The 69,107-nt window shown below is 44.7% G+C and overlaps 1 protein-coding gene across 1 annotated transcript; it reads right to left on the bottom strand.

Annotated features, from left to right (window-relative positions):
* Positions 1 to 21,130: 21,130 nt before the first annotated feature.
* On the bottom strand, positions 21,131 to 58,745 carry LOC134936089 (zinc finger protein 300-like). Its single transcript, XM_063931004.1, has 2 exons — positions 58,571 to 58,745; positions 21,131 to 22,980 (listed from the first exon to the last, which is right to left on the bottom strand). Exon 2 carries the CDS (start codon positions 22,806 to 22,808, stop codon positions 21,756 to 21,758), a length of 1,053 nt encoding a protein of 350 aa, XP_063787074.1. The 5' UTR covers positions 22,809 to 22,980; positions 58,571 to 58,745; the 3' UTR covers positions 21,131 to 21,755.
* Positions 58,746 to 69,107: the final 10,362 nt, after the last annotated feature.

Raw genomic sequence — 69,107 nt, 5'->3', positions numbered from 1 at the left:
TTGCCATAATGGCTACGGAATTAGGATGCTAACATACTGTACAATATTCCTAATATCATTAGGCAATAATTAACTTCTAACACGTCCATTTGTGTCAGTGTACACTACTGGTTTAATGTTGCTTTGTCTGTGGGACTTGGACGCTTACATATTCCTAAAGTACTGTAAATGGACCATATATGCTGTACTATTTGCGTCTGTACTGTATATACTATATTAAATAATGCAGAATGAGATGCTGTACATACTGTATGCAGCATAACGAGACGCACTAGTAAAGTAGTCCTTACTATATATTTCTGTATTTTTATTTTATGGGAGACCACACGCATTCGCAGTGGTGATTGTAAAAAGCGACATCTGGTGGATGATCGCAGGTATTACATGTAAAGGTAACGCCCAACGCCCTGTCTGCCTCCGTGCGATAAGATACGCCTCTCTGTGACTAGGCGCGCCTCCCTACGCCCCAGTACGCTGCGTATGCTCGATCGGGACAAACGCCTCAGCCAGTCAAGATAAAGGTGGCTACATCTGTATGTGGGTGGTCAGTTTACTTTAAATGTGACACAGGTTTTAAGTCTACTTCCTAGGGCCTCATTCACACTTCTATGCAATGCTGATGTTCCTGCAACTGAGCGATTATCAGTAGACTGCACACGTCCCAAGCTACTCTTGCAATGCCAATCGCAACCAGAAACAAAAATATAATGCTATGAATTGTTTGTTTGAGGGAGGGGAGGGGAGGGGAGGGGCAAAATCAATATCTTGCCTAGGGCCCCATGAGGTCTAAATCCAGCTCTGATGAGTGGAGGATAATATGAAGAAGCAAAGAGTGTTTAAGTATGTTCTATAGAACTCAATAGGACACTCCAAGCAACAAAAAGATTGTGTTTAATGAGGGATGTTGGAGGAACCTATTTTAATCTTGGGGGATCTATCCATACTGGAACTATATTACAGTATCCTCCAATAATGAGTCTTCCCTTTGTCAGCTTAGTCAGGTAGGTAAAGAAGGAAGCCAGAAAGGTAATTGGGCCCACATTAGGGGTATAAACTGAGGCAGTAGTATGACCTAGAAGAATGTGATAGAATTATTTGAAATTACCTTGAGGGTCTGTTATGAGTCACCAGCATGACTCATCACTTCAACGGGTTATGGCTGTTGCTAAGCAGCTGGGATGCTGCGTAACTCTGCTGCATTGGCCACTGGTCCGTACCGGTTTATTTAAGAAGCTTTGGGTTATACAACTGCCACTTCTGATCATGTTTATGACTATGCCCAAAATTTAAAAGGGCAATGCTTTTATTACCCATCTCTAGCTAGTAAAAGCATTGCCTTTTTAAATATTGGGTATAAACACAAACAGTAGTGCTGGTTTTTACAACCCAATGTTTCCTAAATTAACCACCAAGTGTAGTGGAGGATCATATTGAGAAGAGCGCTGAGAGACCAGGGGCAAGGTGAGCAGCACATGGATACTAAAAATGACCAAATTGCAGTAGAATTGGAGGACAACTGGAATATTGCCAATGTGAGAGCGGAGTAAGGGTGAAAAAAAAAACATAACAGTAAAATCATGGCAAGTGAGAGGTATTGCCGAGGGGTTGATGCCTCGATGAATGACCAAAGCCACAAAGATCCCTAAGGAGAAAACCTAGGGCGAGGTCATGGAAATGACAGGACACACCAGGGAATGTGTAAAAACCATAGTAACAAGTAGGGATGATGAGTAAATGGAGAGAGAGGAAAAGCAAAAAGAAAATGAGGTAAGGAGGGAGCAGGAACAGCTGCTATGAGAGGGGGAAGGGAAGCAAATTTACCAGAGAAGGGCATAGGGCCTAGAATGAATACTATAATAATACAGAAGGGATCATCTGATCCCATCACCAAGAGCATATAATTATTCAAAAATCTCTCCTGAAGAGGACCACACCAGTTACATATACACATCCCAGTGCCGGGAATCCAATGGATAATGGACTGGGAGAGGAGGATTTTGAAAATGTAAAGTCAAATGTGGAAATCCCATAGATAGTGACCCTGATCCTTTGTTGTATGCTATGCCAATGCGGCAGGGAAAACGCGCAATTTGTGATTTCGCTCAGTGAGTATTCAATCGCAAGTGAAATGACAGGAAGTGGCCGTTTCGTGGGAGGTAATGGGGAGTGGTGGCAAAAACACCCACATCTCCTGCGTGTCAGTCAGTCTGTATTAAAAGATCTACAGTAATTAAACTGACAGCCAATAGGTATAAGGTCAACATGGTCAAAAGGTCAACAGGTTAAAGGTAGACAGTATATAAGGTCGACAGGTACAAAAGGTGGACACAGAAATGCTTGACACGTTTTATTTTCTTTGTTTAACCATATGTGACCACCATTAGTAGAAACGCTTCACTCGCCATGCTTCGGACTTACTACAGGTAATCCTTTGTGACATGGATTGTACATTAAGCGAAAGTTGAAAAAAGACTGAATCCCCCCCAAATTTTTAACTATTGTCATGTCGACCCTTTGAACCCATCAAACAGAGGCCTGTTGACCTATCATCCTAATACCGTCTCAGTTGTAGCATCCATTCTGAGTGACCACAGACCCATTGCTTTCTGAGTAGGGGGAGAATTGGGCAGATGACAGCTCTGGGAAGGGAATGGTGTGATAAGAAACATACATAATATGGGACTGTCAGTCTCTACTGATTCCCTGAATTAATATCTGATCAAATAACTCACAATACATGACCGTTGTCAGCTCCTGGCTACCTATACCTGTTACAGACAGCACTCTGCTCACCTGTGACTGGGAATTTTACTGTAAGGGGAACCTCAAGATTCCACCACTCAATTTTGCACTCCCCTACCTCAGGCTCCTGCTTCAGTCATAAATCTACTGCTGCCCTGCTTTGTAGGTCAAATCTCCCATATTGTTTAGCTTATGTCAGGGGTGACAGTGACACTAAGGAGTTTGTTTGCAAAAACAGTGATTTGCTGTAGCTGCTGAGTAGTCGCTGCTGACAACTCTCATTATCCTCCCTTGTGGGAACCCCTGACAGGAGAGAGAGACAGCAGCACATGATCACACACAGCAGGGTCCTCTTATCTGTACTGGTGTGCACTCATCCATAGTGTGCTGCTGCTGTTAGGATAAGAATCGTTCGTAATCTTTCTGTAGTTAAACACATTTCTTTAATTAGACTATCTGGTGTCAGTAATGAGTCTGTTAATGCTGTAATGGTATGGAAAACAACACATACAATAAATATAGGTAGTGTCTACAAGATAGGAAAAAACGGATAATTCGAGACAACAGTCTCAAATTTCACAAACCGGCGCTGATTAGTTATGTTTCATTAAAACCAGCGTCTCTTTAAAGCTGCTGAGTAAAACAGCTTGCTAAGCTGCACAACAAAAGCAATTAGAACAAAGAAAAATAACTCTGCGCTTAGAAACACTTTATGGATTTATATACGTGTGGTCTGTCATGTAGAATAAATAACTCAGTGAGACTTTGTATATTGATACATATTAACAATCTTTGATAAAAAGTAACATTTATCACAACATACAAGTATTAGTAATTTAGTAGCTATTATACATAAAAGATGTAGTAAATGAGTGATTAAAAGCTTGTAAATCAGCACTAAAAGTTACACTTTGTATAAAGGTATAATTGAATATTTATAGACACATCATAACAAGGTGTAAAACGTTACTCTCCTATTTGGTATTGATATATAGTTGCACTGGCGTCCCAGTGTATTACTAAAATGAATGTCCTGCAACAGATTCACACTAATTACAGTCTCATGAAGACAGCATTTGCTTGAATATAATTACCCCCGTGTTGGTTCCTGACGGTTCCGTTTAGCAATATTACACGTGGTATACTTGCTGCTTAATAGCGCTGTACAGAACAGCCCCGCTGGGGGATGAATGTGTCCCCACTCTCCCGTCGATGCTGCCCGCTGTTACACTGTACGGCTTGTTAATTGTGTAATGATATGCGGTCCTCGCGGCGGAGGTCAGCCCAGACTCACCCGGCATACAGCAACAAGTCCCAGTGGTGGTTAATGCTGATGCTGTTTGGTGGGATCTTGTGCATTCACCCGTGATGTTACTCGGTGATCCGGACCTTTGTAGCAGAGGACGCAGGGTTCAGCCGAGAATAGCCGGGTCTAATTACAGCGGTGTGCGGGAGCTGTTCGAAGTGGCGGTGAATACCAGTTGGAGAGTAACTTCAAAAAGTGGGCGTCAACGCGTTTCATCTCCTAGCAACCGGAGACTTCCTCAAGATCAAAAATGGTGCGCCCCCCCCCTCCCCTCCCCTCCCCCCCTCCCCTCCACAAAAACAAAATTAAAAAGGAAAGTATGTGCCCACACCACCGGTGTCACTGTATATAAAGATATGAGGGTGTGTATGTACAGATGTAGGTGCAGTGGTCGAAGAGGAATTTTTAAAGAGGGAATGAAATAGTGAAGGTTGCAATTATGCGCGTGCCTAAGGCGCGCTCCGGAAAAGGGGGCGTGGCCACTCAAAAGGGGCATGGCCTTCAATGTAGTAGGTCTCCTTATACTATCTAGTACTGGTGCCCCTTTCACATTACAGCACATAGTATGAGCCAAAATTCACATTATGGGGTATATTCAAATGAAATCAGATCCATTCCAACATGCATTTGTCGGAATGAATCTGACAACCCCTATTCAAATCTCATCTCAATTCGACTTTTTCAAGTGGAATTGAGATGAGTGACCCAGGAGGAGGAGAGGAGGGGGAGCCACGGGGGACAGCCAGAGGATGTCAGTGCTACAGTAGCGCTGCAGAAGGATGTCACACAGCCGCCCGACCTCACGGCAGTGTCCACCCGGCCCCAGCAAGCTTGCTGGAGCTGGGTGGACGCTGCTGTGAGCGGCACGGCTGTGTGACATCCTGCTGCAGCGCTGGGCTGTAGCGCTGATCTCCTCTGGCTGTCCGTGGCAGTCCCCCGTCTCCCTGCGGCTCTCCCCCCTTTCCTCCTCTGGGTCCGCATCTCAGTCCAACATCTTTTGATGTCGGACTGAGATGGTTGAAAAGGGGGCTGTAAGCACGTGGATCGGCAGCTATTCTGCCGATCCACGTGCTGGTTGTCAAGTCAAATTCACAGAATTGGCGAACATATTGAATAGGTCGAATCACGATTCGACCTTAAAAAGTCAAAAACTACTGTTTTCTACAGACGGCAGTTTTCGACTTCAATTGAATATACCCCTAAAGCACACGGTATGAGCCAAATTCACATTATAGCACACGGTATGAGCCGAAATTCACATTATAGAGTGAGGGGATCCTACCCCCCTCAATTAACTAATCCTGTGGGGCCCTTAATTAACTAATCCTGTGGGGCACTGTGGTGAGGGGAGCCTACCCCCTTAATTTACTATTTGCAGAGTTTAGCAGCGGAAGGGTTGCAGCGGTTTCTCACCCCAAGCTGCGGCGCTTCTGCCACCTCCGACACTCAACGTCTTCGGCGCCACCCGGGATGCAGAGCACCGCACCGGGGATGCACCCTTTTCAGTGTGGTATGCTGCGCTATGTAGGGGGATCTTCTCTCCTGATGCAGGATCCTGAAGTGCGCCGTACTCCCCGTTGTTCTGCACCATCTTCTTTAAGCCAGCCAGGGTCTTCTGTGGGTCCTTGCTCCGGTAAGCGGGTGTCCTCCGCGATGCCGGTGATCCCGTTGCTGGTCAGTCTCCTCCTTTGCTGCAGGGTCCCGCTCCACTGAAGGTTGGATGTCCTTCCCCGGTCCTGCGGCTGGCTGGACTCGTCCTCTTCCGCGGTGTCTTCTCCACTCAGCGCGGACGGCTCTGGTTGCTCTGGTGACAGGCATAGGCAGCTCCTCCCTGGCGTTGGTCCTCTCCTGGTCCTGCGGCTTGCTCCCTTGCATCTCTTCAGCTTGTGCGCATGTCTCAGCTCCTCCTCCTCCGGTCTTCGTGAATCCTCCAGGGCTCCTTCCTACATGCTGCTGCTGTCTGCCAATTAAAAAATATACATACTTCCGGGTCTGTGGAGAAGTGCCGCTACTTCGACCTACATACAATAAATTATATATATATATATATATATATATATATATATGTATATACACACACACACATGTATATATATAAAATTTCATGAAAAGAGCCGCAGCACACTTCCAAATCAATATGTAGGTGCCAGGTCAGATAAATAATACAGTACTGTCCATAAACTAAAGAATCCCACAGGAACCAAGTTCAGGATAGACCAGCACACTGTTCAAATCATGAGAAAAACTTTCTGTAATTTAATAAAGTGCAAAATATGCAAACATGCAGCACAAGTAATTAAGCAGCAAAGTGTCATATGCAATGATATACTCAACATCCCATTTTGGTATGTTGAGTATATCATTGCATATGACACTTTGCTGCTTAATTACTTGTGCTGCATGTTTTCTTGCTGGTCTATCCTGAACTTGGTTCCTGTGGGATTCTTTAGTTTATGGACAGTACTGTGTATGTATATATATATATATATATATATATATATATATATACACACATACACACGCATACTACTGCTTAGCCCTCCAAGTGTACACACACTTCTGCTTACCCCTCTAAGCCAGACACACACACACACCATGGATATGCGGTGACACGCACACTCCTGCTTACCCCTCCAGGCAGTACACACACACAAACAGGCGCACCATGGATATGCGGTGACATGCACACCCCTGCTTACCCCTCCAGCAACATACATAAATGCCTGCTTACCCCTCTATTGCTGGACACATGCACACACACACACCCTTGCTTACCCCTCAAACAACACACACAAACCCCTCCATTGGTGGACACATGCATGCACACACAAACACACACCCCCTTACCCCTACAATAACACACACACACCCCTCCATTGCTGGACACATGCATGCACCCCCCCCCCTCTTACCCCTCCAATAACACAAACACCCCTCCATTGCTACACGCTTGCAGCTTACCCCGAGCCCTCCATCATTGTCAGCGGGTGGGTGGCAGGTCCGGACCGGGGCCCTCCGTGTCTGCGCACACTGTCTGGCGCTCAGTCACAGCGGCGGCCGGGAGGCAGACGGCAGGTCCGTGGCGGAGGCCTTCCTTCACAGCGCACAATGGCGCTCACAGCGGCCGGCCGGAGTCAAATGATAGGTCCTGGGCCCTCCCTTTATTTATTGCACTCTCCTGGCCGTGCCTGCGAGTGCAGTGAATAGAGAGAAGGCCCAGGACGACACCACATCTGGAGGTCTCATGGCGGCGCTGGTGGACTAGCAGCGGCAGGCAACATGGAGCGAGCGGGTCGTGCAGGTGCCAGTGGCGCCCCATTCTGCTGGGGCTGTCACGGCGCCCAGGGCACGTGACCTGCTCGCCCCATGCTAGTTACGCCTCTGATATTGCTACTACTGTTATATAGAAATATCTCACAGCAACAAGCATGTAAGCAGAGACACGCCCTTTGGGCAGAGTATGACACGCCCCCTCTGTGGTGTTGGAGGTAAACCTTCTTTAGCCTCAGCCTTCTCTGAGAGGACTCCAACAACAGCCTGTCTTTTGTATTCAGAATCATCTTTGAACAAAATTATATAAGTGCTGTGCAGCCAGCTGGAGAAATCAAATGATCACACACTCAGCCTGGTGTATTCAATCTGAGTTCTACTTTAATGTTCTTCCATACATATATTTATACCTGTTTTTTAAAACTGTCACTAACTATTGCCTTAACCTCAGGATTGCGTCTTATTCCTGATAACGCCTGTTTGTTTGTTTCCTTTTCTTTCTCCATTTCTCAGAAGCTTTGCCACAAGTTCTTCTTTTTGCTTCGTTTCTTGGAAATGGCTTTGCCACAAGTTCTTCTTTTTGTTTCCTTTCAGCCAACTGTAATGTTCCTTCTCCCAGGCATATTTAAACATCTCATATCTTAATACTAAAGTAAACTTATAATTTATTGTATATAACAAAATGGAGTGACATTGGCTTTATTGCAGAATCATACTAATGCTTGCCCATCTACATTCCTCATTTTCCCTCCTTTTGATTCTCAAAAAGACATCACACTATACCTCGCTACCCTACTTCGCCAAGCAGGCCAGGTGATGACCTGGTCAAGTACGTCGGTCTCCCTGGGCCTATTGCCAGGGGAGGGTAATAACCATCCCGTACAGACAAAATAGTCACAAGGCATAGATGCATAAGAGTCCTTTTTACAGTCTTTTTTGATTGCTTCCATTTTTGTAGACGGGTGGTCTGTCATTACGTGATTCAATATCATCATATTCATCTTGGTCACATTCATCCATTTCCACTGTATGTTCGAATTTTGCGTGTTTAGCAGGTTTCTTTTTGTTTATCTTGCGTTTTACTTTTTTTTTTTTTGAAGTGCATGAAATACAACAGAGAATAATATGTATGAGTACATATACCAATAAACATACTCCAGCTACTTTTGCAATTAGGAGAACAATGCCCATTAACCATCCTCCAATCCCCTTTAACCAAATTGCACGGTTTAACCATCCAAAATCCCAGTCTCCCCATGTCCATTATGATTCCTCCACCTTTCTCACAAACTGCTGTTTTATATCTTCTATTTCCTGCATTTTTGCTTACTGCCCTCCTGTCTCTCCTATGCCTGGCTTCTAACAGCTATGCCCATTAGTTACTCTTTTGCAGGGAGGGCCTTGTCCAACATCCAGTCATACATGACCTTTTCAAACTGTTTATTTATTTATTTTTCAACACTTCCAACATGTCTGTACCCTTGCAAAGTATTTTCCCCATGTATTGTAATCAAATTTACATTTAATCTGACATTCCATTGCTTTTTCCATTGGTTCCTGTCCACACTCACACAAACATTTATCCCTGCCTTCCATTTTTGCACACGGTGGTATTGGCCACACTGCATGTCTTTTTTACACTTCAGGGGCATTTATTCATGGTTACAGGGTATTTTTCCGTATTTATCTCAGGGGCTGGAGTAGGGCCTTGACTTACAGGCGTGTTTACCAAATGTACAGTAAATACAATTGCAACAATCAACATTGCGGATCCCAAATAACCCCCCACAGGGACCTATCAGGCTTAGGTCCAAGTAAATTCATAGTGATTACTTTCCTGGGGGTTTAATAGTGATCTTGGTCTTTTTGCAGTGTGATGCATGCACCTACGCGTCTCGACCCTCGAGTTTCACCGAGGTGGGGGTCACTAGCAACACTTGTAAAGGACCATCATATCTGGGCTCAAGTGCTCCTCTCACGTGTCTTTTTAAGTAGACCCAATCGCCAATCTGGATGCTGTGTGGTCCAAGATCAGCTCTTTCAGGTCCTGAGGATAAAACTTGAGAATGTATTTCAGTTAAATGTTTATTCAGCTGTTTTATATATCCTGTCATATTCCCATGTTTATGCTGCAGTTCCTGGGGCAAATAACACCCTGTCTTGGGTTTTGTCCCAAATAAAATTTCATAAGGTGAGTACCCGGTTTCCTTGCCTGGTGTTGTTCTAACTGCAAACAATGCTAAGGGCAAGCACTCTACCTATGCTTTCCCTGTCTCTTGCATGGCCTTTTGTATTTTAAGCTTTAGGGTCCCATTCAGACGTGCTATTACTTCTGGAACCCCAAATCTGCACACTATTTCTGCTATTATTTTTCCTTGCAGTAGAGATAGGATTTGCTTTTGCTACCGGACCCGCCTCTGGCCATCTGCTAAAAATGTCTGTGTAGGTTAGTACATATTCATATGTTCCATGCTTTGGCATCTGTATATAGTCAATTTGTATTCTCTGGAAAGGAAAATAAGCTTGTGGTGTCTGTCCAAGGCTTGTTCTTGTTCTTCTTCCTGGATTTTTCTCTGCACATATCCAGCATTGATCCGTAAAGTTCTTTGCTGCCACATAAAATCCTGGTGCTACCCAATGGTCCTGTACCAGCCTAGTCATTTGTTCTTTTCCTTTGTGATCTGATCCATGGGGTACATGTAGCATAGGTGGGTATAGTGCTCTTGATAAGCACCATTTGTCTTCTTTCTTCCATAACCCTAAACAGGTTGCTTTGGCTCCCATCTTTTCCAATGTCTTGTGTTCTGCTTTTGCTTGTTCTTGTAGCTTGATGAGAGTCTTTATGTTCACTTCTTCGGCTTCTTCCTGAACATAAATGGCTGGTTCATGTTTGTTCTTTAGGGCTGCTTTCCTTGCTTCTGCATTACCCTTGCTTTCTTCTGTTTCTTCCTTAGTATGTGCTTTGGTCTTTATGACTGCCATTTGTTTGGGCAGTTTCAATGCTCGTTAGTCTTTGTATTAGATGCCCATTATTTATAGGTTTACCTGCTGCTGTAAGGAAACTTCTGTTCTTCCAGACTTCATGCAGAGAAATAATTGCATACCCCGCCACCCTGTATCCTTGAACATAATAACTAGAACCATCAGTAAAAAATAACATTTTTGGATTATGTATTGGTTTGTCATCAATCTTCCAATCTGGCTGTATTTCTTCCTACATGAGGGCTATACAGTCATGTTCTTGTTCCGGGTATGGTTCTGTTCTTTCCTCTGGCTGTACTTCTTCATCTTTCCCTCCTTTTGAACCGTCGGGTTCATCTTTAAGAGGTAGTAAAGTTGCAGGGTTGAGAGTGGTACATCTCTTAATAGTAAGGTTGCTTGCTGATAGAAGGGCTACTTCATATTTTGTCAGCCTTGCTGTGCTGAGATGTCTTGTAGATGCTTGTTGCAGTATTTCTGTGACTGCATGTGGAAATTGTATGGTAACTGGGTGATCTATCACAACATCTGAACATTTGTCCTTTAGGATGGCTGCAGCTGCTACTGACCTTATGCAGGTTGGTGATCCGAGCATCACTCCATCCAGCGCTGCTGAATAATAAGCGACCTCCTGTGTCAGGACTCCTGTTACATGTCCCCTATGTTCATGGCAGAACAAGGTAAAAGGCTTTGTGTAGTCTGAGAGTCCCAGGACTGGAGCTGAACATATGGCTTCCTTCATCTGCTTAACTGCCACCAATTGTGTCTCTTGCTCTTCTTGGGAGTTTGTAGCAGTCTTCTTGGCATTATACAGTGGGTGCATAAGGGCTGAAGCTCCTGGTATCCAGTCTCGGACATAGGACACCAAACCTAGAAAGGCTCTTTTCTGTGTTAAGGTCTGTGGATTTGGGGCGTCCCGTATGACGTTTATTCTTTCTGTTCTAAGGTGGCATGTTCCTTGAGAAATGCAGTGTCCTAGGAATATCACCTTCTTCTGGGCAAATTTTAGCTTGGCTTGTGTCACTCAGCAGTCTTTATCTACAAGAAACTTTAACAATGATATTGTCTCTTCTTGGCATTGCTGTTTGGTAGCAGTTGCTAGTAGTAGATCATCCATATATTGCAGTAGCTGAGTTTCTTCTGGATACTCGGGTGCCCATTTCTTCAAGACTGTTGCCATGGCTTCTGTGAACTCTGATGGGCTTGTAGCTCCTCCTTGAGAAAGTCTTGTCCAGCAATATTACTGTCCATCATGTGCAAGCATATCTTTGATCTGTACTCCTATGGCTGCTGTCTGTTCCTTGTTCAAGGGGTACTGTTTTATAGTTACTGGTACAGTTCCTGGTTTGATAGCTTCACAGGTTGGACCTTTATGGTTCCCACATCTTTTTCCTTTTGCCCATACCTTGTCTGGAACTCCCCATCCTCGCCAGATTTTAATTTGTTCTGGGGTTTCTTCTTCATCCTCTTCTGCAGTGGTTGCTAGAAATATCTGTATAGCGGCTTGCACTTGATCATAGTCTGTGGGTGATAGTGCTGTCTTGAATATCATCTTGTTCCCTCTGTACAGAATACTTGCTTGTAGTTTCTGCAGCAAATCTGCTCCCAGCAAGTTGACTGGGCAGGTGGGAGATACTAGGAACTCTACTGGGATTTTATGTGGATGTCCTTGTACTTGTACATTGAGGATCCTAGTTTTCTTCAGCTGGATCTTTTCTCCACTTAATCCCTTTGCTGTCCTGTAATGAGGTGTGCTGGTACTTCTTCCTGCCTTATAACTGATTGGCTTGCTCCAGTATCAAGCAAGCAGGAAACATTTTCTCCCATTGTCAGTTTGACTTTAATAAACCCATCTTCCATTCTGTCGGGGGGTTTCATCGGGAGTATCACTGGTACTGGGGTGCCGGGACTTCAGTCTGACTTATCCTTGGGGGCTTGATTGCCCCTTTCTTCTATCCAACTCTTATATGTGCAACAGTCTCTTTTGAAGTATCCTGGTTTCTTGCACCAGAAGCATTTTCCCGATTCGGGCTTGATCATGGCTCTTCCTTCCCCTTCTAATTTTTTTTATTTGAGCCTTCTTCTGTGACTAGGTAGACGATTTTTGGTTTGGTTACCTTTTTCTACTTTTTAACGTATCCAGAATTTGATCAATAGGTGTAGACCTATATGCAGGAGTACTAGTACTTAATTTCTGTTTTAGACTTTGTCTTAAACCTTCCAATACTCGGTATCTGACCATCCTTTCTCCTGCTCCTGTTTCTGGGTCCAAATCTTTATTTCGGACCATATCCTTAATTTTACAGAGGTAACTACTAAATGGTTGTTCTCCTTGTGGTCCAATGGCTTCTGGATACCTTTGATTTCTTAAATAACACCATCTCCTTAGGCGTGCCACAAATTGTGGTCCACTGGCTATAGTTTTCCTTTGTGCTTCTAGTACATCTTCTATCTGTTCATGATAATCAGTGGCTTGATGAGCTGCCATATCCTTAATCTGTCTTAGATCACCCTCTGCTAATTTATTTTTACATATTTGTTCCACATCTACCCATGCTGCGGAATGTAAATTACACATAGGGGTATATTTACTAAGATTCGTAATTTCCGAAAATAGGTCAAAGTTCAATCACGAATGACATCGGCAGTGTAAAACTGCAACTTTTTGAATTGATTACGACTAATTTACTAAGCTGTCGTATTCGTGTTTTTCTTTTCTTCCGATGTCGATGTCATTCGTGTTTTTTTACCTAATTTAACGGCAGTGATTAGCAAAACACTGCCGTTTTTTTTTACAATCAATCTCGGCCGGATTTGTGTGATCCGTGCTGGGGTTTTTTTTTTTTTTTAAAGTAAACAATGTAATTTTTTTTAAAAAAATGCGTGGGGTCCCCCCTCCTAAGCATAACCAGCCTCGGGCTCTTTGAGCCGATCCTGGTTGCAGAAATATGTGGAAAAAAATGACAGGGGTTCCCCCATATTTAAGCAACCAGCATCGGGCTCTGCGCCTGGTCCTGGTCCCAAAAATACGGGGGACAAAAAGAGTAGGGGTCCCCCGTATTTTTAAAACCAGCACCGGGCTCCACTAGCTGGACAGATAATGCCACAGCCGGGGGTCACTTTTATACAGCGCCCTGCGGCCGTGGCATCAAAAATCCAACTAGTCACCCCTGGCCGGGGTACCCTGGGGGAGTGGGAACCCCTTCAATCAAGGGGTCCCCCCCCCCCCAGCCACCCAAGGGCCAGGGGTGAAGCCCGAGGCTGTCCCCCCCCATCCAATGGGCTGCGGATGGGAGGGCTGATAGCCTTTGTTGTAAAATAAAAGATATTGTTTTTAGTAGCAGTACTACAAGTCCCAGCAAGCCTCCCCCGCATGCTGGTACTTGGAGAACCACAAGTACCAGCATGCGGCGGAAAAACGGGCCCGCTGGTACCTGTAGTACTACCACTAAAAAAATACCCAAAAAAACACAAGACACACACACCGTGAAAGTATAATTTTATTACATACATACACACATACATACATACTTACCTTATGTTCCCACGCAGGTCGGTCCTCTTCTCCAGTAGAATCCAAGGGGTACCTGTTGAAGAAATTCTACTCACCAGATCCAGTGGTCCAGGCTCCTCGGCAAATCCAGGGATAATCCACGTACTTGAATAAAACAAAAAAACGGTTGCCCGACCACGAACTGAAAGGTGACCCATGTTTGCACATGGGTCACCTTCCCACGAATGCCAGAAACCCACTTTGCCTTCTGGCTAAGTGGGTTTCTTCAGCCAATCAGGGAGTGCCACGTTGTAGCACTCTCCTGATCAGCTGTGTGCTCCTGTCTTCACTGACAGGCGGCACACGGCAGTGTTACAATGTAGCGCCTATGCGCTACATTGTAACCAATGATGGGAACTTTCTGCCCTGCGGTTGACCTAAAGTGACGTCACCGCTGAGCAGAAAGTTCACATCATTGGTTACAATGTAGCGCATAGGCGCTACATTGTAACACTGCCGCGTGCTGCCTGTCAGTGAGGACAGCAGCACACAGCTGATCAGGAGAGTGCTACAACGTCGCACTCCCTGATTGGCTGAAGAAACCCACTTAGCCAGAAGGCAAAGTGGGTTTCTGGCATTCGTGGGAAGGTGACCCATGTGCAAACATGGGTCACCTTTCAGTTCGTGGTCGGGCAACCGTTTTTTTGTTTTATTCAAGTACGTGGATTATCCCTGGATTTGCCGAGGAGCCTGGACCACTGGATCTGGTGAGTAGAATTTCTTCAACAGGTACCCCTTGGATTCTACTGGAGAAGAGGACCGACCTGCGTGGGAACATAAGGTAAGTATGTATGTATGTGTGTATGTATGTAATAAAATTATACTTTCACGGTGTGTGTGTCTTGTGTTTTTTTGGGTATTTTTTTAGTGGTAGTACTACAGGTACCAGTGGGCCCGTTTTTCCGCCGCATGCTGGTACTTGTGGTTCTCCAAGTACAAGCATGCGGGGGAGGCTTGCTGGGACTTGTAGTACTGCTACTAAAAACAATATCTTTTATTTTACAACAAAGGCTATCAGCCCTCCCATCCGCAGCCCATTGGATGGGGGGGGGACAGCCTCGGGCTTCACCCCTGGCCCTTGGGTGGCTGGGGGGGGGGGGACCCCTTGATTGAAGGGGTCCCCACTCCCCCAGGGTACCCCGGCCAGGGGTGACTAGTTGGATTTTTGATGCCACGGCCGCAGGGCGCTGTATAAAAGTGACCCCCGGCTGTGGCATTATCTGTCCAGCTAGTGGAGCCCGGTGCTGGTTTTAAAAATACGGGGGACCCCTACTCTTTTTGTCCCCCGTATTTTTGGGACCAGGACCAGGCGCAGAGCCCGATGCTGGTTGCTTAAATATGGGGGAACCCCTGTCATTTTTTTCCCCATATTTCTGCAACCAGGATCGGCTCAAAGAGCCCGAGGCTGGTTATGCTTAGGAGGGGGGACCCCACGCAATTTTTTTTAACAACAAAAAACACTTTCCCACCCCTTCCCATTGATATACATGCACGGATCTCATGGATCCCTGCATGCATCTCAAATCACGAATAAAAAAAGCAGGTCTGTTTTTTTTTAGGACTTTTTTGCGAATTGTAATTTTTCACGGCAGTGTTTTGTGTTTTTTTGCTTAGTAAATGACCGAGATTCGTATCTAAACAGGCGTAATTTGACCGATGGTGTATTCATTCGTAATTTTTTACCTGAACTAGCAAAAAATTACGAATGCCCTCATCACTGCCGTGATTAGTGTTTAGTAAATGACCGAGATTGACCGAGATGACACTTTGATGAAAAAACGGCATCTCGGTCAAAATCGTGAGCTTAGTAAATATACCCCACAGTCTCCATATATTACCTAAACCGTCCAGGCTGTTTGTAGGGATCTGGGCTATCTTTTATTATGGCTGTAACTTCCATTACTGAAAAAGAGGTATGTTGTTCTCTTGTAAAAAAATTGTGGTCTAAAATTATTTTGTCCTTGAACATATCCATCCTTATCCGCTAATATAGGCTGTCCTTCTCTTGGATTGACATAGGCAAAGGTACGTACTGGGTAACAAGCATGAACATTTAACTTTTCTGATTCATCTTCTTCCTCAATTTCATGCATCTGTAGAGTTCCATTTTCTGCTTCAGTGTAAAATAAATTTCTTGTTCCCAGTCTCCCCTTTCTCAGTTTTCTTTCGTCTTTATGAGACAATGGGGATCCTGAATGCATTTCCCCTTGACCGTGCAGGTTGTACGGTTTCAGTCTATTTATCATTAATGGAGTTCTGTGGCCTGTTCCTATCTGGGGTGTACAGTTGGGACAGGTCATCCTCTCTGGTTACAACAGAGATGCACATTGGGGACATTTAGTTAAATCGGGGTACTGGTTCCATACTATAGGAGGTTGCCCTGGGGTTCCCAGATTTGCGGGGTAAGGGGGTGGATCTGTGACTAGTGTAGGTACTGGTAATACAGGTGGAGGAGGGGGCGGATTGGGAATAACTGGCACATTATGGCCCTGGTTCGTTCCTGTAGTTGCTAAACAGACTGTCATATGCTGGTCATCTTCCCTCTCTTTCTTCTTCCTTTCCTCCTCCTGCTCCCATTTCTCCCTTCTGTTAGCCAAATATAAACCTGATCCCCTTTCTTGCATTTTTCTATCCATTCTCTATTACAGATTCTGAACTTTCTCCATTTGTCAGTGTTAAATTCCCCATCTGGAAGAAATCCTCCCCTTTTGGCTATACCTTTAACTGCATGTGGTCCAACCTCCTGTTTAACTATTTCCACAGGGGTTAATTCACCCTTGCTATTAGAGGTTCCCATCCTACCTTCTGCCAACTTATCAACACTTCTCTCTCCGATATGGGTTACACAATTTCAGTACTCTGTTGATTATTGTAAAGATGGGTTTCCTGAACACTACAGGTTTACCTCTGTCCTACTGATTACATACACATGTAATCATTCAGTTTCCTTATGGGTGGACTCACAATCTTCCGTTATCAAGGTTATCTCAATCTGGTGGGTCTGACAGAATAGGGACAAAATAATCTTTCAGGTTCTGGTTCCTTCAGTATCTGGCGCAAATCCTTGCCGTCCCTTTGATTAACAAAACCATGACATCCTGTTGTTAATATACCTTTTATATAACCCACAGTTTTACCATAAACATCTTCTTGATGTCCCTTACACTTTATTAAAAACCGGATATATCTTTTTTCAGTGCGTCCAACAAATGTAATATTTACTGACCCATGAGGACCTTGCACAAACCACTTTAAACTAACAGTACAACACCTACAACCATATGAGCTTTCAAAATCAATACATTCTTCAATTTCAGACATATATTTACATTGCTTGTTCTGATACAAAAGAGGCAAGGCTTTTACTAGGAAGCGCTTGAGTTGAACAGAGAAAACTGACACTTCTGACACAGACGTTAAAACACGTAAAGTAACAATTGGCGAAAAATCGCAATCACTTTGTTACTTACCGCGGTTTAAACGGTTCCAACGTCTAGAGTCAAGTGACTTGTTGCTCCTCTATTCAACTTCTTGGCTTCCCTGGTTTCGGCACCATGAAAATGTTGGAGGTAAACCTACTTTAGCCTCAGCCTTCTCTGAGAGGACTCCAACAACAGCCTGTCTTTTGTATTCAGAATCATCTCTGAACAAAATTATGTAAGTGCCGTGCAGCCAGCTGGAGAAATCAAATGATCACACACTCAGCCTGGTGTATTCAATCTGAGTTCTACTTTAATGTTCTTCCATACATATATTTATACCTGTTTTTTAAAACTGTCACTAACTATTGCCTTAACCTCAGGATTGTGTCTTATTCCTGATAACGCCTGCTTGTTTCCTTTTCTTTCTCCATTTCTCAGAAGCTTTGCCACAAGTTCTTCTTTTTGCTTTGTTTCTTGGAAATGGCTTTGCCACAAGTTCTTCTTTTTGTTTCCTTTCAGCAAACTAATTTTACTTCTCCCAGGCATATTTAAACATCTCATATCTTAATACTAAAGTAAGCTTATAATATATTGTATATAACAAAATGGAGTGACATTGGCTTTATTGCAGAATCATACTAATGCTTGCCCATCTACCTTCCTCAGTGGCACGGAGCGATTTGAGCCGCACATCCTACTGTAATCTCCCTGATTCTACTTTTCAAAAGTAGGTGAGTATGGATATACAGTACATACAGCAAAACACATATAAAAGGAGAAAGTCCAAATAAACCTACAGTTGTATAATCTGCCCCAAGGGAAATTGGCATGGGTGAATAAACAGTTAATCAATTACACTGATTTCCTAAGAAGTCAGAAAATGTATTTAATACAGAGTAAAACATTTTTCTTGGAATGGGCACCCAGAGAGCAGTGTATGCTAATATGTGGGAGCAAATCAGTGCAATCAGTGTGCGTCTTTTACCCTTTCTGGGCGGCTCGGCACATGCCATTTTTAGCAGTAACAGTTTCGAGAAAATTTTAATTTCAGCCTCTGCCTGGTTCATTCACTTAATGCAATGCTATTGCAGGACCTGTACTGCACATGCACATAATAGGTATTACACATGGGCCGGTTCCCCATCAGGAAACTGCACAGAGGATCGTGATTACACTCCTTACTGAATAACCACCTACACTGGCTAAGCTGTGCGGCAGGGGGATTGTTTTACTCCAAGTTATTCCTCATGAGGACAGGAGACAAGGAAAGACAGCAGCAAAGCAGGGAATACTAAGTATCGTTCCTTCTACAGAGCAATCCCTGATTGGCAGGAAGACCCTGTGTTTATATTTCATCCACAGCTGTAAAATGACATAAATAATCTATTTGCCGAGTAGCAATAATGATAAATGATTCTTTGAGGATTTAATATTGTTTGCGAGATAGTTATCATTACATGATCACCTAAGTATCTCTCCTGGGTCTGACTTCTAAAATGTAGAAGAGGAATGTACAAAAGTATTAAATATTGATGAAAACGTTTTATTCAATGAGTGTTATGGGGGGAGGCTCTCGATATCCCAGCTGTCGGGATCCTGGCGCTCTGCATACCGGTGGTCGGGATCTTGGCGCAGATATGCTGGGAGCCGGTATCCCAAGCGCCGGTATATCGTAGTACACCCATTATGGGGACAACTGCTAGTAACATGTATGGGTATTACAGATATGGGGCCGCATGTAATGGTTTGGAGACGGCCAGAGCTCCGAGACTCTGGCCCAACTCCTACATTATTTCACAGCAGCAAATGTTTACAAGGCAAAACCAGTCTCAGAGCTCCGTCCGTCTCGCAGCCCATTACATCCGGCACATTATTTGTACATGGTCCTTCAGTCTACATACAGGACAGATCTGTCCGAGTTACATCACTGAGTCCTATGGACCTGATTCAGAGATATATGCAGCCAGATCTGCGCCCATCTCTTCACATGCTGGGGGCCGCCCAGCACAGGACAAGGCTGCCCGGTATGTGTGATGGTCTGCCTCCTGATGCGTCTGCAATTAGACTGCAAACGCATGAAACTAAGATTGACCCCCAGCAGCGCAGCCTGTCTGTGCTGTCAGGCAGTCGCCCACCATTTTTTAAATTGGAGCAGCTGCATGTGACATCATGCATCCGCCCCCCAATGCTGCGTCGCCACCCCACAGTGGTCGCTGCTGTCAATCATCTTGCGGCCACATCCTTCCTGGATGCAGCCACGAGAAAGGTCACACATGTGCACTGCGGCCAGTGCATGTGCGCAGACCACCCAAATGCAGCCGCTGCGTACAGATGCACGGCTGTGTTCAGGTCTGTATGACCCCTTATGTCAAGGTATCGTGTATATTATTACTGTCATACTAGTTTCATTTATTGTGAAGGAACTTTACTATTAGCCTGGTACACAATGTGCACAACTTGGGACTTGTTTAATTACATGATGTGAAAAACAAGCATGCGCTGTAACCCATAGCAACCAGATATCAGCTATTAGCTGTCTAGTGCCAGCAAACAAGTGTTCTAATTTGGTTGCAATGGGATACAGATGACCAGTGTTTTACTTGCACCATTTTAGTAAATAGTAATATAAAAGGTATTAGAGAAAGAATACAGAGGTATAAGAGACCAGAGGAAAGACCTGTAGCGGGTATACTGTAGTTACTACACAGTTATTTTGAAAGCCAGAGATTTTCACTCCATTTGTGTGCTGGATTTAAAGGGCAATAGAAATACAAGCAAAACAAGCCTGAATTTACATGTATTATTACTGACCTTTATCATCCAGCGATCATAGACAGTGAGAAGAGTGGTAGTCATGTGACCGACGGTCGGTCAGCCGACCGTCACATGACCTCCCCCGTGAGCCCGATGGCTCACTATCCCGATGGTCGGCATGCCGACCAACAGGGACTATTTCCACTCGTGGGTGTTCCAGTGGGAATAGAACCCGTGGCTACCGCAGGTCGCCACCGAGCCCGCAAGGGGCTTGCTGCACTCGCCCCTCCCCGCCGGGATCCCGGCATCGGTAAGGTGACCGGCGGTCAGGAGACCGCCGGTCACCCGTACTACACCCGTGAGAATCAGTGGCTTTGAAAAACTGATACTAAGTTAATATAACTGTTGTCTGTTGAAAATCTCAAGCGACCAGGTTCTGGAATACAATGTGTTAAATATGGAGACTCTCACAGGACAAAGTAAAAAGGATAATCATTAGTCAAAGTTACAATAATGAAAACATGCAAGTAACAAGTTCTAGTCAGTTACAATAATAACAAGAACAAATTAGAACACTCAGCTCTTATCCCAGATGTTATAAGATCTGTCCCAGATGATGGTCATCGATTAAGTAGTTTAAATAATGTAGTTCAGTCATTCTCTAGGGTCCCGCCTAATAACTTTGTCGCAAGTTAAAAGCTGGAGGGGGTTTGTAGAAGTCTAGGTCCGCTGCAGCCAGACCTAGCTTCCATCAGAACTACTTGCTATGTGTTAATCTCTAGGCTTTATAACCCTGCAAGGATACGCTAACATTGTCTTACCAGATATTACATTCAGGGTCTGTGACGCTGGGTGCAGTAGTCATTCAGGATAACATAATATATGTTATTCTAGACAACTGTACCCTTTCCCCTACTTATGTACACAATACCCCAAACATCTTACTAGACAGTTTCCATCTGAGATACTGATAACAGGAACTTATATTTATTATAATCAGCCATGTCTTTCACACTATGTCAAAGGTGAAAGAAAACTTGTAACTTAATGTGAGACTATATTTCTAACTGCTGCCTATATGTCTGCAAAGCACTAATCCTAATAAAAAGTATGTACAGTATTTAAAGCAAGGAGGTCATACATATACAAAATGTAGTTAAACATGGACAAAATGGCATCTAAAAAGTGGTTAAAAATAACACCCCATACAATAACCCATACGGTGAAACAGAACAGCATACATTGTTCCTGTAGAAATACCCAGCACTCATAGCCCTGCTGGTCAGAGAAGGAATCCCAGTACTGAAAGGAGCTGCTGGAACTCTCTACTAGTCCCAGCACCTGCATGAGCAGAACAGCTGTATATTACAGAGCTCAGTAATGGCAGTCCCACGGTCATTGGCTATTGTTATACTGCAGCTCTAGTTCCTAACACAGAGACCTTCCCAAGGGGAAAAGTACCTCCAGATCCACTTGTCTGACCTCTGCTGTCTTTATCAAGAGTCATTTATATAAAACACTTGTCACATTCAGAAAATAAATATTGGTTCCATTGAATTCATACAGTTGTGATAAGTTACATTACTTATGATACACAAGCTGCATTCAGGCCCTCAGAGTGACTCCGCATGTGATTACTGAGTGTTTTCTTTCTAGTAAAACACTTGCTACATTCAGAAAATAAATATGGTCTCCATTGAATTCATATAGTTGTGATAAGTTACATTACTTATGATACACAAGCTGCATTCAGGCCCTCAGAGTGACTCCGCATGTGATTACTGAGTGTTTTCTTTCTAGTAAAACACTTGCTACATTCAGAACATGTAAATGGTTTCTCTCCTGTGTGACTCCTCTGATGTATAACAAGATGTGACTTATGGGAAAAACATTTGCTGCACTCAGAACATATAAATGGTTTCTCTCCTGTGTGACTCCTCTGATGTATAACAAGATGTGACTTCTGGGAAAAACACTTCCTACATTCAGAACATTCAAATGGTTTCTCTCCTGTGTGACTCCTCTGATGATTAACAAGATCCGACTTCTGGGGAAAACACTTCTTACATTCAGAACATGTAAATGGTTTCTCTCCTGTGTGAATCATCTGATGTATAACAAGATATGACTTCCTGGTAAAACATTTGCTGCATTCAGAACATATAATTGGGTTTTCTCCTGTGTGACTCCTCTGATGTATAACAAGCTCTGACTTCTGGGAAAAACACTTGCTGCATTCAGAACATTCAAATGGTTTCTCTCCTGTGTGACTCCTCTGATGTCTGATAAGATGTGATTTACATGTAAAGCTTCTGTCACACTCAGAGCACATATGTGGTTTCTCTCCTGTGTGACTCCTCTGATGTCTGATAAGATATGATTTACATGTAAAGCTTCTGTCACACTCAGAGCACAGATATGGTTTCTCTCCTGTGTGACTCCTCTGATGTATAACAAGAAGTGACTTCCGGAAGAAACACTTGCTGCATTCAGAACAAATAAATGGTTTCTCTTCTGTGTGACTCCTCTGATGTATAAGAAGAAGTGACTTCCGGAAGAAACACTTGCTGCATTCAGAACATGTAAATGGTTTCTCTCCTGTGTGACTCCTCTGATGTATGAGAAGATATGACTTCTGGGAAAAACACTTGCTACATTCAGAACATTTAAAAGGTTTCTCTCCTGTGTGACTCCTCTGATGTATGATAAGTTTTGATTTATGTGTAAAGCTTCTGTCACACTCAGAGCACAGATGTGGTCTCTCTCTTGTAAGACTCATCATGTAATGGATAAAAACTTCTATCCAGAAAATGAAAATCGTTTCTTTGAACCATTCAGAAGCTTAAGAAGAAATTATATCTTTAGTTGGCTAGATTAGGGAACAAGGAGCCTTTCCCGTCTCTTTCCACAGCCTTGTCTTCTATTCTTAGTGGGACTCCAGCTCCTTAAGTTACCTGTAAAAAAATAGAAAAATATAAACTTATTTAATAGCCTGAAGATCACCATTGTAATCAGATGTAGGTGTTATATTGTATAAGGAACATGATGTATCTTTATGTATGTTGCCTAATTGCTGGACTCCCATTTCCAGTCAGATGTGCAGTACAGAGACCCCTTTCCTCCTGCCACAGATACTAATATATATATATATATACAAAACAAATAAAATTATAATAAAATGATGTTATCAAATTGGAATGAAATGACAGTTAGGCAGTATCCAATTAGCTGCAGTATATTGATAACTTATAGCAAATACAATCATTTGGTATCGTGTTAGTGGCGATAAGTTATTATTGATAAGTCTCCATAGGGTTTATCGTGCATTTCTCTTCACCATCTTTGAGCTGGTGGTAAGTAATGAAAAATCCCTATTAAAAATGTTGCCATTTGGTTCTGAATCCCTGGTACATCCCTCTGAATGACTAATGAGGCACTTAGAAGTTTTTAATTATTTTTATTAGGTTTCCTCTTTTTTTAAAGTTCCCTAAAATCACCCAAATATATACTTATACCCATTTTTATGTACCCCAAATTTAATGAGAGCACTTATTTTGCTGAAAAAATTGCTTTATATAATTTTCTGCATTTTTAAAAAAAAATGCATATAACAGAAATTTTACCTAATTTAATGACAGTAAATAATTTCATTATGGCCACTAATAGACGTCTACAATGTTTTCCTAAGTTAGTTTGATTTTATGGGGTACAGGCAGAATTCCTCACTTTCTCCAATGCCAGCTAGAATTATCACGCGTTTCCTGTTATTGCCATTTTGGAATAGTATAGGTGTGATAAATAGGAGCGCGCAGGCTGCGATAACCTGATTTTATTGGGACATAGGTGTGATAACATTAGCTGCGATCTCAAATCGTGTTATCAAGGCTAATTGGATACCCCCCTTGGTAAGAACTCTGATCCCTCCCCCCAGTGTCAGAGATGCACAGGAGTGAGCGGACAGTGGGGAAGGGAGGAGAGGTGTGGAGAAAGGGTTTCATAAAAAAATCTAAATAATGATATTCTGACCTTCTGTAAAAAGCATAGATAGGTGATATATGCTACAAATCTGGCCATACCTCCCGTCAGCTGATGCACCAGGATGCTGCCACTTTCTCTGCACAAGTCATGGAAATGGGGATAATGTGACACACTACAATCATTCTGAGCAGTGTGTGTAGAGGAAACAGCAAAATTCCAGGATCTGTAACCTGAGCAACCAGTATATATAAGAGCACATAGATGTCTATGTAAGAGACATGAGTAGGTTTGGTGCTTGTGTTCACGACAAAGAAAATCCAAATTTTCTTATGTACTTTCCAGAAAATCTGTTTCTCATTGTCAAACTGGGGGACATGGCTTACACTGGGTATAGAGTTGGGCACTTGGAGAAAGCAATTACTTAAACCTAATTGATGCTCTCCCCTGTATACCCCTCCTACATCAAGTAGGACACCAGTTGTTTCACTAACAAAGCCCTAATGGAGACATCACATTCAAACTAAAATAACAGAAACCAGAAACAAGACAACAACATATATTATAAGGGAGGGAAGGCAGTTTACCCAGATGGACTATGAGAAACAGATGTAACCTTCATTACACAAAAGCCCTACATCCAATCAGAGGGGCAACTGCTTACACAAATATCCTGATTTCTCTACCTCCATTCAGGGGACAACTGCATACGCTAGGATTTCCCACAGCGAGCCCATAAAGGGTGTGAATGCTTTTGGAATTACCGTGAGCAACACTCAACACCCAAAACGGGCATCCCAAGACACAAAAGGTTTTGAGAATGTGTAAAATGTCATAAACGTGTGCAGGGAAGACCAGCTCGCTGCCTTGCTAAGCAGTCTGATCAATATAGATTGCTAAGGGGTGTATCACATGCAGGAGATGAAATGGGCTCGCAGAACTAGAAGAACTGGAATGCTGAGAAGCCAGCAGGATAAGTTCCCGATTTAAATGAAACATAGACACTAAGGGGGGAATTCAAAGTTGATCGTAGATGTAGTAAATTTAGCACTTCTACGATCATTTCCTCTGACATGCGGGGGGATGCCCAGCACAGGGCAAGTCAGCCGAGCATGTCAGGGTCAACCCACCCCACACAGGTATAAAAGCATGGCACAGCGGCGATGCTTATGTACCTGACTAGTAGCTCCCTGCCAGCATAGCTCCTGTGCAGCGGCAGGGAGCTACCCACCGCGCTTTGGGTCACAGCAGCTGCGTGTGACATCACGCAGCCACCATGGCCCGCCCCCCCAAATGGTCCGGACACGCCTCCGCTGTCCAGACCACACCCCACCAACTCAAGGAAAATAAGTGGTTTACAGAGTGCGCAACAAGATCCAGAAGTCAGCCCAGCAAAGATATAAAGAAGTTTCACCTACTGCAAAACATTTTCACAGTTCTAGGATATAATATTCTCCACTAAGGCGCCTTCCAAATGTAACAAGTCATATTACTAATGCTTGTTCTCTTCAATCTTATACTTGTATTTCACAACCTATAGACTGTGTGTTTGTGTTCACCATCAGGTAAAAACATCAAATACCACTCATGTAAAGAGAGAGAAAAACACAATAGTGTAGAAATCCTTTTCATAGAATATCCAATATGTTTAACACATCTCACTCACAAAGTTCCCAGAAATTTCAGGCATATCAAGGTATCTTTATGTTCAAGATTTCCTCAAATAGACTCCACAAGAAATCCAAAATGGACCCAGCTTTCTTTGTGCTTTCAACCTGTAGGATATGTGTCAGAGTTGCCTCCAATACACACACAGCAGAGAGAGAGAGACCGATAGTGCAATATTCCCTTATACAAATAGGTTTTTTATTTTTACATAAATGCACTCACATGGTAAAGTAGAATAACAAGCATATCATATGTCTTTATCCTGCAATTCCCAAGAGGACACCACACTGGATTGCTGGGATGGTAGTTTACAGCAAGGTAAGTACGAGTCCCAGTTACCCACAGCTCAGCCTTCCAGGCAGTGTACAAACGGTGTGCAGGAATCCATCAGGATACAGAGGACGTGATCCCGCTTAACGCGTTACGGATTTAACCTTTTTCCAAAGCGGATAGTGCCCATGTAGCAATAGACCTCCCTTATATACCCCCACAATTCATAAAAAACAAAGTCAGCTGTGGAGCAGTTCGTTAGAACATTCAAAACATCGCTCTTCCGTTATCGTCACTTCCGGTCATGTGGTCTGCGTCTTCACAGGAACTCCCATCAAGCTCTCACACACTGCCCTTCCCGCTTGCGGCTCAAATGCGTTCCATATAGATAATCGTAACTTCCGGTCATGTGGGTCGCTATATCAATGAATTTCCACCAAGTCACTGTGTGTTGTAATACTAATTTGTGGGTCAACTGCGCTCCATATGGTCAGTCTCCATGACTTATATACATTTATCGACCACTTTCTGGAAGTCATCATAATTTATATTGTATAGCAGCAATTGAATATCATAAGAGGCATATAAGAAAGATAAAAGATATAAAAATAAATAACAATAAAAATATATAAAAATATATTCACCCCCTCCCGCGAATGCCTCTGCCTGTCATACAGGCAGATGCGATAGCATCTCACTGGGCTCCCGGGGTGTGCACGCGCAGTACGGCCATTGTGCATGCACACTCCACAAAGTAATTCAGACTGCGATCGCTGCCGCTGTAGCGATACAGTCTTAATTACCCCCTAATTCTACTGGAGAGTCCAAATTTAAGTCTTAAAGGGTAATATAACATGGTTGCATATGAAAAAAAACCCTGGATAAAAGGTCTGAAACTCCAAAATGGAGGCCAGTTTCTAGTGAAAGGGGATAAAATGGGCTGTGAATTGACACATAATAAGCCCCTCATCAAAGCCATCCTGATCTGGGGCTCAGAGACTCCGCTGTAGTCACACCAGATAGTGTATGTCTTCCACACTGAGTGATAGATCCCAGCCTTTGTAGGCTTTCAAGCTCTAAGCATAGTCTAAATGATTGAACAAAAAAGACCACTTAATGATCATGGCTTCAAGTGTCATCCTATCAAAGCAGTGTGACTCAAACCAGGGTAAGGAAATTTTCCTGGGAGGGTGTATTCACAGAGGAAGATGCACAGGTGGTTCTGTTAGCAAAGACCTAAGAACCACCCAAAAATAAATCATAGAATTTAAATATTTTACTCCTTAAAATAGCTGTTTGTGGGGGCGTGGCCTAGCAAGCTAAGCAAACGGACATTGACTCCAGGAGCTCCTGCTAGACCCAGACATACTACGGGTTTTATTCATTATTGGGGGCTCCCTCTACCACCACTGTCTCCTGATACCACCCCCCAGCTTGTGTGATAGAGGGGGATGCAGCCATGGAGCCGGAGGACTCTTATTAGGGTCCTTGCGGGTTGTGGCCTTCCCTTCACAGTGCAGCTGGGGGCTGCAGTTGGCCCTATGTCCCAGATTCGGTTCTCGGCATAGCGGAACACCCTCACCACGGAGATCGGGAGCAGTGGCGTCCACACTTGCAACAGGAGCTGCGGCAGTGCCTGTGACATCTTTCCCTGAGTCCCGACGGCAGAAGTTGGTGCCCTCCGCGCTGGGCGGCGGCCGTGGCAGCTCTGGACAGCTGGTGAGTTCTCCCTCCCGCCTGTCTGATACTTGGGGCTCAGAGAGCCTGCAACAAGCACAGCACTTCTGCCCCTCCTGGGACCTACCCACAACTGTGGCAGCATACTGAGCAGCACCAGCGGGTCAGGCAGCTCCCTCCATCACCCGGCGAATGTGACCTCCATCCATTCAGTGCTGAGACCAGGGGCTAGAGTTTAGAGGAGACCCGGCCGTGAGCTCCAGGAGCGGAGTGCGGCCACAGTGGAACCCGCGGAATAGCCTGCAGACACCTGCCTCACCCATTTTGCAGTGGTCTCTCGCCCCGGGTCCCCCTGACATCACAGGACTATGATACAACCCTCTCTCTACACCCAGGACTGTCAGGTGAATTCTGTAGCAGACATTTTACATTTACACCAGCATCATACAGTTGTCCTATCCTGCATAGTGCCAGTGCATTTATAGGGCAGCCTGCCCTGTTTATGCCATCTCCACACTCCTGCCTGGGCCTCCTATACATCTGTCCTCTGTGCCATAGCTCACTCCGCTGTGAACTTCCTCCTATATAGTTTTGAGGTTGGAATCCCCTGCCCTCACTGCTGTTTCTCTGTTGAGAAGTGGATGCTATTCACTCCTTGAAGTCATCTCCGCTGTTGCTCTGACAGGATGTAATCACCTTTAAAAATGTGTACTCACCGTGTCTCCCTGCAATCATTTTAGCCAACACATCTACACACGTGACATAGAAGCTATCTGCCGTTCTGAGGCCCCCACTAAACTCACCTTTCTACTAGTGTTATTTTTTCGTTTGACGGTACTACATTATGCCTCCAAAAAAGCATAAAGCCTCCAAATCAATTTCTCAAGTCGCCTTTTTTTTGCCTTCTCCTTATCGTAACACATCTCAGGGGACTGGAGTCCCTGCCACCGAATCAGGCCCTTTGCCTAAGCTTTCCTCACCCATGACAGCCTTATCCTCACCTCGTAACCCCCCTCCTCGCCAAGTCTGGAGGACAGAGAAGCCTTAACGCTGGGCAACATGAAGCTTTTGTTACACCAGTTTAAAGACAAAGTGGCATCTGAATTTTGTACTTTGTTGCAGTCTTGCCAAAGCTCTATTGAGGATTTAGGCAAGAGGACCGGACACCTGGAAACAAAGATGGGTAAGGTAGTGAGATCTCATAATACCCTTATCGACTCTCATGATACCCTTGAGGGAGAAGTGCCAGCTTTGCGGGATAAAGTTGCAGATTTAGAAGACCGCTCATGCAGAAACAACCTCAAGCTCAGAGGGTTCCTGAATCCATCTCTGATAGCAGCCTACATGACTATAATATCGAGATCTTTAAGAAGCTGCTACCTACCGCTACCTCATCGGATCTGATATTGGACCATATTCATAGGGTTCCGAAGGCCCACAGTGCTCCTGAAGGGTCGTCGAGTGATTTCTTAATGAGAGTCCATTTTTTCCACATTAAAGAATCCTTGCTCAAGGCAGCTAGACCTTCTTCTGACATGGTGGAAGCTTTTGGCCCGCTTCAACTTTTTGGAGACCTATCACAGTACACCCTCATCAAGAGACACTCTTTTCAGCCCGACACCATGGACCTTTGGAAAGCTAGTATAGTATATAGGTGGGGCTTCCCCAGGCATTTACTATTTTCTTGAGAGAGCTCCACTATTGTCGTGTCTTCTGTGGAAGACAGTATGAGACTTCTTCACAAATGGAATTTAAATGGTGATCACAAGACCGGCTCTCCTGACCCCAGACTTCAGCAGGACTGGTCGACGGTTGGGAAGTAGGGCCTAGCCTCTGATGTATCTTCCTTGCCAAGAACGGCCCTCACTGGGCTAGTGCTGTTTTTCATAAAGTCTTGCTACAAGAGTTTGTTACGAACATTGACTTAACTAATTACCATCATTGAGTTATTATCTGGCTATAATCATTTATTTACTGTTTAATGTTGCTTTTCAGATGCTGGATTTACGTACTATGTTTCATTTTTGTCTCCCTGTTGCAATCACTGAGCTATTTTGTTAGTTCTAGGACTCAGTGACCTTTTCAAAATAGCATGTCTATGCAGACTTGACTTTATCTGTTCTTTAAGACATGTGACCAAGTGGTTACCATTTTCTTATTTTCTGGTTATTTGATTGTGAAGAGGTTGGCCACTAAACTCTCTACTATGTAGTGTGAGGCGCTGGATGTTTTGGCACCTTACTATGACTCTGTATCTTTACGGAATCCACTCTTTCTATCTTTTTCTATTTTCATCTTTTCTCCCCTTGTATGTTTCCCTCTTGTGTCTTGTCTCCCCTATGTTCATTGTTCTGATAGGTCACCGTGTTCAGGATACGGTAGTTTCTTTAATTGCACCTCTTGGTTCAAGCAGTCAGCCCGCTTCCCGGTAATTCAGTTATGGTTAAATTGGTGTCACTGAATGTTAAGGGATTGAATTCCCCACAGAAACGTAAATTGGCTCTATCCTGCTTCTATAAAATGAAAGCGAATGTTGTCGCTAATCAAGAAACTCACTTTAGGAAACTAGACCCCCCCCCTTGATTTTATGATAATTGCTTCCCTACTTGTTACATGGCTAACGGCCCCACAAAAAAGGCAGACGTTGCGATACTAATTTCCCTAAGCTGTTCTTTCAACCTAGAATCCCAAATAGTAGACCCCGAAGGTTGGTACCTCATATTATTAGGACAACTTGAAAACACTATGGTCACCTTGGTCTCTCGCTATGAACCAAATTCTGATCAACTTCCGTTTTGTAGGAAATTATGCTCCTTAATATAGAACCATGCTAAAGGGGCCATTATAATATTGGGAGATTTCAACTTGGTTGTTGACCCGTATATGGGTAGATCTCGCCCCACTAGAAGTACTTTAACTAGGACTAGGATCACCTCGGAAAAGAACTCTGGATTCGCCATTTACTTGGAGAGTATGATCTCTATGACTAAACATCCTACGGTTAGGGACTATTCTTTTTACTCACATGTCCACTCCTCGTACTCTAGAATTGACCTTGTCTTGACTGGTAAGGAGTCGTTATCGACGATTAGGAAAATAATCATATTGCCGATGACCTGGTCCGACCACTCCCCACTATTGGTAGTATGGGACCTAGGAGCTCGTAAAGTATCTCCAGGTCCCTGGAGGCTAGGGAATTTCTTACAAAGTCATCCAGAAGCCTTTCTTGCCATACAACATTCTATACAGATATATCTAGATACTAACAAGCCGGAGGATACCTCGATCTTTAATAACTGGTCCTCCTTTAAAGCGGTAGTACGGGGGTCAGCCCTTCAGGCAGCTTCACGGCTTAAACATTCTCAAAATGCTGAACGATTGTTGGCTGAAAGTGAAGCTGCCAAACTTGAAATGACGCAAAAGGCTAATCCCCAAAATAGAAATGTTTTTAAGCTTTTGCTTGCCGCTAGGGAGAAGGTGAATGTTTTCTCTCTTCGGGACGTGCAACGCAATTTTGCAGGACTGTACCAGAGATTTTATGTATTTGGAAATAAGGCGGGTCGACTTTTGGCCCGGAAATTACGAGGTAGGCGAGCTAAGGCCAGAATTCATTATATTTGTTCCTCTACGGCAGCGTTTCCCAACCTCGGTCCTCAAGGCACACTAACAGTCCTGGTTTTAGTGAAGGCCAGGCTTGTACACAGGCTAGTCTGGATATCACTAAAACCTGCACTGTTGGTGTCCCTTGAGGACCGCGGTTGGGAATGCTTGCTCTACAGGCTCCAGAGTATGTGACCCTTATGATATAGCAAACACCTTTGCAGAGTATTACTCCCAACTTTACAATTTATAGTTGGATCCGGCTACTCCTCAGCCCATGGAGGCTGAAATACAGTCCTTTTTGAATAAACTTTCCCTCCCGATGCTGGACTCCGCGGCCTGCCTGTCACTCAGCTCCCCTTGGACTATAACTGAACTAGATGCAGCTATTGGTGATCTTCTGCGAGATAAAGTGCCTGGCCCTGATGGATTTCCATCCAATTTCTATAAAACTTATAAAGCGGATTTGGCACCAGAGCTGTTGACCATCTTTAACGAGGCATCCGATGTTGGGAGGTTCCCGAGGGAGATGCTTGAAGCACAAATAGTTGCTCTTCCTAAGCCAGGTAAACCTCCCACATCTGTCCAAAATTACCATCCTATAGCTCTGTTAAACACAGACAAAGCTTTTTGCGAAGCTTATCGCTAATCGCCTCTGTCCCTTATTACCTTTCCTCATAGCTGATCAGGTTGGTTTTGTCCCAGGCAGGCAGGCCCCAGACAACACTCGGAAAGTTTACGTCGTCATGGAGTATTGTAATGCTCATAAAACGCCCCTATTGATCCTTTCGTTGGATGCCGAAAGGCATTCGACAGACTCCATTGGGGTTATCGGAGATCTGTTCTACATAAATTTGGAATCTTTGGAAGGTTTTTGGACTCTATTTTTGCCTTGTACCCCACTCCTTCTGCAAGGGTGTTTGCTAATGGGTGTCTGTCGGGTAGGTTTGATATATTGAACGGCACTAGACAGGGTTGCCCCTAGTCACCCCTCATTTTTGCTCTAGCTATTGAGCTCCTGGCCGAGACCATTAGAACTGATGCGACAGTTACAGGTCCCGAGATAGGAGGATTGAGTCACAAGATCAACCTTTTTTCGCAGATGACATCTTGCTCTGTTTAACCCTCCCTGACTCCTCCCTTCCCACCCTCCACACTATACTGGATATATATTCCAGAATATCTTACTATAAATTAAATACTTCCACAACGGAAGCTCTACCGCTCCATACCCCACCGCATACACTGGCTTTACTCAAGGACAGATACAGATATGCTTGGCAAGTGAGATCTATTAAGTATTTGGGTATTCATCTTTCACTAGACACGGATTTGTATGATTGCAATTATGCACCTTTGAAAAATTAATTAAAGAATGGTCCCTCCATGAAATCTCTTGGCTAGGGCATATTTCTGCAACTAAGATGGTATTGCTACCTAAACTCCTCTACTTGTTTCGGGCTATCCCCCGTAGCTTCCCCAAACCTCTCAGTGTCATAGCTAATAAAATTGTCTCACTTTATTTGGAAGGGGTCTAAACCCTGCATAGCTAGGCAGGTTTTGACTTTACCCAAGAATTTTGGTGGTGTAGCCTACCCTGGCTTGGAGGCATACCACTCCGCCTGTCTTCTAGACCAGGCTAGGGACTGGTTTGCTATGCACCACCCCAAACCTTGGGTACTTATTGAATGATTTTTTTTTTAGATTGATTAACATAATAGATCTCTTCCTGCTGCCTATCCACGGCGTTCTAAAATGGCAAGGCCCTGGAGAAGCGGTTAGATGTACTTTAAAGCTCTGGCATTTAGTGGTAACGTCTGACCCAACTATTTTGCTGCCAGCAGCTGATCTTTCTGTTAGAACTATTGCCTGTACTATTCCCAATCTCACGCTGGACGCTTGGATAGATGCTGGAATTGTGAATTTGAAGGATCTCTGCTCTGAAGCAGGTTTAGTACCTTTCTCTCGCCTACAATCCCATTTTGATATACCGAAACATGATTTCTTTAAGTACTTACTAATACAAGAATGGAGCCAGTGCCGTATTTGTAAGTTTGGAAGTCCCTCTCCCCTCCCTGCTCCTTTATATTCTAGGTTGTCTTCCCCTGGACATAGGGGTGGGATGTCTAGATGGTATCAGTGCATTGTCCTTCTGACTAAAACGAGTAATATACCTTTGCAGATTAAATGGGAAAGAGACCTCTCTATAGTTCTCCGAGAGGAGGAGTGGGACACTATTTCCTTAATGTGTTTCAAGATTTCTAAATGTCTCCAACATTCCGAAATGTTTTATAAATTATGCCACAGGGCGTTCTTCCCTCCACAGCGGCTTCATAGTATTTGGCCCTCGATATCCCAACTCTGCTGGAGAAATTGTGGACATGTGGGCACTATCTTACACATTTTTTGGGAATGCTTGATCCTGGGACCGTTGTGGATGGAAGTGTTCTCTCTTTTGTGGGAAGTGCTGGGTGTGGAGGTGCCATTGGACCCAGTGTTTGCCTTATTTCACTATTCAACATATACCCTAATGAGCTGCGATAGGAATGTTGCTGGTCACATCTTAATATCCACTAAGGCAACAATAGGTCAATTGTGGAAATCGCAGTCAATACCCACCATCCAGACTATCATTAATAATACCCACAAGCATTTCTTATTCGAAACAGCAGGGGGTGTGTACTCTATATCGCCTCCCTCAATTCATAGGAATTGGTTGAAATGGAGGGAATTCCGGGTAAGGCAGGGACATGCTATGACTATTAGTGACTCCACAGATTTGTCACTTTTAAAATCCCCACAATCTGATACTAACCAATTGTAACAGTTATTTCTCTTCTACCCCTATGTACCAATACTGGATATGCCGTTCCCATGGACACATATATTGCAGTATTTTACCTCTATTTGTTTCCCCTTCTGTGTCACTGTATAGTACTTTTTCTTCTTATCCTCCTATTTGCATTATTTGCTGTTCTTTCATTTTTGTTTTTCTGTTTTGTTTTTTGTTTGATGCCAAGGTTATGAGTACACAGTGGGCGAATTGAGCACTCTGCTCCAGTGCTATTGTGTTATGTACATTTCCGCTGTTTACTCAATTCTGTTATCTTATGTACAATTTATGTAAGTACTTTTATTCTTGGTTCCTGTGTATCTGGAACTTAATAAAAACATTATTTAAAAATAAAAAAATAGTCGTTTGCATATATAATCACTGGACATTCATTCCACAATGAAAATAAAGTTTTGTTCTTTCCAACACTGTTGCAAAATTTCCCTCAAATGTGTTGCACTTGCAGATTGCTTTTCTTTCATCCTTTGTCCTGTTTATCACAAACCAGCTCAATGGGGTTTAAGTCTGGAGACTGTGTTGGCTTTTACTTGATTTCAACCCTACAACTGCAATGTTCTTTTCCATGAGTTAGTTCTGAAATAACCTGGAGGCATATGTCGGGGCATTATCTTGCTGTAGGAAGAACCCATGACCAACTAATTGTAGACCAGAGGGTATTGCATTGAGTTGCAAAATGCGGTGATAGTCCTTATGGTTCAGGCTACCAGTCACTCTGTGAAAGTCACCATCTAAGGATCCAGATCACAATGTGTTTTCCAGTCTCTAAAAGACATTTAGTAGAATCCTCACTGCTAGGCTAGCTGATCTCTTTAATGCATTTAGGGATGCTGCTTATTTTGGGTAGGCCATCATACCCATACAAGGTAAGAATCTGACTTTATTCAGCAGTTACATACCAATCTCTATCCTTAATGTTGACCTCCAGATATCTGCAAAGGTGACTGCCACCAGATTATCTGTTTGCCTCAATTTATTCACCTTGATAAGATGGGTTTTGCCCCAGAAGTGATGGGCCTGATTCATCAGATTAATTTAAGTTCCCTTCTCTAATATAGCCTGAGATGCTGTAAATGTATGGTCACGTTCATAGATTTATGTCCTGGGATCCTTTGCTCTTTGTGGGGAATATCTGACTTGCATCTCTGCTGACTATCATAATTCCTTAGCATTTGTCCAAGTTGAAGGCTCCTTGTCCGAACCCTCTCTTATGGCAAATGTCAAGGTTGCACTCTTTCCCCTCTAATGTTTGCCCTTATTATGGAACCCATGGCTACCTATTTGTGGTAGAACACCGTGAATATCAGGGTTCTAGCACCCGGGAACATAAAATTGCCCTTTATGCCAATGAGGTTTTAATGTCTCTCTCTAATCCCCTGACATATCTCCTGAAATATATTTAATGAACTTCATCTATTTGGCTCCTACTCTAAATTCAAATCAACCCTGATAAAACCAATGTTTTACATTTCTTTTTCTCTCTCTGTTGACAAAGAAATTTCTTGCCCTTAGTTTCCAATTTACCTGGCAGTCCTCTCAATTTCACTATTTAGGCATTTTTGTTATTAAACACTGTTCTGCTCTTTCTAAAGCTAATTACATCCTATTCCATCCTGGAATAAACCATTTATTTCCTGGACTTTTCACATAGTGGCCATTAAAATAAACCTTCACCCCATTCTGCTTTACTTATTTCAGATGAACCTTTGCCTCCCTGCAGTACCTGGATAGCTCTTTTATATGGACTGGTAAGTGACTATGGCTTAGGATGTCTATACTTCAGCATCCCACCCTTGGTGGGGCCTAGGAGCCCACTATCATCCTATTAGCCTCTCTCTAATGATTTGGCAGAGATGTACAGATGTAGTCATGCTCATCGTTGCTGCTGCTGCCCCATACAGGAGTCCTAGTTTTGCCATACAAAAAGCGCAGGTTGGCGAAGTAAGGCATGATAAGGCACAATTGGATTCACAGCATGCAATACACAGTTTCACCACTGGGTGGCAATTGTTCCACTAATGAAAATTACAGTACAGTGCTGAATAGCAGCAGATGGATATGTCACTACAGAATACTGAACACTGTAGCAAGCCCTGACAAGCGGGCCAGTGCACATTAAATGTAGTAGTTCTGTTTGAATACATAAGTACTGCAGGTTGGAGTTTGAAATCACCACAAAAGCAGGCGCCCAGTGACAACATGCCATACAACTGAAAGTTCCCCTGGTGTGCTGTATAAAATTTGAACACAGAAAAATTATAATGAGCAACATCACTGTCACTGCAGGTTTCAATCACCTATCTCCAAGGTTGTCTTGGCATAGTGGTGCTGCTGGTGGTTTCCATGCCCATGATCTATAGTCCAATTCCCACAAAGGACACACTTGTATTGTATGTGTTAAAATTAGCATCCACAGCTTTTTTAAAAAAAAATTATTAAAAAAGTTCCGTCATACTTTGTATGCAGAGTCAGACATGCGCACAGATATACAGTCCAAATTAGAAAAAAACTGGAGGTGCTACTTTTTTCACAAATATACAAGTGTGACTTTGCAAATTACAAGAGTCTTATATTTATGAGACTGAGTTTACTGTACTTCTTCCTGGGCCTCCCTATTGCTTGAATAGGAAGCCTCCCACACCCCCAATCCCAACCCTGTGAGTCTTGTGATTTCATGGATTGGTTGTACGGCTTAGTTAATGACAGCATGAGCCATTAATTTATATACAGTAGTTTACCAGCTGTATTATGCTTGTCATTTACTAAGCAGTGCACCTAGTCCGTGAAATCACAAGTCTCATGGGGATGAGATTGAGGGTGGGGGCGGCTGCCTATTAATGCAAGGGGGAGACACAGGAAGGACTCCTGCTAGCTTTGGTTGGGGAAAGGGAACCCAGAAGGCACATTCATTTGTAGGCATATTAGCATTGTGCATGCACTGAGATAACGAGAGATGCCTGGCTTGAGTGAGAAAAAAAACTGGAGGTGCTACTTTTTACAGAAATATACAAGTGTGAATTTTTTTTTAATTCTGAGAGACTTACCTTTATGAGAACTAGTTTACTGTACTTCATCCCGTGCCTCCCCATTGCTCTAATAAGCAGCCTCCCACACAGTGAGTCTTGTGAGTCATGGACTTGTTGCCATGGATGGGGGAGGGGCGGGTGCGGCATTGTCACAGGTGGGGGAGGGGCGGTTGCGGGGGTGCTTGCTGTTGGGGGAGGGCGGGTGAGGACTTTCTGCAGGTGGGGGGGGAGAGGCTCTGGAGCCATCATGTGTGGGGGGAGGCGGTTGCGTGGGTACCACAGGTTGGGGAGGGGTTCTGAAGCCACCATGGGTGGGGGAGGGGTTGTTGCAGGGGTGCTGCGAATTGGGGAGGGTGCCGGAGGTGCTGTGAGTGGGGGAGGTGCGGGTAATGCGTCTTCTCCTGGAAGTAGCTAAGCGTCTTACATTTGTTGGTGCTCCCTGCAGCAGGCAGTGAAGGCTCCTGTGCCCGGACCAGGCACCACAAGTTCCCCCCGTCGGCGAGTCTCTCTGCAGCCCAGAGCCAGATAAAGAGGGGTGCCCATGGGGTACGTACTCCGGGACCCACAGTTTTAGGGGGCCCCCTGGCTAGAGCAGCTTTGTAGCTCTCCACGTCCTGACAGAAACTGCAGCAGGATTGTGCTACAGTCAGCAGACGCTGCTGTGTGCTGGCTGCTCTGTGGTGTTGCAGGGAGACTGCTTGTGCGGGTGTGTAGGGGGGGAGCGATCACACTAATCACTCCACCCTCTGGATTTACCCATAGCTGAGGGGCCAAAATCTCATAAAAAAATACAGATCCCCGTAATTTGCATAACGGTGCGTGGCCACGTATCCCATGATTAGGCCATGCCCCCGAACCCACAGCTGCCACAGCAATGAGATAGGAATCCCCTGTTTCAAGTGCCCTGGGCCCTCCAAAATCATAATCCGGCCCTGCTGCAGCCGAGTGAGGTCCAGGTAACACACAGCAGCCAAAGGGCAGAGCCTCCCATTGGATGTAACCTGTGTGGGAGGGCATTTATTGCCCAATCAGCTATGGCCTGGGTGTGATAGACCTGCTGCTAACCCAATGAGAGCTCCTAGCTATGCCCAGCATTAGGAAATGAGTCACAGATCTGGGCAAATATATAGGAGATATATATATATATATATATAGATATATATATATATATATATATATAGATATATATATATATAGAGATATAGATATAGATATAGATATATATAGGGATATAGATAGATATATATATATATATATATAGATAGATATATATATATATATATATATATATATATATATATAGAGAGATATATATATATATATATATATATACATACACATAGAGAGATATAGATATCTATATATATATATATATATATATATATATATATATATACACACACACACACACACACACACATACATTCACAAACCGTATATAATACTGGCTGTGGCATTCCAAAGATGAGATCCTTACAGGGACTAGGGTAAGTATACTTTCCCTCCCTCCCTTCCCTAATCCTAACCCTTCCTGGGGGTGCCTAAACCTAACTTTCTCTCTCCCCCCCAGCCTAACCCTAATCGTCTTCAGTCATGCCTAAACCTAACCTTACTACTTGCAGCCTAACCATAACCCTCCCTTCCCTGCAGACTTATGCTAATCCTAACTCCCCCACCCCCGTGGTCTAAGGGGCCCTATACACTAGCCGATCCGTCGCCGAGCTGGCCAGCGGCGGATACGGCTGACGAGCGACCCGGCGGCGGGCGGGCAGTGACGGGGGGAGTGAAGTTTCTTCACTCCCCCCGTCACGCGGCTGCATTGAAGTGCAGGCAAATATGGACGAGATCGTCCCTATTGGCCTGCATGCACAGCCGACGGGAGACCAGCGATGAACGAGCGTGGGGACGCACATCGTTCATCGCTGGAGCCTCCACACTGAAAGATATGAACGAGTTCTCGTTCATTTATGAACGAGATCGTTCATATCTTTCCAAAAATCGGCCAGTGTGTAGGGCCTATAACACTCACAATGCCCCACATCCTTACGATCAGGATTCCGGTACTGAAATTTCATCCGATGTCGGAGTTCGGTCATCGGCATTGTGGCCATATGTCAGGATTTCGGCACTGGGAATCCGACTGTTGGCATCCTGACCACATCCCAGTATATATACACACAGGGGGGAGGGGGGGAGGGGGTGAGAGAGAGAGAGAGAGAGAGAGAGAGAGAGAGAGAGACTCAATTTGTTTCCACCAAGCTTGTGATGCATGCATATTTATTATATATTTGTGTATGTGGTGGGACGGTGACCAACATGCCTGTCCAGTCTCCAGACATAAGCCCGTGTTACTCTGTTCTCAATAACCAGCATTACAGAACCACCACAGCCTTGGGAAACAATGAGGACTGGTTGCTGCTGGTATAGATAAAGAAGAAGTATTTGGAGTGGATGCAATCACACAGTGGATTGGGTGGTGGACACGTTGCTTCTGGTGATGGAGTTACCGGAAGCCCGCGCACATCTGAAGGAGAGGAGGAGTGTGCACAAGTCTCACCGGGAACACACATCCCCAGGGTGCTGCAACACAGAACAATGGATGATGAGCCCAACAGAGTGGAGAGCAGATCACTGACACACAGAAGGAGCTTGGCTAGGTGGACATGTGAGCGGAGCAGGTGGCTCATGTTGGGTGCAGAGATGGAGACAAGACTGTCTCAGTCTCTGAAAAACAGAGCTAAATGAGCAGAGACAGCTAGATGCTGTTCTCCGGTCCTTATTTAGTAGTAGTGGCTGTGTGTGGGGGCTCTCTATTACCCCTTTCACACCTCACATATAACTCGATATCGACCCGACATCTTGCAGGGTTGGTGTGCGGTGTGAAAGGCCCATGGTCGAATTCCCAGGTTACCTGAACTGGAAATTCAACCCAGGAATAAAGCAGTGTTTTCCTGGGTTGAATACCGGGCCAGTGGCGGGTTGATGCGACCCAGGATTTGTTCACTATAATAGGGAGAGTTGGTGTGAAGATGAGCTCATCTCCCGTGGCTACCTCCGCCGCTATGGCAACCGACCTGGCAATTTGCGGGGTCAGTAACCCAGCTCTTAGGGTTCAATGCTAGATCCCACACGGGAAGGACCCATTTCCAATTCCCGGGTGGGATCCGGCATTGGCAGTATGAAAGGGGTATATGTGTGAGGGCCCCAGGATGACCGCCCCTGTCGCCCCACCCTTAATCCAGCCCTTTGGTCATGGGTGAATAAGGCTCACTGATGTGCAAGGAGAGCAAAGACTAGCCCATCTGGTACTGTGGCATAAATTGTTGAATAAGGTAATACTGGCTATGATAGAAAAGTGTAAGTACACACAGTGCATCACAGCTTGATGTGTATGGGGCTGTGGGGCTGCATAGCGCACACCGGTCACAGTGCCCATGCTGATCTCTGGCCACCACCGACCAGCAATGGAAGATGTCCTGGTCTGATGAATCACATTTTCTTTTAAATCATGTGGATGGCTGTGTGCATGTGCTTCATTATCCTGGGGAAGAGATGGCAGCAGAATGCACTATGGGAAGAAGAAGAAAAGCTGGCAGAGTCAGTGTGATGCTCTGGGCAATGTTCTGCGGACAAACCTTGGGTCCTGCCATTCATGCAGATGTTACTTTGACTCGTACCAACTACCTAGACATTGTTGCAGACCACGTACACCTATTCATGGTAATGGTATTCTCTGATGGCAGTGGCATCTTCACGGAGGATAATGTACCCTGCCGCACTGCAAAAATGTTCAGGAATGGTTTGAGGAACGTGACAGAGGAGTTCAAGGTGTTACCTTGGCCTCAGATTTCCCCAGCTCTCAATCCAATTGAGGTCTGTGGAATGGGCATTAAAAAAAAAAAAACCTCTGACCCATGGAGGTCTGACCTCTATATACTGTGTATGTATAATGTGCAGTGTTATTATACAGCAGGGACGCTGCCCTAGGTTATACACATGATACGCAGAGCCGGTCACATGCACATGCGGGGTACGCGGCTGAGTAAGATGCCACACTGAGGAGAGCACCAGGTAGCGGGAACCCTTCCCTGATGCCAAAGACGGAAACCCTTTCAGCTGCGGTGGAGCCTGGTGGGTGGTGGTGAGCCACGGTAAGTAGCACTGCTGGGGGAAAATGTGTTTCTGGTGCTTGGGGCATATCTGTATCTGGCACTGGGGGTATACGAGTATATGGCACTGGGGACATAGGTGTATGTGGTGCTGGGGACATATGAGTATTTGGCACTGGGGACATATGTGTATCTGACACTGGGGGACATATGCGTATCTGGCACTGGGGGGGCATATGCGTATCTGGCACTGGGGGGGCATATGCATATATAGCACTGCTGGGGGCATAGGTGTATCCGTCACTGGCATCGCTCATGTATATCTTGCACTGTAGACTGGAGTAAAATTGTCTGGCCTGCCCCTTTTTTGTGAGACCACACGCCTTTTTGTAGCCCTTTGAGAATTTTACTCTTCAAAGGGCGCCAGAAATTGTGTTTACTCACTAAAAAAAAAAAAAAAAAAAAAAAAAAAGGGTTAGGCTGCCTCTGATAATACATTAGGGACTATATACCAACATCTATCTCTTTCTATAATATATATATATATATATATATATATATATATATATATATATATATATATATATACATACACACACACATACATATACACACACACACACACACACACACTGTATATATAACAGTGTTAATATACATCGAGGACTCTCTAGGTTATACACCTGAAATGCTAGGGACGACATACCAATAACATCTCTCTCTATATACTGTACATGTATAATGTGAAGTGTTATTATACAGGAGGTATGATGCCCTAGGTCAGCGGGTGCCAACCCATCGCTCGCGAGTGACAGGTAGCTGACAGCTGCAATCTGGGTAATTTGAACCCTGCTGGTTGCTGCCCCTACCTTACTATGAGGAGAAGTGTGCAAAACCCTCATCCCCACTGCCTCGGAGGAGACAGAAGCTACAGGTCATACTTGACCTCTAGTGTCTGACAAGCAGCACAGCGCTATAGCTACCCAGAAGTGCCGGGAGCACTCAGCACTGGCATCAACCAGAGAGGATGCAGCTTTCTACAAAGCTGCATCTTCCATGGCACCCAGAGCATAACACCCCCCTGGCAATGAACATGACACCCAGAACATTACACCCCTTGAATGACCATTACACCCCCCCTGGCAATGAGCATGGAACCCAGAGCATGAAACTTCTGCTGACAAGCATGGAACCCAGAGCATGAAACTTCTGCCGACAAGCATGGAACCCAGAGCATGAAACTTCTGCTGACAAGCATGGAACCCAGAGCATGAAACTTCTGCCGACAAGCATGGAACCCAGAGCATGAAACTTCTGCCGACAAGCATGGAACCCAGAGCATGAAACTTCTGCCGACAAGCATGGAACCCAGAGCATGCAACCCCTGGCAATGAACATTGAGCCCCTGGAAATTAGCAGGAGACCCCAGACAATGAGCAAATTAAAAGTCATTTGTAGCCTTACTGTGGGGCATAATGTGTTATGGGGAGTACAGTGTGTGGCATGATGTACCACGGGCATTGCGGTGTGTGGTGTAATGTTTGACGGAAATTACGGTGTGTGGCATAATGTGCGAGGGTCATTGCGGTGTGTGGCATAATGTGTGAGGGGCATTGCGGTGTGTGGCATAATGTGTGAGGGGCATTGCGGTGTGTGGCATAATGTGTGAGGGGCATTGCGGTGTGTGGCATAATGTGTGAGGGGCATTGCGGTGTGTGGCATAATGTGTGAGGGGCATTGCGGTGTGTGGCATAATGTGTGAGGGGCATTGCGGTGTGTGGCATAATGTGTGAGGGGCATTGCGGTGTGTGGCATAATGTGTGAGGGGCATTGCGGTGTGTGGCATAATGTGTGAGGGGCATTGCGGTGTGTGGCATAATGTGTGAGGGGCATTGCGGTGTGTGGCATAATGTGTGAGGGGCATTGCGGTTTGTGGCATAATGTGTGAGGGGCATTGCGGTGTGTGGCATAATGTGTGAGGGGCATTGCGGTGTGTGGCATAATGTGTGAGGGGCATTACTATGAGGAGGAGAAATAATAAATAATATAAAGGACATGAATCAGGAATTTTTTTTTCTTGTGGTGGCCAATGTCTGGGGGTGCAGGTTGCAGAACTGGGGTATAAGGTAGTCTTTTCCTACAATGCCATGTCCCTTACGGTGAGGACACAAAACCTTTCTGGAGTGCGCGTGCCTACGGCATGCGCTAATTCTTTACTTTTCATATGGCAATGGGAGGTGGCATCAGAAATGTTTTTGGCAGGGGGTAGTAAAATTTATAGCTACACCACTGCACACGAGTCGGATCTCAACACTGAGAGAATCCCAGCAACCATTCAAGTATAGCAGGTATTTCAAAAACATTACTAGCTCTTCAGGAGGTTTCATTTTTTTGTAAGTAGTTCGCACCCCAATTAAAGTTGGTGACCACTGCCCCAGGATATACACATTATACACTACTAGGGACTATATACCAATAACATCTCTCTCTATATACTGTATATGTATAATGTGCACAGTGTTATCATACAGCAGGGACTCTGCCCTAGGTTATACACATGATATGCTGGGGACTATATACCAATAACATCTATCTCTATATATACACTGTATATGTATAATGTGCAGTATTATACAGCAGGGACTCTGTCCTAGGTTATACACATGATATGCTGGGGACTATATACCAATAACATCTATCTCTATATATACACTGTATATGTATAATGTGCAGTGTTATTATACAGCAGGGACTCTGTCCTAGGTTATATACACATGATACGCTAGGGACTATATACCAATAACATCTATCTCTCTATATACTGTATATGTATAATGTGCAGTGTTATTATACAGCAGGGATACTGTCCTAGGTTATACACATGATACACTAGGGACTATATACCAATAACATCTATCTCTATATATACTGTATATGTATAATGTGCAGTATTATACAGAAGGGACGTTACTCTTGGTTATACACATGATACGCTAGAGAATATGGGCCTAATTCAGACCTAGTCGCACGCAGGCTATTTATTTCACTGCTGCGACCAGGTAATCGCCGCCTACAAGGGAGGGGGTAAACGCTGTGCAGTGGTGCGATCAGCTGTGCAGAGAGCTGCACAAACGTTTCTGCACAGCCCAGAACTTACTCAGCCGCTGCGACGATCCGGGATGTTACGGACGTCTGGAGCCCTCCCTGGAAATGGCCGGGCACGCGTGCGTTTTTCCAGACACTCCCAGAAAACGGTGAGTTGCCGCCCACAAACGCCTTTTTCCTGTCAATCTTATTGCGATCGCTTTCTTCGTTCGTTTCGTCGCCAGCGGCTGACACGCCTGCGCATTGCGGGTCACACGCCTGCGCAGTACAGACCCGATCGCACGGCTGAAAAAAAATGCAGCGATTGGGTCTGAATGACCCCCTATATACCAATAACATCTATCTGAATAAGCCTTGGCTGAATAGATTGGGATGAAAGTTATCAAAGGATGAATGTTTCTAAGGATGTCGTCTGTGACTTATCCTGGATAATTTTATGATCATATGCAAAGCACTATGAAGGAACTTCAAAATCTCATTGTTCTCTAACCTACAGGTAATGAATTGTGGAACTACACTTACCAGCAAGTTGTATTGCACCTGCTGATTATCACAAATGTATACCATGATTGCATAGTTGTAGGTAGGGAAGCCAATCCCGGGCCATTTTTTCAATCCCGCGTATCGGGATTGAAAAATGGTCAATCCCGGGATTCCCGGGATACCCAGGATTGGCTTTAGACTGTGTCCGGCCATCGCCCCGCCCCTCCCCACCCGCCCTGCAGACATAAAAAAAACCCTATAAACCTGCACAGCGAGGCTGAGGAGGACCCGGCGGGTGAGTGCTGGGGAGCTGGCGGGTGAGTATATAGCAGCACAGTGCAGCATTTTGGTGACCAGCAGTATACATATAGTACAGTACAGTACAGTAGGCCATTGCTGTATCTTGAAGCTCTGTGTCACTTATAGTATCCTGATCAGTGCTCAATATCTGCTGTATTGTTGTGACCAGTATGTATACTGTACTGTGCGACATGTGTTATACACCTGGTGATTTTATACATCCTGTAATCTGTACTGAGCGATGTGTGAGATACACCTGGGGATTATACACCCTATATACTGTACTGTGTGATGTGTGAGATACACCTGGGGATTATACACCCTATATACTGTACTGTGTGATGTGTGAGATACACCTGGGGATTATACACCCTATATACTGTACTGTGCGATGTGTGTGATACACCTGGGGATTATACACCCTATATACTGTACTGTGTGATGTGTGAGATACACCTGGTAATTAATTATACACCCTGTATACTGTACTGTATCCTGATCAGTGCTCAATATCTGCTGTATTGTTGTGACCAGTATGTATACTGTACTGTGCGACATGTGTCATACACCTGGTGATTTTATACATCCTGTAATCTGTACTGAGCGATGTGTGAGATACACCTGGGGATTATACACCCTATATACTGTACTGTGTGATGTGTGTGATACACCTGGTGATTATACCTCCTGTAATCTGTACTGAGCGATGTGTGAGATACACCTGGGGATTATACACCCTATATACTGTACTGTGTGATGTGTGAGATACACCTGGGGATTATACACCATATATACTGTACTGTGCGATGTGTGTGATACATCTGGTAATTAATTATACACCCTGTATACTGTACTGTGCGACGTGTCTTATACACCTGGTGATTATACCACCTGTAATCTGTACTGAGCGATGTGTGAGATACACCTGGTAATATCTGTGCTCAGTGTGCTGCATTGTGGTGACCACCAGTATATTATAGTAGTACAGTACAGTAGGCCATTGCTGTATCTTGCAGCTCTGTGTCAGACTCAGATCAGTGCTCAATATCTGCTGCATTGTTGTGACCAGTATATAGTAGTACAGTGCAGCATTGTGGTGACCACCAGTATATAGTAGTACAGTACAGTAGGACATTGCTGTATCTTGCAGCTCTGTGTCACTTCTAGTGCTTAATATCTGTGCTCAGAGTCAGTGCTGCATTGTGGTGACCAGTATACTACAGTACAATAGTCCAGTGCTGTTCTCGCTGCTCAGTGTCAGTTCTCCGTAGTATCATCAGTGATCAGTATAATCAGTGCGCTGTTAGACGTGCGCCCATTTTCTGCCATTAGTGCAGTGGGATTTAGACAATTGATGAAGTTATTGTGTCCCCAGTACAAAATCCCATCTAGATTCCACTTCACTAGGCAGGCGATAGCGAGATTTTACCAATTATTATCAGTGATTAAAATTATTAATTACACAGTGATCTTGCCAAATAATTCCAGTGATTTTGTCATTTTCTTCCAGTGATTTAGACCAATAATACCATTGATTAGAACGAATAATTCCTGTGATATTGAGGTGTTTGTGTTGCTTAGCTATCCAGCGACCGCAGTGCACCTCTTTTTCTCTTTTCTTTGCATCATGTGCTGTTTGGGGACAATTTTTTTAAGTGCCATCCTGTCTGACACTGCAGTGTCACTCCTAGATGGGCCAGGTGTTTGTGCTGGCCACTTGGGTCGCTTAGCTTAGTCATCCAGCGACCTCGGTGCAAATTTTAGGACTAAAAATAATATTGTGAGGTGTGAGGTGTTCAGAATAGACTGGAAATGAGTGGAAATTATGGTTATTGAGGTTAATAATACTATAGGATCAAAATGACCCCCAAATTCTATGATTTAAGCTGTTTTTGAAAAAAAATTCCCGAATCCAAAACACACCCGAATCAGACAATAACTTTTAAGGGAGGTTTTGCCAAAACGCGTCCGAATCCAAAACACGGACGCGGAACCGAATCCAAAACCAAACCACAAATCCCTAAAAATTTTGGGTGCACATCTCTAATCTCTATATATACTGTATATGTATAATGTGCAGTGTTATTATACAGCAGGGACTCTGTCCTAGGTTCTACACATGATATGCTGGGGACTATATACCAATAACCTCTATCTCTATATTTACTGTATATGTATAATGTGCAGTGTTATTATACAGCAGGGACTATGTCCTAGGTTATACACGATACGCAAGGAATTATGGCCTGAATTCAGATCTGTTTGCTCGCTAGCTATTTTTTGCAGCACTGTGAACAGATAGACGCCACCTATAGGGAAGTGTACTTTAGCTTTGCAAGTGTGCGAACGCGTGTGCAGCCGCCCTGTACAAAAACAGCTTGTGCAGTTTCTGAGTATCTCTGACCTTACTCAGCCGCTGCCATCATTTCAGCCTATTCGAGCCCGGAATGGACGTCAGACACCCGCCCTGCAAACGCTTTGACACGCCTGCATTTTTTCAACCACTCCCAGAAAATGATCTGTTGCCACCCATAAACGCCCTCTTCCTGTCAATCTCCTTGCGAACAGCTATGCAAATGGATTCTTCGCTAGAACCAGTACACATCAACGAACCACTTTGTAATCGTACGGCGCGCCTGCGCATTGCGGTGCATACACATGTGCAGTAGTTACCTGATCGCTGCGCAGCGAAAAACACCAGCAAGCAGATCTGAATTAGGCCCTATATACCAATAACCTCTATCTCTATATATACTGTATATGTATAATGTGCAGTGTTATTATACAGCAGGGACGCTGTCCTAGGTTATACACATGATATGCTATGGACTATATACCAATAACATCTATCTCTATATATACTGTATATGTATAATGTGCAGTGTTATTATACAGCAGGGACGCTGTCCTAGGTTATACACATGATACGCTATGGACTATATACCAATAACATCTATCTCTATATATATTGTATACAGAGCCAGGCATAGGCAAATTAGGCAATTGCCTAGGGCATTTGATATGCCTAGGGGCATCATCAGCTTCTGCTGATTAAAATGATATGCGGTATGCCTATATTCTGTATCTAGCATTTCATATGCAGATACAGACACAGTCTCACACAGTATATAGGCATGCTGCATATCAGTTTAATCAGCAGAAGCTGCTTGTGCATCCTAGCCACACAGCAATGCAAATAAGATGCATTTTCATAAAAAAAAAAGGTGTCTGATGTTAGCATTGATGCAAGATTTGTGAGGACACATCCAAGCAGAGGCAGAGGTCACAGTGTTAGTTGCAGTGTGAGTGATGTGTGCATGTGAGTGGGTTGGTTGAGCAGTAGTGTTCAGAATATGTGTAAGGAGCATTATGTGTGTCATGTTAAAATGCTTTAATAATGTTCAACATATGTGTAAATGGCCACTATGTGTGTCATTATGTGTATAAAGGCATTAATAATGTGCAGCATATGTGTAACAGGGTACTACTGTATGTGTGTCATTATGTGTATAGGGGCACTAATAATGTGCAGCAAATGTGTAGGGGGCACTATGTGTGTCATTATGTGTAAAAGGGCATTAATAATGTGTGGCATATGTGTAAGGGACATTATGTGTAAAAGGGCATTAATAAAGGTTGTCATAATGTGTAAGGTGCATTATGTTTATAAGGACATTAATGTGTCTCATATGTGTAAGGGGCATTACTGTGTGGTATTGTATATAAATGTATTACTAATGTGTGGCATTATGTGTATAAGGTGCTCTACTATGTGGCGTTGCATATAGAAAGGGCACTACTGTGTCATCTAATGTGAATAAAGAGCAATAAGGTGTGGTGTAATGTGAATAAGGAGCAATTCAGTGTGATGTAATGTGAATAAGGGGCTCTACTATGAGGAGTAACGTTTATAAAGGTAAAGTGATACTACTGTGGGATGTAATATCAATTATGGACACTATCGCAAGATAAAATGTGAATAAAGTTGCAGCACTGTGTGGCGTAATTGGAATTGGGGTTACTATTGTGTGGCCATGCCCCATCCCAGCAAGAAGATGCCCCTTTTTGGGCTGTGTGTCAAATGTGCGAGCTGTTCCTATTTAAAATATAGGGGGTACAAGGACTGCTCTGGGTGAGGGGTGATAGTGCTGGGAAAGAGGTGCAAGGTCAGAGGCAGAACCAGCAGTGGTGCTAGGGGGCACCAGCCAAAATCTTGCCTAGGGCAGGCTCTGACTGTATATGTATAACGTGCAGTGTTATTATACAGCAGGGACTCTGTCCTAGGTTATACACATGATACACTAGGGACTACATACCAATAACATCTATCTCTATATATACTGTATATGTATTCTTTGCAGTGATATTATACAGCAGGGACTCTGCCCTAGGTTATATACATGATACGCTAGGGACTATGGTGGTCATTCCGAGTTGTTCGCTCGGTAAATTTCATTGCATCGCAGCGATTTTCCACTTAGTGCACATGCGCAATGTCCGCACTGCGACTGCGCCAAGTAAATTTGCTAAGAAGTTAGGATTTTTACTCACGGCTTTTTCATCGCTCAGGCGATCGTAGTGTGTTTGACAGGAAATGGGTGTTACTGGGCGGAAACACAGCGTTTTATGGGCGTGTGGGGAAAAACGCTACCGTTTCCGGAAAAAACGCAGGAGTGGCTGGAGAAACGGGGGAGTGTCTGGGCAAATGCTGGGTGTGTTTATGACGTCAAACCAGGAACGACAAGCACTGAACTGATCGCAGATGCCGAGTAAGTCTGAAGCTACTCTGAAAGAAGTTTGTAATCGTAATATTGCGAATACATCGTTTGCAATTTTACGAAGCTAAGATTCACTCCCAGTAGGCGGCGGCTTACCGTGAGCAACTCTGCTAAAATCGCCTTGCGAGCGAACAACTCGGAATGACCACCTATATACCAATAACATCTATCTCTATATATACTGTATATGTATAATGTGCAGTGTTATTATACACCAGGGACTCTGCCCTAGGTTATACACATGATACACTAGGGACTATATACCAATAACATCTCTCTATATATATACTGTATATGTATAATGTGCAGTGTTATTATACAGCAGGGACTCTGTCCTAGGTTATACACATGATACACTAGGGACTATATACCAATAACATCTATCTATTTATATACTGTATATGTATAATGTGCAGTGTTATTATACAGCAGGGACTCTGTCCTAGGTTATACACATGATACACTAGGGACTATATACCAATAACATCTCTCTATATATATACTGTATATGTATAATGTGCAGTGTTATTATACAGCAGGGACTCTGTCCTAGGTTATACACATGATACACTAGGGACTATATACCAATAACATCTCTCTATATATATACTGTATATGTATAATGTGCAGTGTTATTATACAGCAGGGACTCTGTCCTAGGTTATACACATGATACGCTAGGGACTATATACCAATAACATCTCTCTCTATATATACTGTATATGTATAATGTGCAGTGTTATTATACAGCAGGGACTCTGTTCTAGGTTATACACATGATACGCTGGGGACTATATACCAATAACATCTATCTCTATATATACTGTATATGTATAATGTGCAGTGTTATTATACAGCAGGGACTCTGCCCTAGGTTATACACATGATAGGATACAGATATAGCTTTCTCTCCCTATATACACCTATACTACAGATGTAGCCACGCTCATCTATACCGTGATGTATTCCCACATGAGCACGCATTGCTGCATAGTGTGAACGCGTCGCTGTGATACTGATTGCAGTGGGTGTTAGCTCCATAGGGTAACATGGCGTGTGCATGCGTACGCAGTGGGCACACTTGTCACAACATCACTGCCACGATACACAACGATGATCATGGCTACATCTGTATATATAATATACACAATATATATGCTAGTATATGATGCTACATGTATAAATATAATGAGCGCTGTGTATTACACAGCAGGGTCATCCCCATCCCCCATCCCCCGCTCGCCCACCTTCCATCCAAGGACCTTATTCAATAAGGATTGCAAAATTATCAAATCACAATCCGGCTTATTATGGAGCGGCTGCGCATGAGCGGTGTTTGCATTGTGCACGTGCGAGTAATAATAGCGACAGAAAATGCGTACACATCGTGATCACATGCAGACGCTGTTTGACTGACAGGAAGCCGGCATTTCTGGGTGGAAACCTGCCATTTTCTGGGTGTGTGTGAGAAAACGCAGGCGTGCCCACGATGCTGAAGTTAGCTTCTTATACGAGCTCCAGCTTCTTATTCAAAAAAAATTTGTTTTGCAAGGGTTAACTAGTCTTGGGCCACAAATTTGACACCTGAAATCAACAGAGGGTGGTCACTTACATATCACCCACTTGTATTTTGTTTGGGCCCAACGCTGTTTTGGGCATGAAATACACTGGCAAAGTGGGCACACACAGTATATTTTGCCATATTGAATAAGTAGCTGTAGTTTTACAAGGGTTAACCAGTCTTGGGCCACAAATTTGACCCCTGAAATCAGGAGCCTGCAATACAGGCTCTGCGCATAAAGATTTTCTTAAATTCTGCAATGTAGTCTCTGCGGGCCTAGGGGGTAATTCAGACTGCGTCACTGCAGCGGCAGGGCTTCTATCGCCTCTGCCTGATTGACAGGCAGAGGCGGTCACGTAGTGGGAAGGGGCATGCCACCGGCTTTAGAACCACGGTCCAGACAACAGAGGCCTGTGTGGACCGTTGGGGGGTGGCCCGAGGCAGCTGCGTGGTGTTACACACAGCCTCTGCAACCCAGGATGTGGTGAGTAGCGGACTGCCAGCGTGCAGGAGCTTTGCTGGCGGGGATTACAAAATCATCGACACCGTGCAATGGTTTTGTACCTGTGCGAGGGGGGGGGGCTAGGGCCAGTCATGCGGGGCGGACTAGCCCTGTGCTGGGCGACCACCCGCATGTCAGTACATGATTGTAGATATGCTACATTTAGCACATCTGTGATTAGATCTTGTATGGGGACTGTTTCATCAGACATTCAGTGAATGATGCTGCCCTGTGACAAATTCGCGTTTGAACCTACGCAGTGGCGGAACAAGACCATGGTGGGCCCAGGTGCAACAAAATGCGTTGCCCCAGCCCCCCCCAAGATCCAAAACATGTGTGTCAAAAAATAGGGCATGGTCTCATTGAGAAGGGGTGTGGGCACACAATAGTACCACCAATTCAAATGATGCCACACAGTAGTGCAACCTTATTACATTACACCGATTTACATTACATTACACTGAACAGTAGTACTCCTTATATACGTTACGCTACACAATAGTGCTCCTGAAAACACGTTATGCCACACAGTAGTTCTTCTTATACACATTACAACACACAGTAGTGCCTCTTATACATGTTACGCCACACAGTAGTTCTTCTTATACACATTACGCCACATAGTAGAGCTCCTTCCACACGTTACGCCACACAGTAGTTCTCCTTATACACATTACAACACACAGCAGTGCCTCTTATACATGTTAGGCCACACAGTAGTATTCTTAATATACGTTATACTACACAGTAGAGCTCCTGATACACGTTAATCCACCCAGTACTGCTCCTTATACATGTTATGCAACACAGTAGAGCTCCTTATACACGTTACAACACACAGTAATGGTCCTTATACACATTACGCCACACAGTAAAGCTCCTTTTACATGTAACGCCAATATAGTAGGCTCTACGGTAAAGTTTTAGGGTTAGGCTGCTGGGGGGGAGGGGGGGGCACTGGGGTGGTGGCTAGGGATAGGCTGTGGGTAGGGGAAAAGGTTAAGGTTAGCTACTAGGGAAAGGTTTAGGGATTAGGGATAATGGGGAAAATACTCACCAGAACACTGCTGAGACATCGCCAATGCAATGTGATCCAGAAAAAGACACTGCTGTCACCGGTATAAAGTACGAAACTGCTAGATCACAAGGGACTGTTTGTTGACAGTTCTTCATGTCGACATAATGAATGTCAATATGATAACTGTCGGCCAATTGTATCCAACTCCCACAAAAACTCAGGAGACTTCTCACTGTATAAAGATGGGACACTTCCTTTGTACAAGGATACACAAGGCCCATGGAGACAGATGTCCACACTATGCATCATGCAGCAGCAGCAGCACATGCACCCTGGGTGACAACACATGACCCTGTGCCTGGCTGCCTTAGTGGGGTCACTCTATACTGTGCTGTATGATATATGTCACTGCACAGTCACCATTACTGTTTGCAGAGAGCCCAGATTACTGTAACAACCCCGCCCACCACCTCCCAATCTCCGCCCCATCAATGTAGGCTCCACCTCTTCGAGGTCCGTGATTCTGAGTTTGCAGGATGAAATGTACAATTAGAAAAATGTATAATAAAATAAATAAACACACAGCTGCCTGACTGCCTTACAAGGAATGCTGCTGCACTACCTCAGATACTCTACAGTTTAGCCGCATGGTCACGTGATGCTCCGGCAGCAAAAAGAAACAGCTGGGCTGCCCGTGAATGAGAGGGGAAGATGGCCCCTTCTCCTTCTCCAGACTCCTCCACTGCATCCTCCTCCCCCTCTGGCCAGACTGCAGCTCTGCACACCAGCTCAGCGTCATTCTGTTAAGGGGAACCGGCGGCTTGCAGCGCGCTGGCAGGTGGCATGTAATGAGTCAGTCTGACTCATTGTAGTGCCTCCGGCAGTGGGCTCCTTCATCATGGAGGGGCCTTGGTGCAGTGCACTGGTTGCACCGCTGCAAGTTCCACCCCTGAACCTACGATAATAGCCCACCAGACCAAAGAATATCCTGAGTTGCGACATACATTTTAGCTTAGGCCATGTGAAGACTGCTTCCACCTTGCTGGGTTGAGGTTTAACTTACCCTTGGCATACAATATACCCCAGATACTTTGCCTCCACAGTTATGATGGCACACTTCTCCAGGTTAGGGATGAAACCCTTGTGCCTGTAGAGACTGTAACACTGCATCCACCTTTGGAAGGTGCGACTGGAACAAACCCACTGTGGTAGAGAAGGCTGTTGTTGCTTTGGCAGCTTCCATCAGAAAAATTTGTCAGTACCCCTTCAGGAAATCTAGCGTAGTTAGATACTGGCTTATTGCTAAGTTTTGTACTAGTTCATCAACCCGGGGCATAGGATAGGAATCAAACCGAGGAACTTTATTTAACTTTCTGAAGTCATTACAGAATCCCAAAGCTCCAAAAGGATTGGACTCTAAAAAAAAAATGGGATTATTCCATTCACTGTTTGGCTACTCTATGACCCCCAAGCGCTGCATCGCTTCCAGTTCCCATTTTACTGCTGCCTGTTGGGCCTCAGATATACAATATTGCCTTTGTTTTATCACCCCCCTGAGTGGAGTAACATTGTCATGCTGTATGATTTGAGTTTTCTCCAGGAGGGCAGAGAACACAACCTGGTACTGTGCTACTAAGTTTACCACTTCTTGTTTCTGGCTAGGACTCAAAGTTACTTCAGTAGGCACCTGACATTCTGGGGTTTTCATGGCCCCTAAAGAGGGATGACTGGCACTTTCCAAGGCTTCAACAAATTCACATTGTAGACTTTTACCTCTTTCCTTCTACCTTCCTGCCGTACTTAGACACAAGTATCAGTACCTTGTTGCCCCTATTGAGAGTCCGGTTGACAGCAGTAACGCCATGACTGCGTTTTTAATCCTGTTGAGCTCTTACCATATGCTTGGTCAGAAGTGGCGCAATTTGCCTTAAACAGCCATACAATTGGGACACAAACTGAACGATGTTAGGCTCTTGGGACGGGATCAGTACTAAATCCCGCAGGATGGGATCCCGGTGGTCGAAATACAGACGCCGGAATTTCGACCCCACAATCCCGACAGGGGTGGCGAGCAGAACGCAGCCCCTTGCGGGCTCTCTTCGCTCGCCACGCTGCAGGCACGGTGCTTTGCTATGCTCAGCACGTTTTTATATTCTCCCTCTATGGGTGGCGTGGACACCCACGGAGGCAGAATATGTTGGGATTGTGCCGGTCGGGGTTCCGGCGTCGGTATTTCGACTGCCGGGATTCCGTCCGGCGGGATCTTGACCGCATCCCCTTGGGACAATTGCTGCTCCCACCCATCTTTTAATAGATCTAGTATCCCTCTGCGTTGTCTACCATAGAGGAGTTTGAAGGGTCTAAACCCCATACAGTCTCTATATAAATAAAGGATAATAATAATAATAATAATAATAATAATAATAATAATAATAAAAAAAGAGGCTTGGGGGTACCTCTCAAACTACCTACATTAGCTAAGGTAAGAGTAGGTCCTAATCTCGCTTCTCCTGTGACACTGCCCTTTTCATCATCTGCATAAGGGTTCTTTTAAAGCATTCAACCAAGCCGTCTGTCTGTGGGTGGTACACCAAAATGGTAATTCTATCCACCTTTAACAGGCGACACAGGTATTTCATTAATTTAGACACAAAAGGGGTACCTTAGTCGGTCAGGACCTCTATTTGTATTCCTAGACGGGCATACAGCATCAAGAACTCCTGGACAATAGTGCTAGATTTCATGTTACATAGTGGTATGACCTCCGGGTACCCGGTGGAGTAGTCCACAGTCACCAATATATACTGATGCCCATGATCCGATTTTTCTACTGGCCCCATCAGAGCTATAAAAATTGGCTCAATAGGCATGGAAATTATAGTCAGGAAAACCAAGGTCGCCCTAAATTCTGTCTGGGGTGCATTCTTTTGGTACACGGAGCATTCCTGACAATATTCTTTTACTGCAGCATGAATGCCTGGCCAGGAGAACCATAGCTTGATACGCTGGAGAGTTTTCCTCTCCCCTAAATGGCCACCCCATAAATGCATGTGAGCTGCACTCAATACCAGCTGCTCGTGTTTTCGGGGAATCAGCAACTGGTGTACCCTTTTACCTTGCAAATAAGTTACAAGGTAAAACAAATTGTTTTTCACATAAAGTAAGGTACACCTTCAGGTGGTAAAGCAGAGTTTACCTTACCATTTACCACTACCAAATTTTAAAAAGTATTAGACAAGTTGCCATCGTTATGTTTTACTCGCCTAAAGTCCTGCAAAGACACTCTTTCGCAAATGGGGGACTAATGTGTCTCAATCAAACTGGCAAGAGAGGGCTTTACAGTCATACAACCATGGCTTCCAGTAGATCTTGGCCCCTGCGACAGCTTAACCTTTGTCTGTCTGCCAATGTCATGCCAGGTAACAAACTCCTGCAACAGTGGGAAGTCCTGGCCCAGGATTAGTGGATAAGGAGGTTTGGAAGCTACTGTGACTACCATTTTTACTGGTCTTACTTTAATCACCACCGGCAGGTGCACTCATGGGCATTCTTCTATGTCACCAAGTATACATAGCACCTTTTCCAGAAGCACAACCTGGCCAGACCCGGGAAGAACCAGGTTAGCAGAGATGAAAGACAATTCACTACCAGTATCAACCAAAGCCCAGATATCCCAGCCTTCAATCTGTACCATCAGATGAAACGGTAGTTTCAGCTGGGGAAATAATTCCAGGCACCATACTGAATACAGGTTGTGCTGTTTTCCCTGAGCTGCAATCCACTAGCTCACCCTGCTTTAGGAAGTACCGCTGTGCATGACTGGGCTCTCTGCACTCAAAACATATGACTGGAGACGGGCTGTTTGGTTTAACAATGGGGATCTGGGTATTGGGCTTAGGTACTGGCTGTAACCCTTGCTTGGCTTTATTAAAATTTCCCAGGGTCAGGTACCTCTCAATCACCACTGCTAGCTCCTCAATTGTCTGGGGGTCAGCCTGCAAAGGTCCAGTGTTTTACACCACGGTCTAATACCCGTATAGCCTGGTCTAGAGCCATCACTTCCACTACGAAGATTTTTTTTTATCTGTAACCAGGTTTTACTCAGTTTGGCCAATCATGCCAGTTTGACAACTGGAGGCTCAGATGGGTTCAGCTTCAACTCATAATATTCTTGGGCTTTGCTGGGACCAGTCACCCCAATCCTGCTGAGTATAGCTTCCTTCAAGCAAAGATAAGAGCTGACTTCAGACAACTTTAACTCAACATAGGCTCTCTATGACTCCCCTGTGCGATAAGGAGCTAATCTAACCCTTGATTTCTGGTATCAAATAGGTCGCCCAAGACTAGTTAACCCTTGCAAAACTACAGCTACATATTCAAAATAGTAAATTATAATATGGTGGTTGGGCCAAGCAGAATACAAGTGGGTCATATGTAAGTGACCACCCTCTGTTGATTTCAGGGGTCAAATTTGTGTCCCAAGACTAGTTAACCCTTGCAAAACTACAGCTACTTACTCAAAATGGCAAAATATGGTGTGTGTGCCCACTTTGCCTGTGTATTTCATGCCCAAAACAGCGTTGGGCCTGGCAAAATACAAGTGGGTCACATGCAAGTGACCACCCTCTGTTGATTTCCGGGGTCAAATTTGTGTCCCAAGACTAGTTAACCCTTGCAAAACTACAGCTACTTATTCAAAATGGCAAAATATGGTGTTTGTGCCCACTTTGCCAGTGTATTTCATGCCCAAAACAGCGTTGGGCCAAGCAAAATACAAGTGGGTCATATGTAAGTGACCACCCTCTGTGGAGATCAGGTGTCAAATTTGTGACAGAAGACTCATTAACCCTTGCGAAACTGAATGATCTGAATAAGAAGCTGGAGTTCGAATAAGAAGTGAATAAGAAGCTGGAGCTTGAATAAGAAGTGAATAAGAAGCTTCCCGAATAAGAAGCTAACTTCAGCCTCGTGGCATGCCCAGGTGTTTTTAAGGAGGGCACCTGAATTCAGCGATGACCACTTCCAGCCTCTTGTGTCACAAGAATGGTAGCCGACCTTACCTGGCGCAGATAGGAAAAATCTTCCATGTTCCGGTAATTGCGCATGGTTCTGCGATCAGCTGCATACTGCGATGCATTCACAGTTTCTGCAAAGGGCGTTATTTCTCAATTTCTGGGCGGCAACTATTTGATCGCAGAAACTGCGTTTTATCAGAAATTGCAATCCTTACTGCATAAGGGGCTAAATTCAGACCTGATTGCAACAGCAAAATATTTCTGTAATGGGCAAAATCATCTGCAGTGCAGGTCGGGCAGATGTAACATGTGCAGAGAGTTAGATTTGGGTGGGGTGTGTTCAAACTGAAATCTAAATTGCAGTGTAAAAATAAAGCAGCCAGTATTTACCCTGCACAGAAACAGTATAACCCATCCAAATCTAACTCTCTCTGCCCATGTGACATCTGCCCCACCTGCAGTGCACATGGTTTTGCCCATTAGAGATAGATTTTGTATTTGCGATCAGGTCTGAATTTGGCCCTAGGTCCCACGTGTGGGGAGCTGGTCACTCATACCATATATGGTGCCCACAGACGTCTCTCATACACCAGGCACATCGCTCACCTCAATGCCGGTCACCGTCACCTCCTCCACTGAAATGTGTTGTGTCCAATGTTGCCAACTCTAAAATAAAAAACAAGCAGCTGATGTGTGAAAAACAAGCCCAGCACCAGCGTCCTCACTCCTGCTCCTCTCTCCACACACACAGGAAACTTCTCCTCCCTCCTCCTTCCCCTAATCCATGTCCTCCACTCTGAGCTCACACAGAGCCTCTCTCTCACTCCCTGATTACATTAACTCCTTCAGCTCCTGAAGTGGTGACAGCCCCATAGTACAGCAGGACAATGCAAGGGTGTGGATCATAGGATTCACAGTGTCTAGGTCGACAATGTTTGGGTCAACCACTATAGGTCGGCAGTCACTAGGTCGACAGTGTGACCCTCCCTTATGTCTGACAAGGTTACTAATTCTAATAATGTGCCTCCACCCAAGCTATTGCTCTAATAACAGGCTGCCTGGGATGCCTGACTGCTATATGTACATATATATATTAGAGATGAGCGGGTTCGGTTTCTTTGAATCCGAACCCGCACGAACTTCACTTTTTTTTTCACGGGTCCGAGCGACTCGGATCTTCCCGCCTTGCTCGGTTAACCCGAGCGCGCCCGAACGTCATCATGACGCTGTCGGATTCTTGCGAGACTCGGATTCTATATAAGGAGCCGCGCGTCGCCGCCATTTTCACACGTGCATTGAGATTGATAGGGAGAGGACGTGGCTGGCGTCCTCTCCATTAGAATAGATTAGAAGAGAGAGAGAGAGAGAGAGATTGTGCAGACAGAGTTTACCACAGTGACCAGTGCAGTTGTTGTTAAGTTAACTTTTATTTAATATATCCGTTCTCTGCTATATCCGTTCTCTGCCTGAAAAAAACGATACACAGCAGTCACACAGTGTGACTCAGTCTGTGTGCACTCAGCTCAGCCCAGTGTGCTGCACATCAATGTATAAAAGCTTATAATAATTGTGGGGGAGACTGGGGAGCACTGCAGGTTGTTATAGCAGGAGCCAGGAGTACATAATATTATATTAATTTAAAATTAAACAGTGCACACTTTTGCTGCAGGAGTGCCACTGCCAGTGTGACTAGTGGTGACCAGTGCCTGACCACCAGTATAGTAGTATATTGTTGTATACTATCTCTTTATCAACCAGTCTATATTAGCAGCAGACACAGTACAGTGCGGTAGTTCACGGCTGTGGCTACCTCTGTGTCGGCAGTCGGCACTCGGCAGGCAGTCCGTCCATCCATAATTGTATAATTATATACCACCTAACCGTGGTATTTTTTTTTCTTTCTTTATACCGTCGTCATAGTCATACTAGTTGTTACGAGTATACTACTATCTCTTTATCAACCAGTGTACAGTGCGGTAGTTCACGGCTGTGGCTACCTCTGTGTCGGCAGTCGGCAGGCAGTCCGTCCATCCATAATTGTATTATTATAATATATACCACCTAACCGTGGTTTTTTTTTCATTCTTTATACCGTCATAGTGTCATACTAGTTGACTTGTTACGAGTATACTACTATCTCTTTATCAACCAGTGTACAGTGCGGTAGTTCACGGCTGTGGCTACCTCTGTGTCGGCAGTCGGCAGTCCGTCCGTCCATCCATAATTGTATTATAATATATACCACCTAACCGTGGTTTTTTTTTCATTCTTTATACCGTCATAGTGTCATACTAGTTGTTACGAGTATACTACTATCTCTTTATCAACCAGTGTACAGTGCGGTAGTTCACGGCTGTGGCTACCTCTGTGTCGGCAGTCGGCAGGCAGTCCGTCCATCCATAATTGTATTATAATATATACCACCTAACCGTGGTTTTTTTTTCATTCTTTATACCGTCATAGTCAGTCATACTAGTTGTTACGAGTATACTACTATCTCTTTATCAACCAGTGTACAGTGCGGTAGTTCACGGCTGTGGCTACCTCTGTGTCGGCACTCGGCAGGCAGTCCGTCCATCCATAATTGTATTATAATATATACCACCTAACCGTGGTTTTTTTTTCATTCTTTATACCGTCATAGTGTCATACTAGTTGTTACGAGTATACTACTATCTCTTTATCAACCAGTGTACAGTGCGGTAGTTCACGGCTGTGGCTACCTCTGTGTCGGCACTCGGCAGGCAGTCCGTCCATCCATAATTGTATTACAATATATACCACCTAACCGTGGTTTTTTTTTCATTCTTTATACCGTCATAGTGTCATACTAGTTGACTTGTTACGAGTATACTACTATCTCTTTATCAACCAGTGTACAGTGCGGTAGTTCACGGCTGTGGCTACCTCTGTGTCGGAACTCGGCAGGCAGTCCGTCCATCCATAATTGTATTACAATATATACCACCTAACCGTAGTTTTTTTTTCATTCTTTATACCGTCATAGTGTCATACTAGTTGTTACGAGTATACTACTATCTCTTTATCAACCAGTGTACAGTGCGGTAGTTCACGGCTGTGGCTACCTCTGTGTCGGCACTCGGCAGGCAGTCCGTCCATCCATAATTGTATTACAATATATACCACCTAACCGTGGTTTTTTTATACCACCTAACCGTGGCAGTCCGTCCATAATTGTATACTAGTATCCAATCCATCCATCTCCATTGTTTACCTGAGGTGCCTTTTAGTTCTGCCTATAAAATATGGAGAACAAAAAAGTTGAGGTTCCAAAATTAGGGAAAGATCAAGATCCACTTCCACCTCGTGCTGAAGCTGCTGCCACTAGTCATGGCCGAGACGATGAAATGCCAGCAACGTCGTCTGCCAAGGCCGATGCCCAATGTCATAGTACAGAGCATGTCAAATCCAAAACACCAAATATCAGAAAAAAAAGGACTCCAAAACCTAAAATAAAATTGTCGGAGGAGAAGCGTAAACTTGCCAATATGCCATTTACCACACGGAGTGGCAAGGAACGGCTGAGGCCCTGGCCTATGTTCATGGCTAGTGGTTCAGCTTCACATGAGGATGGAAGCACTCAGCCTCTCGCTAGAAAAATGAAACGACTCAAGCTGGCAAAAGCACAGCAAAGAACTGTGCGTTCTTCGAAATCCCAAATCCACAAGGAGAGTCCAATTGTGTCGGTTGCGATGCCTGACCTTCCCAACACTGGATGTGAAGAGCATGCGCCTTCCACCATTTGCACGCCCCCTGCAAGTGCTGGAAGGAGCACCCGCAGTCCAGTTCCTGATAGTGAGATTGAAGATGTCAGTGTTGAAGTCCACCAGGATGCGGAGGATATGGGTGTTGCTGGCGCTGGGGAGGAAATTGACCAGGAGGATTCTGATGGTGAGGTGGTTTGTTTAAGTCAGGCACCCGGGGAGACACCTGTTGTCCGTGGGAGGAATATGGCCGTTGACATGCCAGGTGAAAATACCAAAAAAATCAGCTCTTCGGTGTGGAGGTATTTCACCAGAAATGCGGACAACAGGTGTCAAGCCGTGTGTTCCCTTTGTCAAGCTGTAATAAGTAGGGGTAAGGACGTTAACCACCTCGGAACATCCTCCCTTATACGTCACCTGCAGCGCATTCATAATAAGTCAGTGACAAGTTCAAAAACTTTGGGTGACAGCGGAAGCACTCCACTGACCAGTAAATCCCTTCCTCTTGTAACCAAGCTCACGCAAACCACCCCACCAACTCCCTCAGTGTCAATTTCCTCCTTCCCCAGGAATGCCAATAGTCCTGCAGGCCATGTCACTGGCAATTCTGACGATTCCTCTCCTGCCTGGGATTCCTCCGATGCATCCTTGCGTGTAACGCCTACTGCTGCTGGCGCTGCTGTTGTTGCTGCTGGGAGTCGATGGTCATCCCAGAGGGGAAGTCGTAAGACCACTTTTACTACTTCCACCAAGCAATTGACTGTCCAACAGTCATTTGCGAGGAAGATTAAATATCACAGCAGTCATCCTACTGCAAAGCGGATAACTGAGGCCTTGACATCCTGGGTGGTGAGAAACGTGGTTCCGGTATCCATCATTACTGCAGAGCCAACTAGAGACTTGTTGGAGGTACTGTGTCCCCGGTACCAAATACCATCTAGGTTCCATTTCTCTAGGGTTGCGATACCGAAAATGTACACAGACCTCAGAAAAAGAGTCACCAGTGTCCTAAAAAATGCAGCTGTACCCAATGTCCACTTAACCACGGACATGTGGACAAGTGGAGCAGGGCAGGGTCAGGACTATATGACTGTGACAGCCCACTGGGTAGATGTATGGACTCCCGCCGCAAGAACAGCAGCGGCGGCACCAGTAGCAGCATCTCGCAAACGCCAACTCGTTCCTAGGCAGGCTACGCTTTGTATCACCGGTTTCCAGAATACGCACACAGCTGAAAACCTCTTACGGCAACTGAGGAAGATCATCGCGGAATGGCTTACCCCAATTGGACTCTCCTGTGGATTTGTGGCATCGGACAACGCCAGCAATATTGTGCGTGCATTACATCTGGGCAAATTCCAGCACGTCCCATGTTTTGCACATACCTTGAATTTGGTGGTGCAGAATTTTTTAAAAAACGACAGGGGCGTGCAAGAGATGCTGGCGGTGGCCAGAAAAATTGCGGGACACTTTCGGCGTACAGGCAGCACGTACAGAAGACTGGAGCACCACCAAAAACGCCTGAACCTGCCCTGCCATCATCTGAAGCAGGAGGTGGTAACGAGGTGGAATTCAACCCTCTATATGCTTCAGAGGTTGGAGGAGCAGCAAAAGGCCATTCAAGCCTATACAACTGACCACGATATAGGAGGTGGAATGCACCTGTCTCAAGCGCAGTGGAGAATGATTTCAACGTTGTGCAAGGTTCTGCAACCTTTTGAACTTGCCACACGTGAAGTCAGTTCAGACACTGCCAGCCTGAGTCAGGTCATTCCCCTCATCAGGCTTTTGCAGAAGAAGCTGGAGACATTGAAGGAGGAGCTAAGACAGAGCGATTCCGCTAGGCATGTGGGACTTGTGGATGGAGCCCTTAATTCGCTTAACAAGGATTCACGGGTGGTCAATCTGTTGAAATCAGAGCACTACATTTTGGCCACCGTGCTCGATCCTAGATTTAAAACCTACCTTGGATCTCTCTTTCCGGCGCACACAAGTCTGCTGGGTTTCAAAGACCTGCTGGTGAGAAAATTGTCAAGTCAAGCGGAACGCGACCTGTCAACATCTCCTCCTTCACATTCTCCCGCAACTGGGGGTGCGAGGAAAAGGCTCAGAATTCCGAGCCCACCCGCTGGCGGTGATGCAGGGCAGTCTGGAGCGACTGCTGATGCTGACATCTGGTCCGGACTGAAGGACCTGACAACCATTACGGACATGTCGTCTACTGTCACTGCATATGATTCTATCACCATTGATAGAATGGTGGAGGATTATATGAGTGACCGCATCCAAGTAGGCACGTCACACAGTCCGTACTTATACTGGCAGGAAAAAGAGGCAATTTGGAGGCCCTTGCACAAACTGGCTTTATTCTACCTAAGTTGCCCTCCCACAAGTGTGTACTCCGAAAGAGTGTTTAGTGCCGCCGCTCACCTTGTCAGCAATCGGCGTACGAGGTTACATCCAGAAAATGTGGAGAAGATGATGTTCATTAAAATGAATTATAATCAATTCCTCCGCGGAGACATTGACCAGCAGCAATTGCCTCCACAAAGTACACAGGGAGCTGACATGGTGGATTCCAGTGGGGACGAATTGATAATCTGTGAGGAGGGGGATGTACACGGTGATATATCGGAGGATGATGATGAGGTGGACATCTTGCCTCTGTAGAGCCAGTTTGTGCAAGGAGAGATTAATTGCTTCTTTTTTGGTGGGGGTCCAAACCAACCCGTCATTTCAGTCACAGTCGTGTGGCAGACCCTGTCACTGAAATGATGGGTTGGTTAAAGTGTGCATGTCCTGTTTTGTTTATACAACATAAGGGTGGGTGGGAAGGGCCCAAGGACAATTCCATCTTGCACCTCTTTTTTCTTTTATTTTTCTTTGCGTCATGTGCTGTTTGGGGAGGGTTTTTTGGAAGGGACATCCTGCGTGACACTGCAGTGCCACTCCTAGATGGGCCCGGTGTTTGTGTCGGCCACTAGGGTCGCTTATCTTTCTCACACAGTCAGCTACCTCATTGCGCCTCTTTTTTTCTTTGCGTCATGTGCTGTTTGGGGAGGGTTTTTTGGAAGGGACATCCTGCGTGACACTGCAGTGCCACTCCTAGATGGGCCCGGTGTTTGTGTCGGCCACTAGGGTCGCTTATCTTTCTCACACAGTCAGCTACCTCATTGCGCCTCTTTTTTTCTTTGCGTCATGTGCTGTTTGGGGAGGGTTTTTTGGAAGGGACATCCTGCGTGACACTGCAGTGCCACTCCTAGATGGGCCAGGTGTTTGTGTCGGCCACTAGGGTCGCTAATCTTACTCACACAGCTACCTCATTGCGCCTCTTTTTTTCTTTGCGTCATGTGCTGTTTGGGGAGGGTTTTTTGGAAGGGACATCCTGCGTGACACTGCAGTGCCACTCCTAGATGGGCCCGGTGTTTGTGTCGGCCACTAGGGTCGCTTATCTTTCTCACACAGTCAGCTACCTCATTGCGCCTCTTTTTTTCTTTGCGTCATGTGCTGTTTGGGGAGGGTTTTTTGGAAGGGACATCCTGCGTGACACTGCAGTGCCACTCCTAGATGGGCCAGGTGTTTGTGTCGGCCACTAGGGTCGCTAATCTTACTCACACAGCTACCTCATTGCGCCTCTTTTTTTCTTTGCGTCATGTGCTGTTTGGGGAGGGTTTTTTGGAAGGGACATCCTGCGTGACACTGCAGTGCCACTCCTAGATGGGCCCGGTGTTTGTGTCGGCCACTAGGGTCGCTAATCTTGTCATGTGCTGTTTGGGGAGGGTTTTTTGGAAGGGACATCCTGCGTGACACTGCAGTGCCACTCCTAGATGGGCCCGGTGTTTGTGTCGGCCACTAGGGTCGCTTATCTTTCTCACACAGTCAGCTACCTCATTGCGCCTCTTTTTTTCTTTGCGTCATGTGCTGTTTGGGGAGGGTTTTTTGGAAGGGACATCCTGCGTGACACTGCAGTGCCACTCCTAGATGGGCCCGGTGTTTGTGTCGGCCACTAGGGTCGCTTATCTTTCTCACACAGTCAGCTACCTCATTGCGCCTCTTTTTTTCTTTGCGTCATGTGCTGTTTGGGGAGGGTTTTTTGGAAGGGACATCCTGCGTGACACTGCAGTGCCACTCCTAGATGGGCCCGGTGTTTGTGTCGGCCACTAGGGTCGCTTATCTTTCTCACACAGTCAGCTACCTCATTGCGCCTCTTTTTTTCTTTGCGTCATGTGCTGTTTGGGGAGGGTTTTTTGGAAGGGACATCCTGCGTGACACTGCAGTGCCACTCCTAGATGGGCCCGGTGTTTGTGTCGGCCACTAGGGTCGCTAATCTTACTCACACAGCTACCTCATTGCGCCTCTTTTTTTCTTTGCGTCATGTGCTGTTTGGGGAGGGTTTTTTGGAAGGGACATCCTGCGTGACACTGCAGTGCCACTCCTAGATGGGCCAGGTGTTTGTGTCGGCCACTAGGGTCGCTGAGCTTAGTCATCCAGCGACCTCGGTGCAAATTTTAGGACTAAAAATAATATTGTGAGGTGTAAGGTGTTCAGAATAGACTGAAAATGAGTGTTAATTATGGTTATTGAGGTTAATAATACTATGGGATCAAAATGACCCCCAAATTCAATGTTTTAAGCTGTTTTTTAGGGTTTTTTGAAAAAACCACCCGAATCCAAAACACACCCGAATCCGACAAAAAAAATTCGGTGAGGTTTTGCCAAAACGCGGTCGAACCCAAAACACGTCCGCGGAACCGAACCCAAAACCAAAACACAAAACCCGAAAAATTTCAGGCGCTCATCTCTAATATATATATATATACATATATATAAATCATATATCACCCATATACCCGTTCTTCTTTCCAGCTCTTCTAATTAACCTCCAGCAACAACAGTTGGTAAGTATTATATTTGTAATATTATTTTACACACCTTATTCATATACTAATAAGTAATAACTAGGTTTATGCATACACCCATGTCCTAGCTACCCCACTCTCCTATACAAAACAATTGCATGCAATACACAATACAATATTTGGTGATAACCGCGCTGAATAAGTGACCCGGGTACTCTGAAAAAACCTGAGTTGCGCAAGTTGTGGCCCATAAAGATGATAAACAACAATGTTCTGTTATATTCCAAATATATGAGAGTGTGAAAGTTCCTTTACTGAGTCTGAGGCCACTTTAGAAATTCCTGCTTAGATGTGTAACTATGTAATTCTTTATCCTGGTTACCAGTGTAGCCCAAAATAAATGACATTCCTCTGTTCTGAATGTAAAGTTACATGACTCTGTATCCAGTAAGCTGAATGTAGAGAACTGATCTATGTCATGAAGTATAAAGACCCAGTATATCTCATCCGCTGGCTTAGTACAAAGAACTCTAGATCTCATAACATCCAGATGGGTAACGTGTAGAGATGAGCGGGTTCGGTTCCTCAGAATCCGAACCCGCCCGAAGTTCAGCCTTTTTTGCACGGGTCCGAGCAGACTCGGATCCTCCCGCCTTGCTCGGTTAACCCGAGCGCGCCCGAACGTCATCATCCCGCTGTCGGATTCTCGCGAGACTCGGATTCTATATAAGGAGCCGCGCATCGCCGCCATTTTCACACGTGCATTGAGATTGATAGGGAGAGGACGTGGCTGGCGTCCTCTCCGTTTAGAGACACTTGATTTACTACTAATTTTGGGGAGCATTTGGAGTACTCAGTACAGTGCGGAGATTTGCTGATAGTTAGTGACCACCAGTTTTATTTATTATAATCCGTTCTCTGCCTGAAAAAAATGATACACAGTCACATACCATATCTGTGCGCAGCCTCAGTGTGCTGCATGATATATCATCTATGTATATCTGACTGTGCTGAGTGCTCACTGCTCACACAGCTTAATTGTGGGGGAGACTGGGGAGCAGTTATAGCAGGAGTACAGTGCACACTTTTGCTGCCAGTGTGACCACCAGTATATTGTCTGCCTGAAAAAGTTAAACACTCCTGTGGTGTTTTTTTTTTTTATTCTATAAACGCATTCTCCTGACAGTGTCCAGCAGGTCCGTCATTCATTATATTATATAAATATTTACCTACAGTAGTGTTATATATTTTCTTTTTTTATCTCTATCATCTTTATCATCTCTATATTAGCAGACGCAGTACGGTAGTCCACGGCTGTGGCTATCTCTGTGTCGTCAGTGCCCGTCCATAATTGTATACCTACCTACCTGTGGTGGGTTTTTTGTTTCTATCTTCTTCATACTAGTAGTTTAGGAGTCTGCTGACAGTGTCCACCAGGTCCGTCATTATATTATATACCTACAGTAGTAATATATTTAGTATATTATCTATACTAGCAGACGCAGTACGGTTGTCCACGGCTGTGGCTATCTCTGTGTCGTCAGTGCTCGTCCATAATTGTATACCTACCTACCTGTGGTGGGGTTTTTTTTTCTATCTTCTTCATACTAGTAGTTTAGGAGTCTGCTGACAGTGTCCACCAGGTCCGTCATTATATTATATACCTACAGTAGTAATATATTTAGTATATTATCTTTACTAGCAGACGCAGTACGGTAGTCCACGGCTGTGGCTATCTCTGTGTCGTCAGTGCTCGTCCATAATTGTATACCTACCTACCTGTGGTGGGGTTTTTTTTTCTATCTTCTTCATACTAGTAGTTTAGGAGTCTGCTGACAGTGTCCACCAGGTCCATCATTATATTATATATACCTACAGTAGTTATATATATATATTTTTTATATCATTAATTATCATCTCTATACTAGCAGACGCAGTACGGTAGGCCACAGCTGTAGCTACCTCTGTGTCGTCAGTCACTCGTCATCCATAAGTATACTATCCATCCATCTCCATTGTATACCTGAGGTGCCTTTTAGTTGTGCGCATTAAAATATGGAGAACAAAAATGTTGAGGTTTAAAAAATAGGGAAAGATCAAGATCCACCTCCACCTCGTGCTGAATCTGCTGCCACTAGTCATGGCCGAGACAATGAAATGCCATCAACGTCGTCTGCCAAGGCCGATGCCCAATGTCATAGTACAGAGCATGTAAAATCCAAAACACAAAAGATCAGTAAAAAAATGACTCAAAAATCAAAATTAAAATCGTCGGAGGAGAAGCGTAAACTTGCCAATATGCCATTTACCACACGGAGTGGCAAGGAACGGCTGAGGCCCTGGCCTATGTTCATGGCTAGTGGTTCAACTTCACATGACTATGGAAGTTCTCATCCTCCCGCTAGAAAAATGAAAATAGTTAAGCTGGAAAGAGCACAGAAAAGAACTGTGTGCTCTGAGATGGTATCACAAATCCCCAAGGAGCGTCCAAGTGTGTCAGAGGTTGCGATGCCTGACCTTCCCAACACTGGACGGTAAGAGGTGGCTCCTTCCACCATT

The sequence above is a fragment of the Pseudophryne corroboree genome, chromosome 6 (genome assembly GCF_028390025.1).
Source record: "Pseudophryne corroboree isolate aPseCor3 chromosome 6, aPseCor3.hap2, whole genome shotgun sequence".
NCBI classification, from domain to species: domain Eukaryota; kingdom Metazoa; phylum Chordata; class Amphibia; order Anura; family Myobatrachidae; genus Pseudophryne; species Pseudophryne corroboree.
This window is presented reverse-complemented; position numbering and strand designations above follow the sequence as displayed.

Coding starts and splice junctions, on each gene's coding strand:
- LOC134936089 (XM_063931004.1), bottom strand. CDS start 22,808: ATGATGAGTCTTACAAGAGAGAGACCACATCTGTGCTCTGAGTGTGAC.